The sequence below is a fragment of the Diceros bicornis genome, unplaced genomic scaffold, assembly GCF_020826845.1.
Source record: "Diceros bicornis minor isolate mBicDic1 unplaced genomic scaffold, mDicBic1.mat.cur scaffold_90_ctg1, whole genome shotgun sequence".
Taxonomy (NCBI): domain Eukaryota; kingdom Metazoa; phylum Chordata; class Mammalia; order Perissodactyla; family Rhinocerotidae; genus Diceros; species Diceros bicornis.
The window spans coordinates 1618199-1690287 of record NW_026691791.1 but is presented as its reverse complement, the minus strand read 5'-3'; the positions used below and the strand labels follow the sequence as shown (position 1 = coordinate 1690287).

General features: G+C 41.2%; 1 long non-coding RNA gene across 1 annotated transcript; it reads left to right on the top strand.

Annotated features, from left to right (window-relative positions):
• The first annotated feature begins 60237 nt into the window (after nt 1-60237).
• Nucleotides 60238-61151, top strand: LOC131403809 (uncharacterized). Its single transcript, XR_009219544.1, has 3 exons — nt 60238-60317; nt 60621-60656; nt 61021-61151. It is a non-coding gene; the product is annotated as an uncharacterized LOC131403809 (long non-coding RNA).
• Nucleotides 61152-72089: the final 10938 nt, after the last annotated feature.

Sequence of the window (72089 nt, the reverse complement as noted above, 5' to 3'; positions counted from 1 at the left end):
TAGGATAAGGAATAAAACTCATCATTTTTCCTTCCAAACCTCTTCCTCTTACCATTTATCTTAGTTAACACATCACCACCTATTTAGTATTCTTCAAGCCCAATTCATCCTAGACTTCTCTCTCTCTCTTCCTGCCACTGTCTCTCCCTCTATCGCCAAACCTTTTGGAATCCTTCTCCTAGAGAACTCTCAAATCTGTCACCTCATTTCCATTACTAAAGACCTGGGCTTAGTTCACACCCCTGGACTAAGGAAATAGACTTATAGCTGGACTTACCCTTTCCTAATTGACTCCCTACAATGCCAATAAAGTGATCTTCCTAAAATTCCTAATTTATTATGTCATTCTCTCACTAAAAATTCTTCAATAGATTTACACTACCTGTGAAAGACTATCTAAACTCCTGGCAGAACAACACGGCAACAGCTACCTAGTCTAGTCTGTGAGCATGCACAACGGATTTCATGTCCGAAGTAGTCTGGTCCCCAAGTAGAGACCTGGCAGTCTCATATTCTGTCTGATGAACTATGTATTTATGTGTCAGGTTCAAGCATATAGCCTGGATTTCATAATCATCTCAGTTCAGTGACAAATGCTCATCCTCCTCCTTTAATGCCTCAGTGAAAGGAGTCCAACTCCAGCCACCAAGACTCAAACCCTGGAGGCACCAGTTCTCCCCACCCCTCATAAGCCACACCAGATGTGACACAAAAGTCCTTCCCATTTAGCCTCAACAGCATCCATCGAGCTGACTGGCTGCCTTGTTCTAACGTCAGGACTGTAGCACCCCTCTTTAATTACGGCCGTTGCCTCTCAACCGGTTTTCTCCACTTTAAATGCAACTTAGAGGACTTACGCCTGACACATTAACATCCTGCATGGTTCAGATTTCAGTATCCCAGAGATTCCCATTTTCCCTGGGTAGCACTATAACTGTTGCTTTACTTGGAGTTTTGTATTACAAATTTCAAAAAGATTAGCTTAAAAATGAGGACTCCCAGTGATCAAATCAACTCTCCATTTTTATGACTCACTTTATCTCAAAGTTAACGTCAGAGGCTGGTCTAACATCCCAGCAAAGGCTTACTTTCATGTCATTGAAAATGTCTCAGCAAAAATTGAACTGCCTTTCTTGGGGCTGCTATTTATAAAATAAATGTCCAGAGCATGGCAGGTGAGAAGACATTACCTCTGAGATGTCTTCTAACACAGATGTTTTTCTAATATTCAAGGTGGCAGATTAAAGATGGCCATAAATTGACACTCCTCCCATTAGAGGTGGGGTCTATGTCACCTCCCTTTAAATTTGGGCAGGTTCTATAACTGCTTTGACCAACAGAATATTTCAAGCGTGATGCTGTGCCAGCTTCCAGGCCCAGCCCTTAAGAGACAAGCAGCTTCCATTTCTTGTGTCTTGAAACAGTTGCTCTTGGAGCCCTCAGCCGCCATGTAAAAATTCCAACTGTCCTAAGGCCGCCGTGCTGGAGACACACGTAGGGAGGTCCTGAGACCACACGATAGAGAGAGATGCCAAGCCTGCCCCAGCTGAGGTCTCAGACATCACGGAGCATAAATGAATCTTCCTCACTGTCTTCTGTCTGAATTCCTGTCCTACAAAACTGCAAGGAATATTTATTTATCCAATGAATATTTACTGGATATCTACTATGTGTCAGGTTCCACTCTGCATGCTAGAGTTACACTGACGAACAAAACTAACAGTTCCTGTCCTCTGGGAGCTGACAATGAATGATAAAATATAAAAAGAGAAAAGCCAATAAGCCACAGTTGGGCTCAAGAATTAAAAAATTGTCTCAGTGCACAAGGTACACATGTACGCAGTGGTGGCAGGAGGACAGCCCCACGCCTACTGGGACCTAGGCATGGACCCCAGCACTGGCAGCCATAACTCAATTCCTATGGGGTAAAGGAGTCTTGCTCTCTGCAAGACAATAGTCTCAAGCCAAACTTGAGGCTCGAGGCCCTTCTTCTTAAAAAGAAGCTGAAAAAGACAGCTGCCAACTGGGGCTAGGTGCCCTGACCTCACAGGAAACCGTGGGCTTGGGGAGGCGAAGAACACAGAATCTGAACTCAACTGGGTCTGAGATTCCCAAATATGATCACAGAACAGAGCATCAAAATATCATAAGATCTGGTTCTGGGCTGGAGGTGGAGGACAAAACGTGATGGCAACTATCAAATCATAAAACCGCTAGACAGGAGGGAAAGAGACAACTCATCCATAAAACTGTGCATCTGTTCCTGACAACATATGAAACACACCCCACTGAAATTAAACACAGAGAGAATCTCTCAAGTCCACCTAAAAGGCTTTGCCTACACAGAAGAAAAGCTGTAGTACTATTTTGTAAGCAAAGTTTGTGTTTTGGTGTGTCATCTATGGAGAGCTTTTATTCTTGTTCCTATAGTGTTCGATATTGCTATGGTGGGGAAATAAAACTCAGCAGCCTGCCGAGCATCAAGAGAGTCTGACAGTCACAGCCACTTATGAGTCTACTTAGCTGGCTGGCAGCCACCGTACAGCCCTGGAGAGGACTGTGGGCCAGCTCGCAGTGAAGACGGGTCTCCTCTTTAAGGGAGCCACTGTAACTCTAAGGAATGGACAAAAGCTACTATAAAACTGCAAGTATTCTCACACACAGATTTGACTACCTTAAGACAAAAATGAGATAGATGAGTGTTTTCAATAGTAAGTAAGTTTTTCATAACGTGATCGCAAGTAAAATAACTTGCTAACATATGTCTTTTAAATTCAGGTATGAATGGAACACATCAGGTGACGCTGGGTGACTTTTGCCTCATCTATTAGTGAGGCAAATTAGTATCCAGGATCCAGCCATTTTATTCTTTATGAAAAAAAAAAGCAATTGAAGTAAATAAATGTCTAACCACAGGTTGACAAGAACCTAGCCTGGAGGCAATATTGAACAGGCAAGAAGCGCAGAGTTCTGAAGCTGGAATGGTGAGTTTCCGACCTTGACTCTGCCCGTAATAGGTGTGAAATCTTTGGGAGGTGACTTTGCTTCTCTGTGCCTGTTCCCTCATGTGCTCACACACTATATTGGCATTCATATATTACATTTTACAGGGGTCTTCAGAAATGAAACTGAGTAGTAGAGCAATACTTTGATAAGAATGTATTTTATTTTGTTTTGCTTCAAGAAAAAATACAAGAACATACCTTTACTGTGGCAATCTAATGAAGGTGCCCTTAAGAAGTCATTTCTAGATGGGACTGGGGACTTTGTTTTAACTTTAAAATAGGTAATCTTTCACAAGCTCGGGAAGCAACAACAGTATTTAAACGGAAAACTCTCCACCCGGGAAGAAGCAAACCACCCAGGGGCTGCATTGGTTTTGCAAGTGCCCGTGACGGCGGCGCAAGGATGCAGGAAGCACCTCCTGCGTCGTTGTCCCACTCCCGACTGGACTTGGGGGCTCGGTCCTAAGTGAGCGGACCCCGTCCCACTCAGCACCAGCAACGCCCCGCTTTCCCTTCCTGCAAACAAGCAGGTGCAAATAACTTGGGGCCCCTGCGACCGCCTCGCTGCACTCACCTGCCGCTGCACAGCAGCTCGCAGCCCGGCTGCTTCGCCTCCCCCGGGCGGCCCCGACCAGGAGGCGGGGAGAGGGGCGTGGCTTAAGAAGGGGCATGGCTAGGGGCCTGGGCTCTTCCCCCGCCCACCTCACTGTGCCTGCGCCCAAGGGCGCGGGGCAGGGTAGGAGGTGGTGCCCCCGTGGTGGTCGGTGCTGATGTGGGTCTACCTGGTGTTTGCTGCCCCTCCTGTTCCGATCCTCTGAGCTTTCCAGCCATCACGGCGCCCAACTCTGGTCACTCATGCCGCCCCTCCGCCCGCCTGCGTCGGGTGCCAGCAACCAGCCGGAGTCTCCCCCACGGGGTCAGCCTACCTCCACCTGCTCCTTCGGAGAACGCCCTGACGCCTCCTCGCCTGTGTCCTTGGCTCCTGGCTGGTTAGGTGTATCCTGTGGTTTAATCACCTCTGCAGCTGAGACAGTGAAACCAAGAAGTGAAATAACTTGCTTCAAGTCACAGACCCAAAATGCGCTCCAGCTTGAAGTTGATTGCAGGCTGCCTGCCGCCGCCCTTCCACCTCGCGTGGCGCGCCCAAGTTGAGTGCCTAGCCAAGTGCCGTGGGCTTGACCTGAGTTTTCGCTGTTCCTTAAGCCCTGCGAGGGCGGTATTACCTCTACAGAGGAGTCTAAGTGACTTGTCAGTCCAGCTTTGTCTCATGGCAAAACCTGGGCCATTTAAAACACCCTTTGTGGCCTCTGTGTTCCTCCATACTTTTTGTCTTAAGTGGCTTTATTGAGGTGAATTACAAAAAGCCTGTACATATTTAAAGTGTACAATTTGATTTTTATGTATGTATGTATATGCCCCTGAAACCGTCACCACAATCAAGAGTGAACGTAGCCACCACCCCCAAAAGTTTCCTTCTGCCTATTTGCAATTCCTCCTCCCAGTCACAGACTGCCATGACCACTCCTCAGATAACCATAGATCTTCTTTCCGTCACTATAGATTAGTTTGCATTTTATAGAATTGTATTATGAATGTTTACTGTGTGCTTTTTTAGGAGGAGGAGAGTCGGGCTTAATTATTTTGAGATTCAGCAGTGTTGCTGAGTGAATCAATAGTTCATTTCCTTTTTATCACTGAGTAGTAGTCCATTACATGGATATACCACAGTTTGTTTATCCATTCACTCATTGTTGGACTTTTAGGTTGTTTCCACTTTCTGGTTTTTTTTTTTTTTTTACAAACAAAGCTGTCAACATGGTTCTTCATTTACTTACTATTCAGTTTTGAAAGTTCTTTACATTATCAGGATATGTCTTTCCAGTTATGTGACTCAATATTTTCTTCCAGTCTGTGGCTTAAAAGTTGTTTCAGAAGCAGACTTTTTAAATACTTCAAAAGCAAACCTTTTAAATTTTGATAAAGTTTAATTTATTAATTTTTATTTATAGGTTGTGCTGTTGGTTCCATATCTAAGAAAATTTTTCCTAACCCAAGGCCCCAAAGATTCTGTCCACTTTTTCTCAAGAAGTTTTATAGTTCTAAATTTTAAATTTATGTCTGCAATCTATGCTGTATTAATTTTCATATATAGTGTGAGATATGGGTAGAAGTTAATTTCTTTGCATGTAGATACACAGTTGTTTCAACCATTTGTTGAAAAGACTAGTTTTTCTCTACCAAATTGCCTTTGCCACGTTTTTGAAAATCAATTGATCATATAAATGTGAGTTTATTTATGGAATCTCTATTCTGTTCATTGATTTATTTATCTGTATTAGCATTGATATCACATGGTCTTGATTACTATAGCTTTATAATAAGTCTTGAAATCAGGTCATTTAAATCTTTCAATTTTGTTCTTTTTTCTCAAAGTTGGCTTGGCTATCCTATACCCTTTGCATTTCAAAATGAACTTTAGAATCAGTTTGCCAATTTTAACAAAAAAAATTGCACAGATTTTGATTGAGATTGCAATGAATCTATAGATAAACCTAGGGAAAATTGACACCTTAAAAATATTGAGTCTTCTGATCTGTGAAAATGGTAAGTATCTGCATTTACTTATGTATTATGTAATTTCTCTCAGAAGTGTTTTGTAGTTTTCAGTTTCAGTGTACAGGCCTTGCACATCTTTTGTCAGATTTAACTCTAATTATTTCATACTTTTTATGCTATTGCAAATAGTATTACTCATAAATTTTTAATGGTTTATTGCTAATATATAGAAATACAATTGATTTTTGTATATTGATCTTACATCCTGAAAACTTGCTAAACTCGCTCATTAGTTTGAGTAGCTTTTTATACAATCTATAGGATTTTGTTCGTAGACAATCATGTCATCAGTGAATAAAGACCATTTTCTTCTTCCTTTTCGATCTGGACAGTTTATTTCTTTTTCTTACCTTAATTGTACTAGCTAGAACCTCCAGTACAATTCAGTGGGGGAATGGATGGTCTTTCCAATAAATGAGGCTGGGTCAATTGGATAGTCATACGAAAAAGCATGAACCTTGACCCCTGTCTCACACAATACACAACAATTTATTTCAGAACCTTCATGGACCTGAATGTGGAAAATGAGACAATAATACTATTAAAGAAAACATAAGACAATGTTAATTGTAAGGGCAGGCAAAGATTTCTTAAATGAGACACAAATAACAGTGGCTATAAAAGGTTAACAAATTAATTCAATTTAATTTATAAATTAAATAGGATTAACTTATACATTAATTAAATTAGTAGAACTTGTATTCATCAAGACACCGTTAAGAAAGTAAAAGGTAAATGACAGGCCAAGAGAAGATATTTGCGAAATGTGTCTGACAAAGGACTCCTATAAATTGATAAGAAAACATCTGCATCAATTTTTTAGAGGAGAGGAGGGGCAGAAGGCTTTCAGTGACCTTTACAAAAGAGGATAGCCAAAGGGCAAGGCATGATGAGAAGTCATTCAGTATCATTAGTCATCAAGGACATGCAAAGTAAAACCACAATTGAGATAGCACTACAAACCAAGACTCTCAACCCCCACTGTATTTGCTACAGCTATACTTACATGTTCATCTTACGACCTAGCAGTGCCATTTCTGGGTATATAGCCAACGTAAATGAGTGCTTATGTCCACCAAAAGACATGAATGAGAATGTTCATAGCAGTTTTATTCATAATGATCAAAAACTGGAAACAACTCCAATGTCCATCAGCATTAGAATGGGTAACTATATTATGTTATATTCATATAATAGAATACTATTGTATGGAATGGAATACTACAACAAGGAAAAAGAACAACTACTGCTACATGCACACACTTGGATGAATATCACAAATACAATGTTGATCAAAATAAGCCAACCACAAAAGTTTACATCTGTATGATTCTATTTGTATAAAGTTCATAAACAGGCAAAACCAACCCATGGTTACTTTTGATGGGGGGAATGATAATGACTGGGAGAGAGCACAAGCAAACCTATTGGGGTACCAGAAATGATCTATACCTTGATCTGTGTGGTGGCTAAGCAGATGTATACACATGTAAAAATTCACTGCTCTGCACCTAAGATTTATGTGTTTTATGTATAGATGTTATGTCAACATAAAAGAAAACTGAAGTGTTTTTTTCTGAACATAATTATTCAGCTCTGCTGATACGTACACATATTTCTGAGCCAAAGCTGCACTTTTGATCACTATAACTTTCTAGTAGGTTTGATATCTACAAAATAAGTTCAAGTCTTTTCTTCCAAAATTTTCTTGCACCTGTATGCTTCCAAGGTAAACTTTAGGATCAGTTTTTCAAATTCCTTAGAAAAATTCTACTGGGATTTTTATTGGGATTATGCGATATTTGTAGTTTATTTGAAGAGCACTTACATCTCTCCAGTATTGACTCTTTCCATCCAATCAACATGGTTCGTTTATTCAGGAATTTTCAATCAAGTTTTAAATTATTCTTTATGTAGGGCTAGAACATGTTTTGGTATATGATGTATATTAAGTCATTATGGTTTCTGTTCCTATTATAGGAGAAATATTTGTCCCATTACTTCTCTAATCATTGCTGGTATATAAAAAGGCTCTTATTCTCCCTATCTGGCCACCTTGCTGAACTCCTTCATTCATTTTAGGAGTTTTCCATTCGATTCTTTTAATTTCTAGGTTGTGAGTAATGTATTAAAATCTTTTCTCTTTTATATGAGAATCTGACTTCTGATTAGTTTCCTAACTATGTTTTCCTGAAAACAGAATGATGGTATGTGTAGACTATGTGACTAGGCAACTTTGCTTATAATAAAAATGACTCCTGGTTTGTAACTTTTGTCTGGACTGGGAGTCACCATGGCCTTAGGTTCCTTTTCTAACCTGCAAGTCCCTTGTGGGGACCCTGGAAACGATGCCTATGGACTTGTCACCAAAGATATTTTCGCGGGGGTCGGGGGCATGAGGTTTTTAAATCAGAGTGACTGCCTGGTGTAGCTCTTGTCTTCCTGCACCTAAGCCGTCTGCTGAATGGACTGCAGTAAAGATTCCCACTGCTAGGAATATCTACACTGCCTTGCTAGCATGTGTGGTTCCTGCCCTATGGCCTTGAATAGGCCAGGATGGTATGTGGCCCACAGTGGTCTTGTGAATCTGAATTAGTTGAATCTAAGAAGACCCACCCCCTGGGCATTGCAGAGTGGTGGAGCAGTGGGCTAGACTTTCGGACCCTCGATGCAGTTTGACCAATGGACTGTGAGATAGAGGGGTGGGAAGGAAAGATGACAAGGCATTAAATGTCTGAGAGGGAGAGTCCATCTGCCTGTTTTCTGAAGTTGAAAACTGTGCGGCATATGACAAGAGATTAGGGCAGAAGCGAGCGGGCTGGAGTAAAACCAGATTCATACCAAGAGGAGACACTGCTCACTGTTTATGAAGGGGACCTGGGCCGAAACCCACTTCAGCTGAGCTACCGGGATAGGTTAATGTCTCGCTGGGAGGGTTGGAGGGGGGCTGCGAAGACAAAAGAATGAACCTGAAGATCCCATGCTTGTGATGGGCCGCCACCTGATAAAGCAGGCGGAACTGCCAAGTTGACTGCAATTCCACTCAAACTTGAATCTACATGGAGTGAGGTTTGAGAGCACCCAAGCAGACAAAGGGCTGTGCGGTGGCCAGCAGGTCCAGGCAGAGCTACAATGACAGCAGTTTAATATGGTTTGGGGTCACCATTACAAGGTTAAAGAAAGCTCTCCATGTGTGGCAAAGGGTAAACCCAGGCCACCTAAACAGCATCCTGGAGTCTGACAACAGCTTTGGACCAAGAATGCTTGAGTCAATTTAAGGCTGCACTGGAGCCTGAGCAGTGTCCTCTGCTGCCATCGAGTGAAAATTTATGGGAATGTAAACATTTTCAAAAGCGACGCAGATTTTTAAAGCAATCATTGGTTATTGTAAAAGCCTAAGCTGTACTATTAGACTGGATAAAACTCTTGATTTGCATTTAATGTATAGGGAAAAACTACACTTTTTCTAAAAAGGTTAAATAAATTTCATTGTAGTATATTTGATTTGCTGAAAACTATGGTGTAATATCATTTGATATAAAATGCCTAGAATTCCCAGAATAAAGGGGGTATTTTAGGCATTATAAAGACAGATGGCCAAAGACTATTCCAGTTGCACAGGACATGGAGGGGACATCCTTACCCCACTGGTTAATACAAATCCTCGTGATCACAAAATGTGCTAACTTGTCCTTTTCTATGTTGAAAATGTCAGCCAAAGTCGTGGAGGTGGACTATGGGCAAAGGGTTAACAAACACTTCCGCATGAGAATCTAACCTTAGGTTATCTCCCTGAAAGTATGTGTCAACTATTTAGCCAGGCAACATTGCTTACAGTAAAAATGATCATTAGTAAATTGCATCTGGACTGGCGAACCTCTAACTACCCGATGGGGAAACGATTGTTTTGAGCTTCCTGTGTGTGAAACTCTTGTAACTGGGCACAACCCGTGCAGAGACCCTGGAAGCTATGCCTGTGGAACTGTGAGATCCTCTCTGTGAGGCATGGGGCTTTATATCAAAGCAGCTCTCGTAAAGGCCCCAGTGTGTATCTCGACGCCTTACATCTGCTGAATGAAGTGCAGCAAGGACCTCGCTGCAAAGAACACCTGAGGCTGCTCTGTGATTGCTGCGGCTCCTGCCCTGTAGCCTTCTAGCTGCGCCAAGGAGACCTGGGTCGTCTTGTGAGTCAGCAAAGCCTAAGGAGACTGCTGTGGGCCTTGCAGAGGTCATTACATCCACTGCCAAAAATGACTTATTTTTTCTTTTTCCTTTCCATAACTATACTCATGTCCTTTTCATTTGTTATTTGTTATAGTTTGTTGAATGATAGTGAGCACAATGGTGGGAGGAGGGGTGCAGTGGGTGAGGAGGAGAGACTGAATACCTTGTCCCTATATTTTATTTTTCCACTTTTTATTTGGAAATAATTTCGAACTTATAGAAAAGTTGCAAGAATACAAAGACCTCCTAGAAAGACTTCACAGAGATTCACTGTTAACATTTTTCCACATTTGCTTTATTTTTATTTTCTCTCTCTACATGTATGCATTTTTATTATCATTATTTGAGAGTAAGTTGCAGCCATCATATCCCTTTATCCTTATTATTTTATTGTGTATTTCCTAAAAAACAAGACATCTAATTACATTATCACAGCATAATTCTCAAATTGGGAATTAAAATGAATACAGTGCTATTACCTAATTAACAGACCTGTGAAAATTTTTCCAGTTATCCCAATATTGTTTTTTTATAGCATATTTTTTCCCTGCTCCCAGATCCAGTCTTGTAGTCATCTCACTGTTTTTAGTTGTCATGTCCCATTACTCTTCCTTAATCGAGAATAGTTCCTTAACCATTTTTTGTCTTTCATGACATGGGCATTTTGAAGAGCACAGGCCTATTGTTTTAGCAGAATTTCCTTCAGTTTGGATTTGTCTGATGTTTCCTCAAGGTCAGATTCAGGTTGAGGTCTTCACCCTTTAGGAAACTCCACTCTGGCCTTCCTCTAGCCACATCTCTCAAGCCTGGAGCCAAGGAGGCAAGCCCATTGGAGCCTGCCCACTCCCACTTGGTCCAGAGAGTAAATATTTTAGGCTTTGCAGGCTATATGATCTCTGTCACAACTACTCAGCTCTGCTACTGTAGCAAGAAAGCTGCCGTAGATAATGTGTAAATGAATGAGCATGGATATATTCAAATAAAATTTTATTTATAAAAACAGGTGGAGGGTGCATATTTGGCCCATGAGTCAATTTGCTTTACTCCTCTTCTAATCCACGCCCCAGCTACCAAGAAGTCCAGAATTCCACGCCCAAACAGCCTCAGCCCCGTTCCCAGAGTAGGCCTGTGAGGGCCTCTCTTCCCCGGGTCTGCCATCATGAGGCGTGGCATCTTGCCACTAAGGAGTGCGTTTCTCTAGGCTTGCGTGGGCCCAGGAGATGGCAGTTTTGAGGAATGTGGACAGATTCAAACGCAGAGGTGGGGCCTTCACAGTGTCAGAAAGAGTTGAGAGTGAGAAGAGAAGGGGCAAAGAGCTAGCTGGGTCGGCTCCCCTCCTCTCACCATGTCTGGTGCAAGACTCCAAGGAGCCTAAGAATTACATTTGCATCTGGCCTTCCTGGTCAGTGTGAAGGGTTAGTTTATCCAGAGAAAAAGGAGTGACATATGTTATTCAACCATTTGTTGCTTGATTTATATGTATATATATTGGAACATTTAGCTATATGGTACGTGGTCTCTATTTGCACTTTGCCCCAGCCCCATAGTGCAAGGGCAGCCTGTGTGACAGCATGAACACTTCTCAGAACAGCCTCAGCGGTGCTGACTGGTCCCCACAGGAGTTCACCTGTGAAGGGAACCTGCAAACTGGCTCCTGGCTCCACTTTGCCCCAGGAGAATCAGGGGCGATCTGTGGCAAGGCCTCCCAGCCTTCCTTGCCTGCAGCCACTTGGGTTGACAAAAGATCCCAGATTCAGTGCTCAGCTTCTAAGCAACAGAACAAGGAAGATACTAACGGGCCAATTCCTCATTCTTCCCACTTTCTACTTCTAGACTGTCTTTTCTTTCTGGTTTATCTAACTGATTTCTTTGGACCTCTTGATATTTGAACAACCAATTCCCCTGACAGACTTCAGACCCCTGGAGTTTTCTGCATCTCCCTCTCTCATTCATGTAACACACCCCCACCACGACTGCCGCCACCCCTGCCATCGCCACGCTGCCGTAGCTGCCTCTGGTCAGCATGGGGACTTAAGGCACCTGTCCCTTACCCAGAACACTCCAGAGCCAGGAGATGTTGTAGGGGTGCCATCTTACCAAAACTAGTGCACACTCATATCCAGACGCTTTGGAATTCCAACTAAGTAAATAACACCAATATGGTACCCGGATCTCGTAAGTAGTGAGGTGTATCTGGAAAGATAAGCAGTTCTTTAAAATGTTACCTCATGAAGTACCTCCAAATTTTAATATCTTTTAGAGGAAAGTAATGTATGTAAAGTATTAATCTAAAGATCACTTCCAATAACATAATACTTTTGGTAAGGCATCCGATAACATCGAAATTTAAGAATTACTGCTATGCAATTTACATGATTCCTATAATATGGTAGCATATAATTTGCTGTTATATAATTTACTATTATTTTGCTGAATTTTTTAACTTTTGTCCTAAAATTGTTTTCTATAAATATAAACTCTAAAAGTTGTTCCATTGTAATTTATTTCTTTTTATAATGCTTTGAATCTCCAGATAAAGGCCTTTTTTATGACAGTCTTTTGCAATAATATATTGATTAGTTACTCTATCATTTTAAAAAAAATTTTATTGAGGTCATAATGGTTTATAACATTGTGAGATTCCAGTTGTACATTATTATTTGTCGGTCACCATATAAATGTGCCCCTTCACCCCTTGTGTCCACCCCCCAACTCCCTTCCCCCTGGTAACCACCAAACTGTTCTCTCTGTCCATGTATTAGTTGATATTCCACATATGAGTGAAGTCATACAGTGCTTGTTTTTCTCTGTCTGGCTTATTTCACTTAACATAATACCCTCCAGACCCATCCATGTTGTTGCAAATGGGACGATTTTGTCTTTTTTATGGCTGAGTAGTATTCCATTGTATATATATACCACATCTTCTTTATCCAGTCATCTGTCGAGGGACACTTGTGTTGCTTCCACTTCTTAGCTATAGTGTATAATGCTGTGGTGAACATAGGGGTGCATAAGCCTCTTTGGATTGTTGATTTGAGGTTTGTTGGGTAGATACTCAGTAGTGGGATAGCTGGATCATAAGGTATTCCTATTTTTAATTTTTTGTGTGTGTGAGGAAGATCAGCCTTGAGCTAACATCCATGCCTATCTTCCTCCACTTTATGTGGGACACCGCCACAACATGGCCTGACAAACAGTGTGTCAGTGCACTCCCGGGATCCAGACCTGGGCAGCCAGAGGCAGAGTGAGTGCACTTAACTGCTACACCACGGGGCCAGCCCTGTTTATAATTTTTTGAGGAATCTCCATACTGTTTTCCATAGAGGCTGCACCAGTTTGCATTCCCACCAGCAGTGGATTAGGGTTCCCATCTCTCCACACCCCCTCCAACATTTGTTGCTTTTTGTCATGGTGATTATAGCCGTTCTAACGGGTATAAAATGATACCTTGGTGTGGTTTTAATTTGCATTTCAATGATGATTAGTGATGTTGAGCATCCTTTCATGTGCCTGTTGGTCATCTGTATATCTTCTTTGGTGAAGTGTCTGTCCATTTCCTGTGCCCATTTTTTGATTGGGTTGTTTGTTTTTTTGTTATTCAGTTGTGTGAGTTCCTTATATATTATGGAGATTAATCCCTTGTCAGATTTATGGTTTGCAAGTATTTTTTCCCAGCTGGTGGTTTCCCTATTCATTTTGATCCTGGTTTCATTTGCCTTGTAGAAGCTCTTTAATCTGATGAAGTCCCACTTTTTTATTTTTTCTTTTGTTTCTCTTGTCTGAGTAGACATGAAATTCAAAAAGATCCCTTTATGGCTGATGACAAGTAGTGTGCTACCTATATTTTCCTCCAGGAGTTTTATATTTTCAGGTCTCACCTTCAGGTCTTTGATCCATTTTGAGTTAATTTGTGTATGGCAAAAGAATATAGTCTACTTTCATTCTTTTGCATGTGGCTGTCCAGTTTTCCCAGCACCATTTATTGAAGAGAATTTCCTTTCTCCACTGTATGTCCTTAGCTCCTTTGTCAAAGGTTAGCTGCCTGTATATATGAGGTTTTATTTTGGGACTTTCAATTCTGTTCCATTGATCTGTGTGTCTGTTTTTGTACCAGTACCATGCTGTTTTAATTACTATCACTTTGTAGTATGTTTTGAAGTCAGGGATTGTGATGCCTCCAGCCTTGTTCTTCTTTTTCAGGATCGCTTTAGCTATACGGGGTCTTTTGTTGCCCCATATGAATGCTAGTATTCTTTGTTCTATTTCTGTGAAGAATGTCCTTGGGATTCTGATTGGGATTGCATTGAATCTGTAGATGACGTTAGGTAGTATGGACATTTTAACAATGTTTATTCTTCCAATCCAAGTGCATGGAATCTTTTTCCATTTCTTTATGTCATCATTGATTTCACTCAGTAAAGTCTTATAGTTTTCCTTGTATAGGTCTTTCACTTCCTTGGTTAAATTTACTCGTAGATATTTTATTCTTTTTGTTGCAATTGTAAATGGGATTGTCTTCTTGAGTTCTCTTTCTGTTAGTTCATTGTTGGTATATAGAAATGCAACCGAGTTCTGTAAGTTGATTTTATACCCTGCCACTTGGCTGTAGTTGTTGATTATTTCTAATAGTTTTCCAATGGATTCTTTAGGGTTTTCTATATATAAGATCGCGTCATCTGCAAACAGTGAGAGTTTCACTTCTTCATTGCCTATTTGGATTCCTTTTATTCCTTTTTCTTGCCTAATTGCTCTGGACAGAACCTCCAGAACTGTGTTGAATAAGAGTGGTAAGAGTGGGCACCCTTACCTTGTCCCTGTTTTCAGAAGGATGGGTTTCAGTTTTTCCCCATTGAGTATGATGTTGGCTGTGGGTTTGTCATATATGGGCTTTATTATGTTAAGGTGCTTTCCTTCTATACCCATTTTGTTGAGAGTTTTTATGATAAGTGCATGTTGGATCTTGTCAAAAGCCTTCTCTGTATCTATTGAGATGATCATATAGTTTTTATTCCTCGTTTTGTTAATGTGGTGTATCACATTGATTTGTGGATGTTGAACCATTCCTGTGTCCCTGGTATAAATCCCACTTGATCATGGTGTATGATCTTTTTAATGTATTGCTGGATTCGGTTTGCCAATGTTTTGTTGAGGATTTTTGCATCTGTGTTCATCAGTGATGTTGGCCTGTAATTTTCCTTCTTTGTATTGTCCTTGCCTGGCTTTGGTATCAGGATGATGTTGGCCTCGTAGAATGTGTTGGGAAGTATTCCATCTTCCTCTATTTTTTGGAATAGTTTCAGAAGGATAAGTATCATGTCTTCCTTGAATGTTTGGTAAAATTATCTAGAGAAGCCATCTGGTCCTAGATTTTTATTTTGTGGGAGGTTTTTGATTACTGTTTCAATCTCTTTACTTGTGATTTGTCTATTCAGGTTCTCTATTTCTTCTTGATTCAGTTTTGGAAGGTCATATGAGTCTAGGAATTTATCCATTTCTTCTAGATTGTCCAATTTGTTGGCATATAGTTTTTCATAGTATTCTGTTATAATCTTTTGTATTTCTGTGGTATCTGTTGTAATTTCTCCTTTTTCATTTCTAATTTTATTTATTTGAGCCTTCTCTCTTTATTTCTTGGTGAGTCTGGATAAGGGTTTGTCAATTTTGTTTATCTTCTCATAGAACCATCTCTTTGTTTCATTGATCCTTTCTACTGTTTTTTAAATTTCATTTTCATTTATTTATGTTCTGATATTTATTATTTCCTTCCTTCTGCTGACTTTAGGCTTTGTTTCTTCTTATTTTTCTAATTCTGTTAGGAATAGTTTGGGGTTGCTTATTTGGGCTTTTCCTTGTTTGTTAAGGTGGGCCTGTATTGCTTTGAGTTTCCCTCTCAGGACTGCTTTTGCTGCATCCCATATGAGTTGGTACGGTGTATTTCCATTTTCATTTATCTCCAGCTATGCTTTGATTTCTCCTTTAATTTCATCAATGATCCATTGGTGGTTTAGTAGCATGTTGTTGAGTCTCTACAGCTTTGTCACTTTCCCAGTTTTTTCCTTGTAGTTGATTTCTAACTTTATGGCATTATGGTCTAAAAAGATGCTTGTTATGATTTCAATCTTCTTAAATTTGTATAAGCATGCCTTGTTTCCCAACATATAGTCTATTCTTGAGAATGTTCCATGCACGCTTGAGAAGAATGTGTAATCTGCTGTGTTTGGATGGAGTGCTCTGTATATGTCTATTAAGCCCATCTCATTTAGATTTTGTTTAGGTCCATTATTTCCTTATTTATTTTCTGTCTGGGTTATCTGTCCATTGATGAGAGTGGGGTGTTATGATCACCTGCTACTATTGTGTTGTTGTTAATATCTCCTTTTAGGTTTGTCAATAGTTGCTTTATGGACCTTGGTGTTCCTGTATTGGGTGCATATATATTTAAAAGTGATACATCTTCTTGGTGGAGTGTCCTTTTATCGTTATATATTGCCCCTCTTTGTCTCTCATTACCTGTTTTATCATGAAGTCAACTCCGTCTGATATGAGTATGGCAACACCTGCTTTCTTTTGTTTGCCATTAGCTTGGAGTATTGTCTTCCATCCTTTCACTCTGAGCCTGTGTTTGTCTTTAGAGCTCAGATGTGTTTCCTGGAAGCAGCATATTATTGGGTCTTGTTTTTTAATCCATCCCACCACTTTGTGTCTTTTGATTGGAGAGTTCAGTCCATTTACATTTAGGGTACTTATTGATATATGGGGGCTTGTTGTTATTTTATCTCTCTTTTTCTGGTTCTTTTGCATTTCTTTTCTTTCTTGTCCCATGTGTTTCAGACTACCAATTTAGTTTGGTAGTTCTGTATGGGAGTTCCCTTAGTTTTCTCTTGCTTTATCATGTGTGATTCTGTTCTGATTATTTGATCAGTGGTTACCATGAGGTTCGTATAAAAAATATCTTGTATGTGAGAGTCCATTTTTTGATAGACTCTTATTTCCTTAGACTAAGTTGATTCGATCCCTTTCCTCTTCCCCTTCTAAGTTATTGCTGTCATATCTTATTCCTTCTTGTGTTGTGAGTTTGTGTTTAACATGATGAGGTTATATTTATGCTTGGTGCTTACCTTCCCTTGATCGTTTTTGTGTGTGTGTGAGGAAGATAGGCCCTGAGCTAGCATCTGCCAATCTTCCTCTTTTTTTTTTTTTTGTTGAGGAAGACTGGCCCTGGGCTAACATCCATGCCCATCTTCCTCCACTTTACATGGGACGCCTGCCACAGGCCACATGGCCTGACAAGCGGTGCGTGGGTGTGTGCCCGGGATCCGAACTGGCAAGCCCCGAGTCACTGCAGTGGAGCACGTGCATTTAACCACTTACGCCACTGGGCCAGCCCCTGATCTTTGGTTTTATATTGAAGTGTTTGCTAATCTATTTTGATAGAGGACTGCAATTTTTCTGGTTTTGTTGACCTATTTTCCTCCTTGTTCAAAACTTTGAATCCCCTTTCTCTTTTTTTCCTCAGGTATGCAGGCCTTCTTGAACACTTCTTGTAGTGGGGGTCTTGTGGCAATGAACTCCCTTAGCCTTTGTTTATCTGGGATAGTTATTATTTCTCCATCATATCTGAAGGATATTTTTGATGGATAGAGTATTCTTGGCTGAAAGTTTTTGTCCTTAAGAATTTTGAATATATCGTTCCACTCTCTCCTAGCCTGTAAAGTTTCTGTCAAGAAATCAGCTGAGCTCCTGATAGGAAATCCTTTTTATGTTATTTTTTTATTTATTTTTTTTTTGGTCAGGCTGCCCTTAATACTTTTTCTTTGTCATTGACTTTTGCCACCTTTACTACTATATGCCTTGGAGAGGGTATTTTTGTGTTGATATATTTAGGAGATCTATTGATTTCATTCACTGGTATTTCCAGCACCTTCCCCAGGTTTGGGAAGTTCTCAGATATTATTTCTTTGAACAAGTTCTCTGCTCCTTTTTCCCTCTCTTCTCCCTTGGAATACCTATAATCCTTATGTTGGATTTCCTAGAGTTGGATATTTCTCGGAGAGATTCTTCATTTCTTTTTAGTCTTAGTTCTCTTTCCTACTCCATCTGGAGCATTTCTGCATTGCTGTCCTCAATATTGTTAATTCTTTCCTCTATATTGTCGGCTCTGATGTTTAAGGTTTCCAGATGCGTCAGTCGGGTGGGCCGGGTGGGGGAGGGGCGCTTACTTTCTCCTCCACTGTCTCAGAGGTTTCTCACCTCGCTGTCACTCTCTGCTCTCCTGAGGGGCTAGCTGGTTGAAACTACCCTCGCAACAATTCAGCTCCCTCCATAGGGGGACCCCCTCAGGCCGTGCGGGGTCTTGGAGAGCTCCAGGTTTTCACGTGGTGAGCTGCCCCTCCCCCTCCTCTGAGAACTGCGTGGTCTCAGTCTCTGTGACGCAGTCCTTGGGGAAGGAAAGGAACTCCTCTAACCTCCTTCCAATTCCTCTGGGGATTCCAGCACCTCCATCCTCGGGTGTATGGCTGCCTGAGTGCCTCAGATGTCGCCTGTGTTGTGTGAATAGCTTCTGTTGGAATATGAATGCCCTTTTTGTTGTGTCTTAGAGGGGGAGAGTTCAGTGGGGGAAGCTCACTCCACCATGATGCTGACATCACTCAGTTGTCTTTTCATTTTGATCCTCATTTCCTTTGCCTTGCAGAAGCCCTTTAGTCTGATGAAATCCCACTTGTTTATTTTTACTTTTGTTTCCCTTGTCTGAGTAGGCATGGAATTTGAAAAGATCCCTCCAAAACCGATCTCAAAGAGTGTTCTGCCTATATTTTCTTCTAGGAGTTTTTATAGTTTCAGGTCTTTCTTTTAAGTGTTTGATCCATTTTGAGTTAATTTTTGTGTATGGCAAAAGATAATGGTCTACTTTCATTCTTTGGCATGTGGCTGTCCAATTTTCCCAGCACCATTTGTTGCAGAGACTTTCCTTTCTCCATTCTATGTTCTTAGCTCCTTTGTTGATGATTAGCTGTCCATATATGTGTGTTTTTTTTTTCTGGACATTGAATTTTGTTCCATTGATCTGTACGTCTGTTTTTGTACCAGTATCATGCTGTTTTGATTATTATACCTTTGCTGTATATTTTGAAGTTAGGGATTGTGATGCTTCCTGCTTTGTTCTTTTTTCTCAGTATTGCTTTAGCTATTTGGGGTTTTTGTTGCCCCAATGAATTTTAGTATTCTTTGTTCTATTTCTGAGAAGAATGTCATTGGAATTCTGATTGGAATTACATTGAATCTGTAGATGGCTTTAGCTAATATGGACATTTTAACCATGTTTATTCTTCCAATCCATGTGTATGGGATATCTTTCCATTTCTTTATGTCATCATCGATTTCTTTCAACAATGTCTTATAGTTTTCATTGTATAGGTCTTTCACCTCCTTGGTTAATTTTATTCCCAGATATTTTATTCTTTGTGTTGCGATTGTAAATGAGATTGTATTCCTGAGTTCTCTTTCTGTCAGTTCGTTATTAGAGTATAGAAAAGCAACTGATTTTTGTAAGCTGATTTTGTACCCTGCAACTTTGCTGTCGTTGTTGATTATTTCTAATAGTTTTCTGATGGATTCTTTAGGGTTTTCTATATATAAAATCATGCCGTCTGCAAACAGCGAGAGTTTCACTTCTTCATTGTCTATTTGGATTCTTTTTATTCCTTTTTCTTGTCTAATTGCTCTGGCCAGAACCTCCAGTACTGTGTTGAATAAGAGTGGTGATAGTGGGCACCCTTGTCTTGTCCCTGTTCTCAGAAGGATGGCTTTCAGTTTTTCCCCATTGAGTATGATGTTGGCTGTGGATTTGTCATATATGGCCTTTATTATGTTGGGATACTTTCCTTCTATACCCATTTTGTTGAGACTTTTTATCATAAAGCGATTTTGGATCTTGTCAAAAGCCTTCTCTGCATTTCTTGAGATGATCATATAGTTTTTATTCCTCATTTTGTTAACATGGTGTATTACGTTGATTGATTTGCGGATGTTGAACCATCCCTGTGCCCCTGGTATAAATCCCACTTGATCATGGTGTATGATCTTTTTAATGTAATGCTGGATTCTGTTTGCCAATGTTTTGTTGAGGATTTTTGCATCTGTGTTCCTCAATGATGTTGGCCTGTAATTTTCCTTCTTTGTATTGTCCTTGCCTGGCTTTGGTATCAGAGTGATGTTGGCCTCATAGAATGAGTTAAGAAGTATTCTATCTTCCTCTATTTTTTGGACTAGTTTGAGAAGGATAGGTTTTAAATCTTCTTTGAATGTTTGGTAAAATTCTCCAGAGAAGCCATCTCGTCCTGGACTTTTATTTTTTGGGAGGTTTTTGATTACTGTTTCAATCTCTTCACATGTGATTGGTCTGTTCAGATTCTCTATTGTTTCTTGATTCAGTTTTGGAAGGTTGTATGAGTCTAAGAGTTTATCTATTTGTTCTAGATGTCCAAATTGTTGGCATATGGTTTTTCATAGTATTCTTATAATCCTTTGTATTTTTGTGGTGTCCATTGTAATTTCTCCTCTTTCATTTCTAATTTTGTTTATTTGAGCCTTGTCTCCTTTTTCCTTAGTAAGTCTGGCTAAAGGTTTGTCAATTTTGTTTATCTTCTCAAAAAACCAGCTCATTGCTTCATTGATCTTTTCTACTGATTTTTAATGGTGACAAAGGGACCATACTAATGTAAGGTGCTAATCACAGGGAAAATTGTGTGTGAAGTACTTGGGAACTCTGTATTATCATCACAATTTTCTGTAAATCTAAAACTATTCTAACATTAAAATTTTATTTAACAATTTTTTAAAAATAAAGGCAGTGCTCCCTGATATCTATAAGCCTCCTGAAAATGCATTCATTAATAATCAGAGGAAGCACCCCCCACATGGTGGTACATGCACACACACACACACACACACACACACACACATACAACTCGGGCACAGGGAGGGAGCCCAGGATCTGACTCTGACATCACAATGAACAGAATCCAAAAAGCAATTACACTGCCAAGTATTATGCTAAATCAATTATTGAAATTGCTAGTCTAAAACAGTTAATGGAATAATTAAGACAGATTGACCTAAAAGCTGATTTAAAATTAACCTGACGTGTGCACGCTATCTAAATAATGACTCTCTCCTATGAGCTAGCCTCTCATTAAAATCAAATTCCACTGGGAGAAATTACACACTTGCACCGTGATTGGGAAGAACAGGCTGCGTTCACTCAAGCACTGATGGAACTGGAGGGTCATCAGACGAGGTAAATGGAAATGAGTGTCCTGTCCTTCCAGGTGTGCCGCTATCTGTCTCAGTAACAAGCCACCTCCCTCCCATTTTTCCCTTTGGAAATGATGGAAACTCATTAAAATTGCGTCATCTCAGGACCCCAAACCACTAGATGCCTGAGTGGGCACATCTGAAGCTTCCAAAAGAAAAAATCAGATGGGAGGGGCCATGGGCTGGGGTCTCATGGACCCACTGAGGGCAGGGAAGGGAGCTGAGCAGCTCTGAAAATGAGGCCCCTCAAGCACTCGAGGAAACTCGATGGCTTCCACCCCTCGTTTCTCTAAAGGTGAGAAAACCCACGCTTGTTGGAGACCAAACTCCAGGCGGGTGGCAGAGGCAGGAGCTCTTTTCAGCCTAATGCTTTTCCTCGCCCAGCACCTTCTCCTTTCCACTGCCTTATCCAGATGGAAAGAACTCATGGTGAGGTTTGTGGGTCTACAGGCCTGGATCACACCTTGCTCCTGAGTTTAGCCCAGGGGTGTCCCAGTCTGAGTGAGCAATTTTCCCTTGTCCCCATATCGCTAGCTGGTTGCCTGCCACTGGCCAACATAGGATCCTGTGGTGTGTGCGCCTATGTGGGGGGACGCACCTGAAAAGGCCCGCCCTGCTGGAGGAGGGTCATGGCCACCCCTCCCTCCAAGGGCCCTGGCTCCTGGCAAGAAGTACTCAGCTGATGTTTGGAACACAGGGGTGCAGGCTCCTTGTTCCTTGTAAACCCCTGGAGTTACCTTGATAACATTTTTTTTAATGGATCCCCTGCTCAGCATTTTTATGAGATAAAGAATTTCCCCAATTAAAATTATTCAAGTTTAGTAATAACATATTATTGGGACAAGCAGGAAAACACAGGATGCTCCAAAACGATCCATTAGTTGGAGGATTTTAAAATTCTAATGAAAGAAACCACTCTCTCTCATTGTTCATCCTCTTGGCCATCAGCAGGATTAGTCTTGGAGAAGGACAAGGCAGGAATTGGCTGCATTCCTTATTTATCCCTCTGATTTCTCCAGAGTTTTTCTTTTCTTCAAAGAGACATCTCTGGGCTCTGCAGAACTTGTCAGTGGTGAAGTCAGGCGACTCTGAGACTGTGCAGAGCAGGAGGATGAGAACAAGGGAGGGAGAGGAGGAAGAGCTGGGACCATCACTTCCCATCACAGGCTGAGGCTGAGTTAATCTCCATCTAGGTCAGGATCCCAGGAATCGGATGTCATCAACCTTGTCACACCGTGGGGTTGGGAACAGGGAACAGCCAAGGCGCCACGGCCACTTTCAGAGAAATAAACAAAGTGGGAGGGCACCACTGGGAGCCAGTTTGAAAATGGTCACTAATGTGAAATAATAAGACATACTTTTCAGAAAAGTGAAGACAATTCTTTTGGTTCTCAGACTCGCAAACACCGTGTGTTCTTCAGGAGCAGACTGAAGCCGTTGACATCTAGGGTGATTGTGAAAGGAATCTGGGCTCCATCACTGTCTCTGAATAAGTCAGAAAAGTCCAGCACTCACTCCTTGACAATGCGGAAGATGACCAGCGTCCAGGTGCTGTGGGGTCGAGACTTCTATCACTCAAGGCATCCTGCCAGGCAGAGGGGGCTAGCCTTGTGGCCACTAGACCTTTATCAGATGTGGGATTTGCAAATATTTTCTGCCATTTTGGATTGTGGATTATCTTTTTTTCCTTCTTAATATTCTCCTTTTATGCACAAAATTTTTCATTTTGAAGAAGTCCAATTTGTCTAATTTTTCTTTTGTTGCTTGTGCTTTTGGTGTTATATCTAAGAAATCATTGCCAAATTCAAGTCACAAAGATTTACTCCTATGTTTTCTTCTATGAGTTTTATAATTTTGGCTCTTTTATGTAGGCCTTGGATTCATTTTGAACTCATTTTGTGGATGGTGTGAGGTAAGGGTCCAGCTTCACGCTTTTGCATGTGGGTGTCCAGTTGTTCCAGCACCCGTACTAACTGTTTGTGGGTTTCTTCGGATTTTTCCTCATGTATGATTCTATCTGCATAAAGAGGCAATTCTACTTCATTTCCAACTGTTGTGATTTTTATTTTTATTTTATTTCATACTGTCTGTGCCTTTATATTTAAAGTGCAATTTTTGTAGATAGCATACATTTGGGTCTTATTTTTATATCCATCCCAAGAATCTCGGCCTTTAACTGAACTCTTCGGTCCACTAATGTGTAAAATGATGAGCAAACAACATGGTGGGATAGGAGTTTCCAGCACAGGTTGTTCAGCAACAGCCTTGAAGAAAAAGAACAAAGTTGGAGGCATCACACTTCCTGACTTCAAAATATACTACAAAGCTATGGGGGCCGCCCCGGTAGCATAGTGGTTAAGTTCGCCTGTTCCACTTCGGAGGCCCAGGGTACACAGGTTCAGATCCTGGGTGCAGACCTACACACTGCTCATCAAGCCATGCTGTGGTGGTGCCCCACATACCAAAAAGAGAGGAATATGGGAATAGATGTTAGCTTAGGGCTAATCTTCCTCACCAATATATATATATATATATATATATATATGGTGAAAGGATAGTCTCTTCAACAAATAGTGTTGGGAAAACTGGTTTTCCTCACATGGAAGAACTGACCCCTTACCTCACTCCGTATGTAAAAATTAACTCAAAATGGATTAAAGACTTAAATTTAAGACCTGAGACCATAAAACTATTAGAAGAAAATATAGGAGAAAAACTTGAGATTGGTCTGGGCAATGCTTTTTTTGGACATGACCCCAAAAGCAGTGGCAAAAAAAGTAAAAGTAGACTAATGGGATGCATTCAAACTAAAAAGCTTCTGCACAGCAAAGGAAATCATCAACAGAGTGAAGAGACAACCTACAGAATGGGAGAAAATATTTGCAAACTGTAATCTGATGAAGGATTAATATCCAACATATATAAAGAAATCATACAACTCAATAGCAAGAAACAAGTAACTCAGCTGAAAAATGAGCAAAGGATATGAATAAACATTTCTCAAAAAAAGACATACGAATGGCCAACAGATACATGAAAAGGTGCTCAACATCACTAGTCATCAGGGAAATGCAAATCAAAACCACAATCAGATATCACCTCACACCTGTTAGAATGGCCATGATCAAAAAGAACAAAAAATAACATGTCTTGTTGAGGATGTGGAGAAAAGGGAACCCTTGTGCACCATTGGTGGAAATGTAAATTGGTGTGGCCACTGTGGAAACCAGTATGCAGATTCCTCAAAAAATTAGCAATAGTATCAATAGAACACCTTGGTATGATTGATAGAACCAATCATTGTACATAAAACAGATCTGCACATATATGATAAATAAAAGAACGTAAGGGAAACAATTAACAGTAGAACTACCACGTGATCCAAAGTCCCACTCCTGGGATATATCCAAAGGAAATGCAATCAGTATTTCAAAGAGATATCTGCACCCCCATGTTCACTGCAGCATTAATCACAGTAACCGAGATATGGAAATAACCCAAGTGTCCGTTGACAGATGAATGGATAAAGAACATGTGATACATATACACAACAGAATATTATTCAATCATGAGAAAGAAGGAAATCCTGCCATTTGTGACAACACGGACAAGCCCGGGGGACATTATGCTAAACGAAACAAGCTAGACAGAGAAAGACAAATATGGTATAATCTCACTTATACGTGGAATCTAAAAAAACAAAAAAAACACATGGAACTCATAGAAGCAGAGATTAGAACGGTTACCAGGGGCTGGGGTTGGGGGGGGAGATGGTGGTCAGTGGTACAAATATGCAGTGACATGGGTTGAATAAGTCCAGAGATCTAACATACAGCACAATGACCACAGTTAATACTACTGTGCTGAATACTTGAGATCCACTAAAAGTGTAGCTGGGTGCTCTCATCACACAAAAATGATAACTGTGTGAGGAGATGAGGTATCAATTAGCTTGACTGCAGTAATTATTTCACTAAGTATATGTACATCAAATCAGCATTGGATACTTTAAAATATATAATTTTTATTAAAAATATATAAAATTAAAAATAAATAGCTATTGACATAATTTTGGGTCTGTAATTTTATTTCTTTTTTCTATTCGCTTCCTCCAGTTTTTTCCCCTTTATTTGTCTTTTTAAAACTTTCCTACTGGTTTTTTCAAAGGAAGTAATGGAGGCATGATTCACATGCCATAAAAGTCAAGTTTTTTATTTTACAGTACTATTTGTTATGAACACATACATTCATAAACCACCACAGAAATCAAGACAGAAAACAGCTCTGCTGCTCCCAAAATTCCCCATCTGCCCCTTGTGGCAACCCCTCCTCCCCACTAGCTAACACTGATCTGCTCCCTATCAGTAGTTCTGCTTCTTCCTAAATCTCACAGGGGTGGGATCACACACTGTGTAACAACTTCTTGAGATTTACCTTCTTTACTTAGCAGATTGTATTTGATATTCATCCATTTCGTCTCACATATAAAATGTTTATTCCTTTTCATTACTGAATAATATTCCATTGGATGGATGTGCCACTTATTTACTAGCTGAAGACCGTTTATATCCACAGATTGTCTGTTTGGGTTGTTTCCAGTTTTTGGAAATTGTGAATAAGTCTGCTATAAACATCAACATACAGATTTTTGTGTGAACGTAACTTTTTGATTCTCTTTGACATATATACAAGAATATGATTACCGGATCAGAAAGATTACATGGTCAACATTTCTTTAAATTTACAAGCAACTCTCAAAATGTTTTCCAATATGGCTGAAACATTCTGCTTTCCCAGCAAGAGTGTACGAGCATTCTGGTTGCTCTGCATCCTTGCCAGTACTTGATATTGTTGCTAATTTTTTAAGCTATTCTGAAAGGTGCACACATGTATCTCATTGTGATTTTCACTTGAATTTCTCTGATGACTGATGATGTTGAGCATTTTTTCCTGTACTTTCATTCCATTTGTGTATCATTTTTGCTGAAGTGCCTCTTCAAATCTTTTGCCAATTTTTTACGAGGTTGTTTGTTTTGTTATTCAGATTTAAGAGTTCTTCATATATACTGAATAAAAAGCCTTCACAGATATGTGTTTCAGAAATGGTTTCTCCCAGCTTTTGACTTGTTTTCCTTCTCTCAACAGTGTCTTTTGAAGAGAAGAAGTTCTTAGTTTTGATAAAGTTTAACTAAACAAAATTTGTTATGGGTGTGCTTTTGGTTTCACACCTGAGAAATCTTTGCCTAATCCAAGGTCATGAATATTTTCTCCTAGAAGATTTATAGTTTTAGATTTTACACTTACTGCTATGATTCACTTTGAGTTAATTTTTGTATGTGGTGTGAGACATGGGTCCAAGGATTTTGGGGTTTTGTTTTGTTTTGAGTTATATATTATGGTGGATATTTTTGCGTGTGAATATTCAATTTTTCCAGTGCCACTTTTTGAAAATACCATTCCTTCTCCATTAAGTTATTTTTGCAACTTTGTCAAATATCAATTGCTCATACACGTGTGGTTCTGTTTCTGGATTCTCTCTTCTGTTCCACTGATCTGTGTGTTTATTCGTTCACCAGCACACTATTGATTATCGTAATGTTATAATATGCCTGGAAAGCAGGTAGTTTAAGGCCTCCAACTTTGTTCTTCTTTTTCAAAATTGTTTTGGCTATTCTAATTACTTTGCCTACTCAAATAAATTGTAGAATCAACTTCATAGTTTCTACCAAAAATACGCTGGAATTGTAATTGGTATAGATCAACTTAAGGAGAATTAATATTTAAAATACCGAGTCTTCCAATCCACAAACACAGTATATTTCTGCTGGGGTCTGAATGCTTATGTCCTCCCAAAAGTCACATGTTGAAATCCTAACCCCCAAGCTTGAGAGTGTTAGAAGGTGGGGCCTCTGGGAGGTGCTTGTGTCATGTGGGTCGAGCCCTCATGAACAAGATTAGTGCCTTTATAACAAAAGAGGCTCCAGAGAGAGCCCTTGTCCCCTCCACCGTGTGAGGACACAGCAAGAAGGCACCGGCTATGAACTAGGAAGCGGGATGTCACCAGAATGTGACCATGCTGGCGCCTTGATCTTGGACTCTCAGCCTCCAGAACTGTGGGAAATAAATGTCTGTTGTTTATAAGCTATCCAGTCTGTGGCTTTTGTTATAGCAGCCCGAATAGACTAAGATCATTTCCCTGCTTATTGAAGTTTTCTTTTACTTCTTCCATCAGTGTTTTGTATTTTTCAGCATAGAGATTCTACAGGCATATTATAGGATTTATTCCTAAATATGTTATGATTTTTGTTGCTATTGTAAGTTGCACTTTAAAAATGTCAATTTCTGGGGACCGGCCTGGTGGCACAGTTGTTAAGTTCGCATACTTCACTTCCACGGCCCTGTGTCCTCGGGTTCGGATCCTGGGCATGGATCCACACACTGCTCATCGAGCCATGCTGTGACAGCATCCCATACAAAGTAGAAGAAGATTGGCACAGGTGTGAGCTCAGGGACCATCTTCCTCAAGCAAAAGAAAAAACATGTCAATTTCCAATCATTTATTGCCACTGTATAGAAATACAAATGATGTTCGTATGTTGACTTTGTATCCTATGACCTTGTTACACTCATTTATGAATTCCAGTAGCCTTTTTTTTGTTATATTCTTAAGGATTTTTTACGCAGACAGTCATGTCATCTGTGAAAAAAGAAAGTTTTACTTCTTCCTTTCCAATCTGTATGCCCTTTATTTGATTTTCTTGCTATTTCACACCAACTAAGAATCCAGTGTGGTGTTGACTGGAGACAATGAGAGTGGATGTCTCTGCCTTGATCCTGACTTACAGGGGAAGCCTTTAGTCTTAATGTCTGTGATAACTGTAGGTTCTCATGGATGCCTTGTATCAAGTTAGAGAAGTTCCCTCTACTTCTACTTTCCTGGACTTTTATAAATGGATGTAGAATTTCTTCAAATGTATTTTCTGCATGTCACATGATTTTCTTCTTTGATCTGGTCATGTGGTGGATTACATTGTTTTAATTTTGTCCTATTGGTTATTTTTTTTTCAGTTATTTATCCAGAGTTCACAATCTCCATCTCTAACTTTTCCTGTTCCACTTACAATGAACATTTTAGTACTTCAGGTAAAATATGGAAATATTGCAGCCATATTGGGCCACCCCGCCCATCCTTTATGCTGTAGTAACTGTATGTACTGCATCTACATATCTTATGAACCTCAGATGAAAATATTATCATTTTTTAAAGACTTTATTTTTTTAGAGCAGTTTTTGTTTCACAACAAAATTGAGCGTTTGGTACATATATGCCCTGCTCACATATGCACAGCCCCCCCACTATCAACATTGCCCATCAGATGGTGTACTTGTTACAGATGACCAACCTGCACTGACATGTCATCATCACCCAAAGTCCACAGTTTACACCAGGTTCACTCTCGCTGTTGTGCATTCTGTGGGTTTGGACAGATGTCTAATGACATTTATCCACCATTATTGTGTCATACAGAATAGTTTCACTGCCCTAAAATCCCTCTATGCTCACCTATTCATCCTTCTACCCTCCCCATAATATTACAGTTTTTACTTTAAGTTGTGTGTATTATACAAAAGTTAGAAGGAGAAAGCAGAAAAAATGAGTAGCCTTTGACATTTACCTAGATATTTACCATTTCTGAAGCTACTTATTCCATTCTGAGGATCTGAGATTCCTTTTCTGGTATAATTTCCCTTCTCCTAAAGAATTTCCTTTAGCATCTTCTATTGTAGAGATTTGCTGGTAATAATTTCTTTTAGTTTTTCTAAATCTGAAAATGTTGTCTTTCAACAGTGATTTTCGAAGGATATCTTTGCTGGATATAAGATTCTGGATTGACAGGTCTTTTTTTCTCTCTCTCAACACTTTAAATCTCTTTTCTCATTCTCTTCTGGTCCCCATAGTTTCTGATGAGAAGTCACCTATTAATCAAATCATTACTCCACTCTGTGTGAAGTGTCATTTTTCTCTGCTGCTTCCAACATTTACTTTTCAGCCTTGGTATCCAGCTGCTAGATCTGATGTGTCTCTATGTGGGACTGTTTTCATTCTGCTTGGTGTTAGTTGAGCATCATATTTGCAAATGTCTATCTTCCATCACTTGGATAATTCCAGCCACTATTTCTTCAAGTATTTTTGTCTGCACATTCTCTCTCTCCATTCCTTCTTTGAAGCCGACCACATGTATATTAAAGTTTGATCTTACCTAAGAATGACTGAGGCTCTGTTATTTTTCCACCCTTTTTTCATTCTGTTTTCCATGTTAATTTCTATTGCGCTACTTAAATTCCGTGTAAATAATTTGTTATTTCTAATATTGTATTTTCCAATTCTAAAATTTTCTTTTTTAAATTTTTCTGCTGAGATTTCCTACTCTTTCATTTGTTGCAAGCATATTTGTTTACCTTCACGGAGGATAGTTTTGACAATCACTTTAAAATCTTTGTTTAATACTTATGCTTTCGGCCAAGGTGAAATAACAGGGAACAAATTTACCTTTATTCCCACAACAACTGAAAATCTTGGGGAACATATATGAAACAGTAGTTTTCACACAGTGGGTCTCAGGCAGCAGAGTTCAGTGATCCCTGAGAGACCTGGAACCGACAAGGTAGGCCCTGAGATGGCCCTGCTGCCTGGAGAGAGAATTCCAGGCTCCACCACAGAGAAGGAGAACCCAGGTGGACCCCTGAGCTCTCTCTGAGTTCAAGAGATGGCACTGGGTGTCCTGGGAGGCTGAGGTGACTAGAGCACATACAGAAGACCACCCAAGAAGAGAGAACTGCAGCAAGAGAGAACATCACAGATTCTCAGTGTGCCCACTGCATCTTCCACTGAGTACTGACCAGTGCACCCATGTGAGGAAACTACCCAACACTACAGAATCAAACACCAAAAAATTAAAGGAAATAATTCTTGGAGCTCACACAGACAGGAATGGTTTGGGTTCAACCAGTCCACACATAGCTTAGGAAAGCCCCATAACTCACTGGAGATTGTGTCCAGTATTCAGAGTGTCCTCAGTGGTGGAACACAGTCAGCCTTGGACTAAAGTTTACTCAGATCCCACCTAACAAAGCTTAGAATCAGCCTGAATGTTTCAAATTGTTTCAAATTAACACAACTTTGTCCCAGGAAACAGCTCAAGAATATTTTTAGGCGTTCAAACTATCCAGTTTCCAACAAGGAAAAATACATAATGTCTACCAGCCAACCAAAAATTACCTGGTACGCAAAAAAGCAGGAAAACACATCATGTAATGAGGGGACAAGTCAGTCAATTGATACTGACCACAAATAGCACAGATGATGTAATTCATAGACAAAGATGAGATGTTATTACTGTTATCATATTCCACATGTTCAAGAAGTTAGAGAGAAGACTGACAATGTAGGGGGTCGGGAGTGGGTGAAATAGGTGAGGGGATAAGAGGTACACACTTCCAGTCATAAAATGAATAAGGCATGGGGATGGAATTACATCATGGGGAACATAGTCAACAATATTGTCATAACTTTGTATGATGACAGATGGAACTAGATTTATCATGGTGATCACTTTACAATGTATATAAATGTCAAATCACTATGTTGTGCACCTGAAACTATCATAATATTGTATGTCAATACTTCAGTAAAAAAAAGAAAAGGCTGATGATGTTAAGTAGAAATATGGAAGATATGAAAATGACCCAAAAACATTTAGAGATGAAATGTCTGTAACTAAACATCTGTAATGAAAAACTTACTAGATGAGATTAAGAGCAAATTAGTCAAAAGATTAATGAACTTGAAGACATATAATAGAAACCATTCAAAATAAAATACAGAGAGAAAATAGACCAAAGAAAATGAGCAGAAAGTTAACTGCAGGACAACTTCAAATGACCTAAAATATGTGTAATTAGGAAGAGAAAGAGAAGAAAACAGAAAAAAACATTTGAGGAAATAATGACTGAAAATTTTCCATATTATATTAAAAAAAATACTATAAACCCACATATCCAAGACACTTAATGGACCCCAAGTCTAAGAAGTATGAAGACGGCACATCATAATTAAATTGCTTAAATAGGGTGATAACAAGATAATCATGAAATCAGACAGGAGATAAAAAGTCCTGCTGAGTGCAGAGGAACAAAGGTTAGGATGAAGGCAGATCTCTTACTGGAACTGAGGCCAGAGCAGACTGGAGCAAGGTCTTCAGAGTATTGAGAGAAAAAGCTGCTAATTTATGATTCTATGCCTGGTAGCAAAGGGTACAAATAAGATAAAATATCAACTTTCTCAGACACACAAGAGCTGAGATAATTCACGGTCACCAGCGGATCAGCGCTGAGAGATGCTGAAGGAAAATGACACAATATGGAAACCTTATGTGAAGAAAGGTATAGAGAGCACTTTCTGTGGGGTATGTAACACGTCGAATAAAATGTGTGACAACATGGACACGGAGGCTGCAGTGGGGGTGGGAGAGCACTGTTGTGATGTTGTTCAGGCGTCATGAAGTGGTCTGATATTATTTGAAGATAAAATGTGATAAGTTAAAGATGTGTACTGTAAACCCTAATGCATGCACACACACGCACACACACAGCAAAGACTTATCCAGAATAAGCCAAAAAAAATGATTAAATGGAATCATAAAAAATAGTTAAATTATCCAAAAAAATAGCAGTCTAAGAGGAAAAAGGAAACAAAAAAGAGATTGGTCAAATAAGAAACAAATCGCAGGATATATTCAAATCTAACTATTATCAGCAGTATCATTAGATGACAGTGGTCTAAAAACCCCATTTAAAAGGCATAATTTGTCATATTGAATAAGAAAGCAAACTCAACTATATGCTGCGTACCCCAAACCCACTTTAAATATAAAAACACAAATAAATTTAAAATAAAGAGATTGAAAAAACATGCCATGCTAACACTAGTTGAAAGAAAGCTGGAGAAGCTATACTAATCCTAGATAAAGCAGATTTCAAGCACAATGAATATGACCAGGAATAAAGGAGGTCGTTGTGAAATCCAAAAGGGTCCATTATCAAGAAGACATAATACAGACTGTTTATGCACCTAATAACCGAGCTTCACGGCACATGAAGAAAAATCCTTATCTGCCAGTTCCAACACCTGGGTCATCTTGGGATCTATCTCAGTTGATGCTCTTTTCTCTTAATAATGTGTCCCATTTACTTGATTTTTGGATGTTGGGTGATTTTGCACTGTGTCCTGGACATTATGAATGTGGTGTGGTGGAAACTCTGGATTCTGTTATTTTCCACCAATGACTGTGTCTCTTGGTTCAGCAGGTAGTGATCTCAGCTGGTCTTGAACCCCAAACTGGCTCCTAGCTGCAGCTCCAGCCTCAGTTCAGATCTTCTGTTGTTAGCGGGTGGCTTGCGCATGTGTGGTTCAGTCCATCAGAAAGGTGGGGGCAGAGTCTGAAGTTTCCCTTGCACATTTCTTCCTCTTCTGCAATCCCCCTCCCTCTTCAGTGACCATGTCCAGGACTAGGTGGCTGGAGAAACTCAAAGGTGGGTTTGGAAGCAATTAACTGTTTTTCCAAGCTGTTTCTTTTCCTTTTGTAGGTTAAGGAGATGTAAGCACCAGCCATCCTGAAACTGACCAAGCCACACCACAAGAGCTATGCCCATGACCTTTGCTTTATTTTTAATGCAAAGATCTCTCCAGGAGGAGCTTAGGCCTCATTATGTGGAAGCATGTTCTCGAACTGAGCCTGTCTAAGTGAATACCCACCTCTCCCTTTTGAATATTATTCCCCAACTGAAATAAAAGTTCCTGCTTCCCTTAGTTCTGGGACGCCATGACTTTGGAAATGATTCTTCATGGCCTCCTATTTTCTGCAAATACAGTTTACTTTGTGAGACAACTTCCACTGGTATAGTCTTATTTAACTCACCAGGAGGTGAGCCCACTTGGTTTGGTAACAAGCCCACTTGGTTCGGTAACAACCACAGCCCCCCAGTTTCATTTTTCTTGTTCTTGGGCTGTGAAGACTGTGGTTTTCCCAGAGCCACTGCCTCCCATGCCCTCCTCTGACTGCACATGGACCCAGACTGAAAGCCACAGGAATTCACTTCAAACTACTCCCCCGGAATCTGTCTGCTGCTGTTCACTCCCCAATGCCGTCAAGCGGCTCCTGGTTGCATTATGTACAGATTTTCTAGTTGTTCTCTGTGGGGGAGGCAGTGTGGCGTGATCTTACAAAATCATTACAGGAAGCAGAACCAGCAATTACCCATCCACTTTTAGAACTGCCTTGTGCACGAACCTCACATCCTTTGCGTCCCAGTTGGAAAAAGCGTATGTTTCATCTGTTTCAAAGGTCGAGATAGCTTCACTGCAGGGGACTTGAGGAACAGATTACCATCTTCCAGAGGACATGAGTGCAGCATAGTGAACGGAAGCACTGAATAGCCACGGGTGCACTAGACGAGGGTTGGGGCCGGCTACCACAGGAGGGAAGAGGAGAGGACGCTGGAGCCTATTCTGTTTTAGAGTCCCCATCTCAGCACAGCTGTCTGCTCCTGCCCAGAAGCCACCTCCCTTCCTTCTTTCTATGTCATTAGGGAAAAATAAAGCCAACCTCCTTTTCTCCCCCATCATCCCCACCAACCCGCCAGTCATTCAGTGTCAGCCTGACACCATGTCCACTGGTCAGAGTGGGCCCAGGATCCAAGGAAACACCACTGAGCAGTCTGGTCTCTGCCTCACAGCTCAGCAGAGATAGTCGTGCTAACAGACGCCAGGTGAGAGGGAGATGGCTGAGGGTCAAGACAGAGGAGGTTACACCTGAGGGAAGTTGGGGGGCCCCCTTGTGCCACGGAAGGAGGGTGGTCCTCACTCTGCAGGCAGCAGGAGCTAGGGCACCGAGGAGTGTTGTGCCAGGAGCGTTGTGATCCGACTGCATTTCACTCAACATTAACAAGCTCCCATCCAGCCTCGGCCCTTGGCATGCCCAGTGCGTCTCCAGAGAGGGGCAGACGCGAGCCAGAAGGATCCTGGCAGCAGTATTTCCCTACCGAGTGCCAGGGGAAGGGCTGTGGGCTTGGTTTTGGAGCTGAGAGGAGGTGGAGAGTTCCAGCATGGGAGGGCAGGGGTAAGCAGGGAATTGACGGGGAGCCCAGCCAGAGACATTACCAGGACAGGAAAGCGGGTGCAGCTCATGGTCTTGGGGGGCTCGGTGTTCAGGTGATGGTCTAAGGGCTGGAGCTCTCACCTGCACACTCAGTTCCTGTGGATGGGGTGGCAGGGCCCCAGAACCCTGACACACTGTTGTTAAGACAGTAAATCTTGTAACAGCAGCCACCGTGCATCGAGAGCACGCTTCTGCCGTGCTTCACCTGCACCACCTCCCCTTCTGACCACCTCCTGGAAGTGGGGATTCCTCTCCGTTTTTGGTGCGGGGCAGCCATCAGGGTGCAGCTTGAGATGAACACATGGGGCCCACGGGAAGCCTAGATGCAGAGCCACCTCCGCCATCCCTGACCTCAGAGGGTCAGCTTCCCCGTCTCCAACAAAGGGTTGACAGTACTGTGACCCTGTAGACCCTATGGGGTTGTCTGATGGTCCTGGTGAGCTGACAGGGTGACACGGTGGGAGGAGATGAGGGGGTTGCTGCTGGCTCTGCTGGCCACGCCACAGCTGGGACTCAGGGCCCGGACACGAGCTTCGTGGGGGTGCTTGCCCCCCATACAGATGCGACACCGTGACTGGAGCCGCTCAAGAACTTGGTCCGGCCATGTGGCTCTTGAGTGGGGAGCAGCCAGACTGGCCACACTCGGACGCTCCTGGAACATGCGTGCAGAGCCTCTGCTCCAACTGTCTGCATCCTGGTCCCCTCGAGAGCAGCTATGGGACCCAAGTTTTCTCTCCTTCTTGAAGGTTGACTGCACTTGTCTGAAACTAGCAGACACAGTCAAGGCGGTCGGAAACGCTGGGCATAGTGAGGGGGACTGGGCCCACCCTCAGAATGAGCATGTGTGTGTGTTGTGTGCCACTGCTGGCTTAGGCATGCTTATAAGTGACTTACATGTGCGCACATGCACACACACACATGCACGCACACTAACAGCTCCCTTTCACCGGAAGTGTTCCCCAGGGAATGCCAGCCCAGCCCCGGCCTGTGTCCAGATCTCTGTCACCCAGGACATGCAGCTGGAGGGCGTGAGCTGAGACAAGGATAGAGAAGAGGACAGAACCAGGAGAGGAGAAACTGTAAGTTCCAGGAGGTGTCAAGGAGAACAGTGCCCAATCTCTGAGGCAGAAGATGGGGCACTCTTGGGTCCCCTGAGGGCTTGGCCAAGTCACTTTCTAACTGAGGACTTGGGGTCCCCACAGCCTGTCCAGGGCCCTCTCCCTGGCTCTACTGAGAAAATACAGACCATTCTGGATGGCACCCACGAGGACCACAGTGAGACATATCTGCAGGGCAGCGGCCTGAAGCAGGCCCTGTTCAGAGGGGCCAGGAGACGTCACCAGGCTGGTAGAGGGGTGGTCTGGGAGGCTCAGAGCAGGATGTCAGAGGTGGTCCATGCCTCAGGTCCCCAAGGGAGAGGGATAGAGAGAGAGAGAGACAGAGACAGAGATAGAGAAAGGCAGAGAAAGAGAGAAGGAGAGAGAGAGAGAGATCCTTGACCTCTGAGTTGCTGCCTCCACCACTGGCTGGTGCCAACTCACACGCCATCCCACTTCCACCCACAACCCCCACGCCCACCCCAGGGCCAGCCACACCACAGAGAGGCCGGTTCCTGGTCACCTCTGTTCCATCCCTTCCGGACCTGACCCCAGTGCTGGGGAAAGGTTCAGAGAAGCGTTTACATGTCCCTCTGCATGACTATAGACTTCCTCCCCTCTCCCATTCTGCAGGCCCACCCATGACACCCATCTTTGTCATTAGCTCGGGAGAGGATGCAAGATGAGAATCTCTGCTATTGTGTGGGGAGACTCAGTTTCCTGGGTTTCCCCCATGGACACATGTTCTTCAGCTGGGTCTGATTTTCTCCAGACAACCTGTCTTGTTAAGTATTTGGCCAGCCATAAGAAGCTGAAGGGAAAGTGCGGAGGGTGATTCTCTGTCTGCCCCCAACAGCCCCGAGCTCGGTCAGTCCCTCAGACCTGGCCAGAGGCAGCCCATCCCACAGTGCCCTCTCCCGGGGCATCCAAGGCCAGGCTTGGCACCAGCCCCACCCCGCTAGCTACTGCCATGACCATCGTCCTCCCTGGGGAGGCCTGGGCAGGACAGGGACCTGGGGGTGGGAGGCCTCCAGATCTCAAGTCTGGCACACCGCTTCCCAGGCTGCTTCCTCCTCTGACGGGGGCCCAGCACACGCCCCAGGAGACTTGGCAGCCGTCCCCAGGTCTATATCATCCAGAACTCGTCCCCTTGGAAGGGGCCTGGCCCAGATGCCAGGTTCGGCTGGTTGGCCAGCCTCCTTTGGAGAAAGCCAGGCTTGAAGTGGCCCTGGCGAGACACCTGCGACCTCAGGCAGCGAGCCTCCTGCGTGTCCTCCATGGCAGATTTCTTCCCAGAGCCATGGCCTGGGCACTAGGAAGACCAGGCCTTCCTGACTCCAGGGAGGAGGCTGGGACCTGTGGCCGGAAGGGTTTGCCCAGTTAGGCCCTGGCCCCCAAGCCCTGTGGTGCCATCTGCCTGTCTCGGCACTTCTGACTCCACAGAGCCTTTCCTACACCTAGCCTGGCTGCAGTCGCAAAGTGCAGGCGTGGGGTGAGGCCATGGCTTTGTCTTTCCAGGAAGAAATGAGTCCCTGCACGTAGCAGCTGGCCCAGGCAGAGCCTTGAGCTTGAAGCCAAGTATACCTGTGGCCATCAGGGCCAGAGCAATGCTTCCAAGGCAGAGAAGCCGCCTTCAAGCTGAGTGGGAGTGGGGGAGAGGAGGGAGACAACAGCTGAATCCAAGTCAAGTAGGGCAGTGATGGAACTGCTGCAGCTGGGTGGCGCCAGCTGATCAGATCCTGGAGGGAGGGCGGGGCCTTCACTGAGGACCCCTGAGGCCAGCCCTAGGCCCTGGCATTCGATCATGAGCACTTGGCTTGTGCGGGGGTGTGGGGGGTTGAACCCAAGCCCGCAGGGTTCCCCGAGCTACCAGACAAAGAAGGGCCCATGGGAGATGTAGGCGAGGTGTGCAGGTGGCGCCTCCTAACTCTCCTCAGGTTCCCGAGAGTGGGAAAGAGAGAGAGAGAGAGGGAGAGAGAGAGCGATCCCTGACCTCTGAGTCTCTGGCTCCACCGCTGGCTGGTGCCAACTCACAAGCCATCCTTCTTCCAGCCATCAGCCCCACGCCCGCCCTCGGGCCAGCCCCACCACAGAGATGTCGGGTCCTGGTCACCTCCATGCCTTCCCTTCCGGACCTGACCCCAGTGCAGGGGAAACGGGTTGGACAAACCTTTATCTTTGTCTCTGCATAATAATCATCTTCATCCCCTCTCCCATCCCACAGGCCCACCCACGACATCCACCTTTGTCATTAGCTCAGGAGAGGATGCAAGTTGAGAATCTCTGCTATTGTGTGGATTGACTCAGTTTGCCGGGTTTCTCCCATGGACACATGTTCTTCAGATATGTCTGATTTTCTCCAGCCAACCTGTCTTGTTAAGGATTTGGCCAGCCCTAAGAACCTGCAGGGAAAGCGCGTCAGGGGATTCTCTCTCCCCCTTTCCTCCCCCTCTCTCTCCCCCTACCTTGCTCAGATATTTTCTCACAGAGCAGACCTCTTTCTTATCTTCTTCCTTTCTCTCTCCTCACTCTCCAGGGCTCCTTGCTAATCCTTCATTTATTTATTTATTTATTTTTAATTTTTGTTTATTGCAGTAACATTGGTTTACAACATTGTATAAATTTTGGGTGTATATCATTATGCTTCTATTTCTGCATAGATTACATCGTGTTCACCACTCAAATACCAATTACAAACCATCACCACTCCTTTCTAATCATTGATTTGATTTCCTGCTTGACCAAACAGTTATTCATGAGAGTGTTTATTGGCTTATAAATTGTCTGATTTGTTTAAGATGTGTTGGCAGTTAATGAACATTTTTGCATGCAAGTTGGTTAAGGAACTGGATTTCAAATCTGCCCGTTCCTCTGATGAGCTACTGAGTCAGAATTTCTGTGGTTGGCCATCTATCTCACTTCTGGCGGCTTCAGGAATTGATTGCTATGTTGAAATTGCTTGCTGGACAAGGATAGGACCTAATTTTATAATAATATGCTTTCTTTGCTTTGGAGTAGGAAGTTTGACATTTATATGTGGGCACATGTGTGTGTATGCTCCAAACATATTTAATGATAAATCAAGATTAACAATATATATGATTCCTATATTGACATTTTTTGGACAAATACTGAGAAGTTAATTGAATACTCTTACTTTGGTTGTAGTTAGGTTCACTTTATTTCATATTTTTAAAATCCTTTTTCAAATATATGATACTATAATTGAACATATACATTTTGCCTGCTAACCACCTTTTAGTCCATAAATATTTTGCCTTCAGATATGTGTACCATTATACACATTCATATATAAAAGTTGCATATTAGTTGTGGCTTTACTTTTGTGAGCACGTGTATGGAATATCACTGACAATCCCCTTTCTTTCAGCATCTACGTTCAGTGTTAGTTTCCTATGTCTTCGTGGAATGTAGAGTAACATTCAATATTGAAAAAGTGATTTAAGTAACTTCAGTATAGTATAACTGCTCTATGTAGCATTATCTCTGTGGTTCTATTTTTAAATTTTGTACTTTGCTTTTTTTTCTTTTTTCCTTATTTTGCTCCATTTAAAGTAATTTTCCTTAGTAAACTTTTCTCCACGATGTTGGATATATACATCTTTTTCACATTATATTTTAGAATTTTTTTTTCTGTTGAGGAAAATTGGCCCTGGGCTAACATCCATGACCATCTTCCTCTACTTTATATGGGACACCACCACAGCATGGCTTGATGAGCGGTGCAGAGGTCTGCACCCGGGATCCGAAGCCATGAACCTTAGACCACCAAAGCAGAGCGTGCAAACTTAACCACTATGCCACCAGGGTGGCCCCTATTTTACAATATTTTTAATTTGAGAAATAAGAAGAACCCAGAATCTGAAGTCTTGCCTCACTGCCTCCTCAATGTTAGATGAAAAATTAATTAGTATATTACTTCTTTTCTTTTTCTCCAAATCCAGTGTCTCTTTTCTCCTAATCCAGTATAGATTAAGCTCTTGGTTCAAGATGGTTTTAAATTTTATGCACATTCTTTAAAGTAGTTTGTGGTTTGCATTTTTTAAAAATCGCATTAACACAAAGTACTGAGACAATTGTTTTAATTTTTCTGTGTTCACTTCTTTGGTACGGTGCTTTTTTTTTGAACCCCGTCAACCTCAAACTTGATTATGGATCTGAATTATCTGGAAAGCTTGTTAAAACACAAAAGGTTTGCTGGACCCCACCCCAAACATTCTGATTCAGTAGGTCTCAGGTGCAGACTAGCATCTCCACATTGTGATTCAAAGCTCCTCTGCCTAACATTCCTTATTTTTTCATTTCAGAGGCAGTAAAATCCGTATCTGAGTGTGCAGGCTGTCCCTACCCAATCATTTGATTTTTCACAGGTGTTATGCCACAATAATCTTCTTGTACTCCTAACTCCACCTCAGCATTTGGAGGCCCCAACTGACACAAAAACGTTCTTCATTTTTCTTCTGAAAGGAGTGGTTTATTTTCAGAAATGTGACACAGTCTGCAATAAGTTTAATGTGGATGCTGTTCTCTGCTCTTTAGACATTGCAATTTACTTATACAACACCTGCACCATTCTTCCTTGATCTCAGTATTTAATACTCTAACATTGGAAACACATGGGGCTTCTGGATATTCTGGACACTCTCCCTTCTTCAAGTTTAATTGATCATATCACACCTGAACTAAGTTGAACTAAAGTTGGTCATATCATGGCTTGTCACATGACAATCAGGTATATGTGTAGTATGTGTGCACCTCACAGATACAGAATGTTCCTGGAGTGTGCATTTCAATGATTCTTCTCCTAAAATTTGATTAAATATGTTCTAAATAGAGGTTCTTAGTTTCAGTTAAATGTACCTAATCCATACATACATTACTGTAAAATTTTCTATATCTTAAACTTATATTGTTGAATAGCGTGTAAATTATTTCTATACTCCCAAGCTCACACGTTTGATTTTACAATTTATTTTCTTTTCAAGTTAAAGAAAGAATTTTTATTAAAAGAAAGAAATGCAAAGAAGTATCCAAAAGAATGAAATACTAGGAGTATGGAGGACTAGATACCACAAAGGGGTTTCCCTCCACATAATACTATCTTCCATAAAATATAATGTTATTGCATTCTTGAGTTCACATGATGTAAGCCAAGACTCAAAGGACAGAAGAAGGAAATTGTAAGCACTAGACAAATTTGGATTCACCCAGTGGTCAAAGGACAGCATGATCCTCTAATGAAAGGATTTGTCTTTGAGTCACCAGTGACTTGAGGGAATGAATCTGGGCCTCACAGATTAGTTGTGAGTCACACAAAAGTGGCATTTAGCTTGGTGTCATCTCACATGACTGTGAGCAGAAACCAGTGACATTCATCTCTGGAAGAAAGAATCTAAGCAAAAGCCTGACATTCTGTACACATTAAAATCAGACAAATATGAGCTCATAATCAAAGTTCTCCAAACAAATAAGGAATACATGCCATTGTCGATAAGAGTCATAAGACATAAGAAAATTAAAAATAAAACCATAGATTTAAACACTAAACCCTTCACTATTAGACTTAACAACTTCAAGATACAAAATAACTGTGTAGAAAAAATGGAACAACAAAAAATGGAATGACAAAATCAAAGAGGAGATTTTAGAAATGATATCACATATTTGGCAGAGGACCATATAGAACTTTAAGAGATGAAAAATACATAAGTGTTGAGTTTTAAAACTTCATAGATGGGTTCTACAACAGAAGAGAGAATAGAAAACCAAATTTGCATTCTGAAGGAAATAGAATGCAGCATAGAAAGACAAGGAACTAAAAAATATGAAAGATAATTTAGATATGGAGATGATGAGAGAGAATAAAGAAAAAGGAGAAATAAAGTACTGTACAACAAAAACAAGTGAGCCATGAGGGTAAAACTGAAAGTTAAAGGGTCTATAAATTTCTCAGGAGATGAGAAACTATATCCACTTCAGGCAATGTGGGCTGGTGGTAAAATAGAAGTAGAGAATATAACTCTCACCCAAATAGAGGAGATACAATAGAATATGGAAAAGAAGTATAAATCAATAAATTTTAAAGGGAAATAACATAATAAAACTTGTGGAAAATATAGAAGGAAAACATATAGATAGTGGGAGCAAAAGAAGGACATAAATAATCACAACAAATGTAAATGGAATAAATTCTCGAGTTAAATACAGATTGTTAAATTTGATGTGACAATGATAAATTTAGTTGTATCTTGTTTACAAGACTTGTGAAAACTAAAATACATGGAAAACTAGAAATTCAAAACAGAATAGAAGATATAAAGATATGCTAGGAAAATATCAATCAAAAATCAACCCAAGGTAGCTATAATAATATGAGATAAAACAGATGAGGAGAAAAGCATCATTAGGAATTAAGTGGTTAATCCCCAATGGTATATAAATTCAACTTAGCATGAAGATATAGTCGTTATACTACACACGATATCATGTGAAGATAATATAGCCGCAACTAGGAAAGGAAGGAGGAGAAGGAAGAGGAGAAGAAGGAGAAGATAAGAAGAAAAAGTCGGAGGAGGAGGAGGAAGTACAGGAGAAGGAGACAGAGGAAGAGGAGAGGTAGACATAATATATCATCATAGTGAAGAATTTCAACTTTCCTCTGAGACAAAGAATAACATATATCTAATAATAGAGTATTTGAAAAACAAATTAGCAAGTTGCATTTAATGGATACACATCGAACCCTATACCCAAAAAGTGAAGAACACCTATTCTTCACAGGGACACGGGGAGCATTAACAAGCAGTGAGCATGAACTAGGGTACTAATCAATCCTTAAATAACAGAACACTTGAAATAAGTAGAAGTGACTGCTCTATTTTATTCTTGATGCTATTACAAATCCCAGGAAATAGAAATGCAGAGAAATTTCTTTGGCTTAGGTGTTATTTGTGTTTAGAACGTCTGTAGAAAAGATGAAGACAATATGGGCTATCAGGAATAGATACCGTTAAAGATGTTAATGATTACTTTTAATTTTATATTTTTAAAATAAGAAATGGATGAGAAGCTTTTTAAACTTTACAATGCTCTCTCTCTTAGATTCCTAATTGTCGCTAGTCCTTTCAGTCCTTCTTGATTCTTTCAATTGTTCCTGCCTGTTGATGATTCCTCCTTCATTGGATCTCTGAAGTTCACCTTAGTTTCCTGGTTTTGATGGTGGGAGACACACAGGTTTGAGGGGACAGAGGTTAGGCAATTTGATTGACAGCCTTCTGTTGCACCATTCTCATCGTGCACATGTCATGCGTCTATGCTTGTCATGTATCTTTCAGTTGCAATTACTCTTCCTCCCCACGGGTTTCTCCAATCTCATGCTAATATTGTTGCTCTTCTAGGAAGGATTTAATGGTGTGCTCATATACACAAGCATTTTGGATCCTGAACCAAAGAGCCATTTACAAGTCTACTCTGAATGTGATCTGTTTTTCCATTCATTGTACTTTCTTCTGTGTATTTAACCAGTTTCATTCATGAGTGTGTAATTCAGTAAGGACATTCCACAGCTGGAGTCATGTTATTTTCTTTAGTTATAAATTCTAAGGCTTCAGGAGTGCCATCTGTTGCCACAGACATTCGAGTCAATAGCAAATTTATCTTAATAAAGTCCTTGTATTGCATTTGAAGGAAATCATTTTGAGTATTTTCCCTAAGGATCCTTATCCCTCTATGCAGGTTTCAGTACAAGAACTACCAGTATGTTCTGTCCTTGATTTTTGCCATTGAGGAAATCAACACTGGGATTTGATCTCTATAATGCCCTGCCCAGTGAAAAGAGGACATTGGAGAGTTCCCTGATTTGGTTCTCAGGGTTGGGCAAGGACAACCCTAATTACGACTGCAGGAGAGAGAGTAAGTCTCTAGCGATCCTTACAGGAACCACCTGGCAATTTCTGGCCAGATTGGAACACTGCTGGAACTGTACAAATTTCCACAGGTAAGACTGTGTGGGATGGGGAGAGATGAAACCACGTCTCCTTTGGTGCCATTCTCAGGGGCTTAAAAAGGAAGAGAGGAGGAGACTGGGTTTGTGCATCTCTCAAAGGATATGATCTCAAAGGCTCCGTCTACAGGACCTCGATGGAGTATGACATTTCCTTTCTTTGGAGTAGAGAGAAGGTTGAAGGGGAAGGAGACAAAGCAGTTTCCTGGAACTCTGACTGATCTTATTTTATAGAAAGCTTTCAGGGAGTGCAAAATGATTAGAAAATGAAATGAGTAATCGTCCCCTTCTACCACTCCAGGTGTTCTGAACAGCCTTCAGGACTGAGAGTGTGATTTTTGCCAATCCCCTTCCTCATATTGCTTCCAATTGTTTTTTCCTTTTAGCTTACCTATGGTCCTTTTGATCTTACCCTGAATGATGATGAGCAGTTTCCATCTCTCTATTAGATGGCCCCCAGGGTCACATCTCTAGCCAGTGGCATGGACTCTTTGCTGCTTCATTTCAGTTGGATCTGGGTGGGGCTGGTCATCTCAGAAGAAAAGAAAGGTGTTGAGTTTCTCTCAGACTTCAGAGGAGAGATGGACCGGAATGGAATCTGTGCAGCCTTTGTGGAAATGATTCCTGTGACTGAAAGGTCATATTGCTCAAGGACATGGCGATACGATTTCCAAGTATAGGAAACAGAAGGGAATGTGGTTATCATTTATGGTGATGCCAACTCTCTGATAAGCTTGAGCTTTTCTACTTGGGAGTATTTAGTGATGTGGAAAGTCTGGGTCACGACATCAGAGTGGGATTTTATCCACAGTGAGAGAGATTTCATCCTTGACTCCTTGCATGGGACTTTCATTTTTTCACACCACCGTAGTGAGGTCCCTGGCTTTGAAAATTTTATCCAGACAGTTAACCCTTCCAAATATCCAGAAGACATTTACCTCACTATGCTGTGGTTTCCCTTTATTCCTTGCACGATTTCTGAGTCTTACTGTAAAACACTGGAGAATTGTCCACCTAATGCCTCCTTAGGATGGCTGCCTTGGCAGATTTTTGACACAAACATGACTAAATGGTGTTACAGTATGTAAAATGCTGTGTATGCTGTGGCCTGGAAGCTTCACAAGATGCTTCTTCAACATGCAGAAATGCAGCCAATGCGAAGTGGGGAAAGTCTGGTGTTTTGTCCCTGGCGGGTAAAGTCTCTTCGACTTAACAGAATGTACACTCATAAAAGTGACTTTCTTATGGTTCCACAGGTGCTCAATCCAAGAAGTTAGGATTCTTTCTCCAAGAAAAGCACAAGAGTTTCTATACTTGTTTCACTCTCTAAGAGGTATATCTAGTCCTGGGTAGTAAGTCATCTACAAGAAGGTTCTAGTGGCAACGAGAAATTGAGCTATGAGTCAATATCAATGCTTTGTGTTACAAAGGATCCCAATATCCTGCCTGCCTAACATTTCAATAGGGAATATCCTGTCTTCTCCCATGAAGCTCCTCAATGACAAGAAGAAGAGAACTTGTCCTTTATGTGCCTATCTGGTGCTGAACATCACAGTGAATTCTTTACATAAATGATCTCATTTAATTCTGCAACAACTTTAGGTATTGCTAACATTATTTTGCAGATTGATGGTCTGGGAAAATTCAGAGAGTGCATGAGTGTGGCTAGATTGGACTTTGTACTCGAGATTTGTCTGAATCCTATCACCACTGATCATCTTGATATTTTTGTCTTTAGGCATTTTCTCTTGAAACTAACTGATATTTTAGAAACATTATGATATTGTAGTTCTCCATATGATTTCATTTGCTTTATTTCATTGGATACTTGTAATAAAGGTACATTATGAAGCAAGGATTACAGACAATGAAAGGCTGTCCCCAATTCAGGGTTTTTCTCTTTAACACCCGGGCCCACTTCACCACAGGATGATGTGTCTCTTTTAGCTGCACCCCTTTCTGAGGAACATAGAATTTAACAATCCTGCTGGTGACTCAGTGAATTTGGCTGATGAAGGAAAATCAGATTCAGAGTAAACTATTCTCAACTTTTGGAAATTTCCCGAAGGTCTTGGACTTAAGGTGAAAGTAGGAGAATATTCCCAACATGCTCCACATGGTCAAGAATTGTCTTTATCTGACGAGGTGATTGAGTGGGACACAGGAATTACTGAGGTGTGTTGAACCCAATCACAATTCCTTACTCCACACATGAATAACCAAAATCTTGTTGGGGTTTTGTGTCCTATCAGATCTTCATAAAGGGCCACACATGGAAATTTAACAATTCACTTCCAACTGAAGTAATTTTTTCATTTACCAACAATCCAAGATGGAAGCAAGACCTTCATAAGCAAAAGATTGCAATTTGCTGAAGGTTCAGAAAGTGGTTAGTAATATTCAGGAATAATTTTTTTTAAAAAAATTAAGTTGTGTACATGTTTTCTAGAGATAATGTTATTGCACACTTAGTACACTACAATACAGTGTAAACATAACTTCTTTATGCACTAGGAAATCAAAAATTGGTGTGACTCACTTTATTGCAATATTTGATTTATCGCAGTGCTCTGGAAACAAACCCACAGTATTTCTGAGGTGTACCAGTGTTTTATATCATACAATAAGCATGGCGTCCAACCAATGAATTGGATTTAGGTATTTCAAGAATAAGTTTGTTAAGGCCCAATACTTTAAAACACTCTAGTTACTTGAAAATTAGGTAAAAGTCACAGCTATTACCAAGTGTTATCTGATTTTCTCCAAACTCCACACTCTGCATGCAGTGAGAGTTGCAGTCCGGGATTCAGGAAGAGCACTCAAGAGAGCAATGCTGTCTATTGTTTTGCTTGCATTCTCAGCCCAGAGAATGTGATTTCCAATGAGATGGGTGAGTATATGCCTTGCAGCGACATTCTCCACTTCTGTTTTTTTTTGAAGGGAAACATTTGTCCTGAGCTAATTAAAATCTGTTGCCAATCTTCCTCTTTTATTATTGTCCTCAAAACTGTAGTACATAGCTATATATCCTAGTTGTAAATCATTCTAGTTCTTCTATGTGAGCCACCACCACAGCATGGCAATTCACAGAGAGATGGTGTGGTTCCATGACCAGGAAACCAACATGGGCCACCGAAGTGGTGAGCACTGAACTTTCACCACTAGGCTATGAGGGCTGGCTCTCCACCTCTCTTTTGTATACACCGTTCTCCCAAAGAAACAGAAAAGCTCTGATGTGGACTGCAGGGTCAAAATGTTGCTTTCCTCCATTTAGTAATTTAACTTTTATAGCCAATAATATTTCCTCCCAAAATGATACTCTCTCTCTCTACCTTGAACTAGCTTGCTTATCTCATTTTAGCATCATTGCAGGCATTATGATCTCAAGGAAACCCTTTACTACCACTCCACAGTAACTAACTTAAATCTCTCTCATGGAATCTAACACAAGGTATTGTAAGTCCTTACTTTTCATCTTCTTTAAAGCTACATTTAGATCACGTTGAACAAATCCTTATTTTTCCAGTGTCTGGTGCTGTTCTTGGCACAGAGCAGGAGCTCAGAAAGGTTGTGTTTGATTTAAGAAGTAAGTATTTCCATGGTGTACAATGAGCTTATGGTACAGCTTGGTTTCTGATCTCCTCTAGTTCACAGGTGAGTAGGGGAGACAACATGCAGTGATGTGAATTCAAGGGGGTGACATAGGGCTGCAATATAGGTACGCAGAGACCCATGGGATGAAATAAGTGATAGTATATCTGTTTGTGGGGAGGGAAGTGTCATGGACTTATTCATAGAGGCAGTAGCATTAGTATTATATCAGACAAATGAAGGCGGATTAAATTCTTGGTAGAATTCTTAGAAATGGCAGAAACTGGCAAATTAGCCCTGCATTTAATATTCTAGGGAGCTGAGAAAAGGTTCAACATGACTAGAACACAGACACTGTGGGTTTGGGAGTTGGGTCATGAAGTAAAAGAGGGACAGAAAACCAACACTGAAGACTTTCCATACAATAATTAACATCTTGGAATTACTCAGATTTATGATATTAAATGGTGCAATGCTGGAATCCCCCCAATGGTGGCATTATCTAATTTTATTTTTGTGATTGATATGAAGCTTAATTTCACAACATCTTTTGTATAATTTCAATTTATTTGAAATGTACTGAGACTGATGATATAGTCTAGCATATCGTCAATTTGGATAAATGTATTTCCAATTAAAAATACTATTCATCAAATCTTATGGGGTGGAATTAAATCTATCCTTAAAGAGAAATGTATAATCCTAGATTATATATATTTATATATTACTGTGTATATTTAAATAAAGAAAGGTTGAATTTCTAAGTTCTAAGCATTCATCACAAACTATAAAAAGAGCAGAAAAGTAAACACAAGGAAAAGAGAAAACACAAAATGATAAATATTAGAGGAAATGTTAACAAAATAAAAGACAAACATCAAAAGGATAAATAAAACTAAATTAGATTCTAATAAATGACAAATATGCTCAACAAAATCCTATTACTAGTGTTCAAAAAAAGAGAAAAATTGCAACAAAATAATACCAAGGCTGAAAAGGGAGTAATCTGTGCAGATCATATGGAAAATTTTTAACATGAAGAAAACATAAATAACATCATGTTGATACAATGAAAATTTAGAGGAAATTCACAAATTTCTAGGCAAATAAAAGTTACCAAACTGCCTAAAGAAAAAATGAAAAATCTGAATATTGCCATACCTATTACAGAAATTGAGACCATCCTTTAAAACATTTCTACAAATTTTTATTGTAAGCTATTTATTTGGTACAAAGTTGATGAATCTGCCCAAATATTCAAGAAAAAAATATATACATCTACTCAAACTCTTCCAGAGAATAGGAAAAACAGAAAACTTTTTGAATCACTTTGAGAGACGAGATTAACATTGGTACCAAAATCTAACAAAATCATTGCAGGAAAGGAAGTTAAAGGCCACTCTCTTTCTTGGATTAAATTCATTTATACTAAAAAAAAATCAAATCAAATCAAGGTTCCAAATCTAGCCATATTTTATAAGAAGGACATATCATGACCAAATTAGGTTCATTCAATGTAATTCAGTACAATAATCTCTGAAAAAAAGAGAAATAAAAATCTCAATAACTGTAAGAAAAACTAGTAAAATTAAACACCAATTCATATTTTAAAACAAACAACAACAACAGAAACAACAATCACCAAATCAGGAACAGAAGGAAACTCTCTTATTCCCATACACAGTATTCACAGAATGGAAATTTATGGTGCACTGTTGAAAGCAAGGATAAGAGTAAAATGTTCAACATCACTGCCTCTATAAGCTGTTAGGCTGGAGGTCTTGCCTGATACAATATTGGCAGGAAAATAAATAAAGGAATAATTTACTTCAAAGGAAGAAGTAAAATTGATGTTATCTTCAGATGATATTATGATATAAATGTAAAAACTATATAAATTAAGGTATTAACTGAATTTATTGGTGTCTCAATACAAGGTTAATATAGAAAGTTTTGCTTCCATCTACCCATCATAAGCATTCAAAATTTAAATTTTAAAAAATGACATTTACAACATCTTAAAGTATGAAGTACCTAGAAATAACTTTAATGAGACTTTCAAAAGATTGCTGTCCATAAATTTATAGAACAGCATTTAGAAAAATGGAGGAAGACTGAAAGAAGTGGAGGGATAAATCAAACTTGTGACTGAACAGACTCAAAATTCTACAGATATCAAAATTGTCCAAATTAATCTACAGCTTCCACAAAATTGCAGCTAAAATGATGACCCGTTCTGTGGAAATTACAGTTGATACAATTCTTATGGAAATGATAAAGGAAAAACTTAGCTAAGAAAATCTTGAATACAATGAATAGAGTGGGAGGACTTACTCTACCTGACATCAAGTATTATAGCATCACAATAGAGGAGGTTCATCAAGAGGATAAACAAGAAAATCAACGGAACCAAATGGCAAGTTCAGATACAATCTGCTCATATAGGGACTCACGTATAGACGTCTGATTTACAAGGAAACACTGAAGAGGAGTGGGAAAATGAAAGACTTTTCAATAAACCATGTTGGGTAAATTGGCTGTCTTCATGAAGAAGACAATGACTCGCCAACCCTAACTCACACCATCCACAGAAAACGTTATCAGGCATATTGTAGTTCTAAACGTGATAAGTGAGAGAATTTAAAGGGACCTAAAGAGAAAGGAGCAATGCCCCTGTAGAAGGAAAAAGCATGTATTGATACCTGCAGGGATGAGTGGGCACGGAACACTTTCAGAACCACGTGAAGATTTGGGAATCTTAAAAATCAGAGCAGAGGTAGTAGAGGTAGGCAAGACCAAGGTTATACAGTCTTTTTGGTCTTCCCAAGAGTTTGTCGGATTTTTTAATGGAGGATAAACATGATCCCACTTACATGTAGAAGTATCACTTGTGATGCTGGACAAGGGCAGTGAACCAGAGTAAAAGGATCTTATGATAACATAGGAGAGAAGTGACTAAAATGTTAACAAAAGTGGTGGAAGTGAAATCAAGATGAAATGTTTTGGAGATCATTTTAGATGGTAGAAAGGGTCTCATTTTGAAACTCCCATGGAGTGAGGTCTATGACTTGGTCATCTCTGTTTCCGTAGAATGTAGCATATTATCTGGCTCATGGAGGTTTTCCAATAACTGCTTGCTCATTGAATGAGTAAATCTAGGCCATAGCTTACAGGGGTATAGCTAAGAACAACAGGGAGGACATTTGGTTTTCTGCTGAGAAAAAAGTGTTTTCATGAATATGCAAGATAAATACTGAGAAGGATAATAGCTTTGTTTACTTAACCAGAAAGAAGATGGGCAGTATTAACTAGGAATGGTTCTCTGCAGAGCATTCTGTTATTTGGTGCCTGGAGCAACAAAGGAAGACAATTGGCTAAACTTACCCAATGCCTTCTTTGGGGGCATGCGAATGAGATAGAATGACTGAACCTGGGCTGAGGACACTTTGCATCTCTCCCCAGTCATGGATCAGTGTGTGAAGTGTGCAGATCATCAGTATGCCAACAGAGGGTGTGATTGCTGCCTCAAAAAAGTTGTGACCTTTCTGGCTTATGAGGACCCCTTAGGGATGGCCCTGGCCTGCACAGCTCTGTACTTTTCTGTCCTCACAGCTGTGGTGCTGGGAGTCTTTCTGAAGCACCAAGACACTCCCATAGTCAAGGCCAATAATCGGACTCTCAGCTACATCCTGCTCATCTCCCTCACCCTCTGCTTCCTCTGCTCCTTAATCTTCATTGGTCGTCCCAAGACAGCCACCTGCAGTCTTCATCAAATCACATTTGGAGTTGTATTTACTGTGGCTGTTTCCACTGTCTTGGCCAAAACTATGACTGTGGCTGTGGCCTTCAAGGTCACTGCACCAGGGAGAAGGATGAGGCAGTGGTTGATGTCAGAGGAACCTAACTTCATCATTCCCATCTGCTCCTTTATCCAGCTGAGTCTCTGTGGAATCTGGCTGGGAACCTCTCCTCCCTTCATTGACACAGATGCACACTCTGAACACCGCCACATCTTCGTCGTGTGCAACAAGGGCTTGGTCACTGCTTTCTACTGTGTCCTGGGATACCTGGGCTCCTTGGCCCTGGGCAGCTTCACTGTGGCTTTCCTGGCCCGGAACCTGCCTGACACCTTTAATGAAGCCAAGATCCTGACGTTCAGCATGCTGGTGTTCTGCAGTGTCTGGGTCACCTTCCTCCCCATCTACCACAGCGCCAAGGGCAAGGTCATGGTGGCCGTGGATGTCTGCTCCATCTTGGCCTCCAGTGTGGGGCTATTAGGCTGTTACTTTGCTCCCAAGTGCTACGTTATTTTCCTAATGCCAGAGAGAAACACATCAAATGTGTTAACGAATAAAACACATTCAGCGAGAAAATAATTGAAATGTAAGTTATTTTCATAGGTCACAAGAACTTGCATACACTTGAAAAATAAACTACCACATTTTTGCAGATCCACTTTAAGTACCAACTAAACTTACTTTACATCTCCACTTAATTTTTTGCTTTACGTTTGTTTTGGCTTTGTACAATTTTCCTCGGGCATTCAAATGAACAAATACAAAAGCATTCATACTAATTCTCCTCTAAAATTATGTGTGAAAGATTGCGAAAATGGCGACACATTAGTCTTCTCCCACTGTCTGTTTGGTTGTAGCATCCCACGTTGACTCTGGGTAGACTTGGCCTTGTAACTTGCTTTGGCCAATGAGACATTAACAAATGACATAAGCAAAGGCATGAAAACCACTTGCTCATTGTTTGTACTTGTCCTTCTCTGGCTGCCCTTGGGATGCCTGAGGCCATCAGTATGTGAATGAGTCTAGATAGACTGCACATCTCCATTACTCCAGGTGACTTCAAGTCAACAATCAGATATGTTAGTAAGGCCGTCCTAGACCAGCCAATCCCAGCTGAGCCACCAATAGGTCCAGATCAAAATAACTGCCCAGTTAGCCCACAGAATCTTGAGAAAAAATAAACTATTCTTATTTGAAGCCACCAAATTTTATGTTGGTTTGTTATACAGCAGAAGCTAACTGATACATTATGCTACCATTTATATATGTTCTCTCATTATTTGTGTAATTATCACAGATTTCTATTTCTTTATCCAATATCGTAGACTAGAATATTTTTCTCTAGATTAAGTCTCTGAAAGAAAATCAGAGACCATATCACGTTCCATTTTACTTTTTCTCCTTCCACTTTTCAACCAGACATCTTTAAGCATATATATTAAGAATATCTTCACTAATTTTAAAATTATGGATATTCTTCTATATTGTCATCCACCACTGTTATACACGGGGGATTTTTACTTTTAATTTTAGCCCTATAATCCATTTGGAATGATTTACTTATGAATAATGTTAGTTGATGGTCCATTGTTTTATTTTAAAAATGGATATCTTTTAGTCTATAAAACAAACACTACATCATTTTAAAAGATGATTTGAAGCACATGGAATCTGAATAATGTTTGGAAAATTGATATCTTTGAATCACTGTTTTCAATCACATGTATAGTATATCTCTCCATTTAATCAGAGCTTTTACACACTTTGTATCTCTTTATAATCTTCTTCATATAACTAATGTGTAGTTCCAATTATTTTAACTACTTACCTTAAATAATTCATTGCTCTTAGGAATGGAATAATTGTTTACATGTTTAAACTAATTCTTGCTCATGTAACAGTATTTTCGATGTTTCATATAGGAATCTAGCTTCCTTATACATTACTGTACTTATTTACCAGTTCTAAATTTTATGTTATGTCCCACTAAAATAATAGATTTTCTATTCTTCTCTAATATTATTTACCTCTTATTCTTTTGATTCTCATTTTCTCATGACTGTGCTCTCCAATGCCACACTGATTCACAAGTTTTGCCAGGAGCATTTTCCTCTTCTTAAGTTTAGCGTAAACATCAGATAAATTCCGTGTTAGGGCAGAGCAGGCATCTAAGGGAGAAAAAGTAAAAACGTGAAGGGGAATCATTTCTGTCTGGAAATCAACAGACTTGCTTCTCTTGGCTGTTTGGAACTGGAGATCTGATGACAATGTGGCCAACTGAGAATCAGAGGATCTTTCTCTATTCCCAGGAATTAGTCTTGGTCAAATCTCTCAACCTCTTTAGACCTCATTTTCTTCACCTGTAACATGAAGAGTTGGACGAGTCTTTTTGAGTTCTGAAATCCAGTGACTCTAAGATACCCTTCACCAAGATGCACTTGACAAAGACCAGAGAGAACTTTTAGTTGTCTTCTTCTGCATCAACATTATTATCCATATCACCCCTTAAAGACATATCAAATGTCTACTTTCGCATGACACTGATAAAACAGGTTCCATACTAAATCGCTGTTCATTGGGATAACAAATCAATAGTTAATTGTTTAGAGGTAAGTATAGAGATGGGTCCTGCTGGAAACAGCAATCAATGGGCCAAAAAGTCTTGCTTTATGTTACAGCAAGGCTGTGGAAACACTCCCTAATACACCAGAATGCTTAAGTACTTAGAAAGTATGAAATAAAAGGGAGCCTTGTATCCATGGTTATGAGCTAATAAGGATATGATTTTTAAAATTTTGTTAATGATGCCATTTGCCTGCTATGGGGCTGTTCTCTGGTGAGTAAAGAGCAGATGTATTCAAGGCCACTTTCATTCTTTTAATAAATATTTACTCAGTGCCTTTCACTTGCTGCACGATAACAGTGATCTACCCTAAGAGCATTTATATTCTAGTAGGGTGACACAGACCATAAACAAAAAGAGAATCTGGAGGTGATCAATAAAGTTACATATACATCAAACTTTTTTCATTCTGGACTATTATTCACCCTTTCTCTTCTTTGACTGTTTACCAGAAGTCTAATCATGGACTTGAAAACCCAGAAAGCATGGGTCCCAAGTTTCTTCTCACAACACCCCTGTTTCAAAGACATAGTGTTTATCATCTGACAGTATGTCTCTTTAAGACTAAGTTCCTATGAATCAGCATTATTTCATCACTTTCTTGAGAGGACCAATGATATTATGAAGGGGAAAAAACATATCATATGGGATTTATACTTGAAATGATGTTTCCACTCTAATTGTGTTTTTAATGTGGTGTGATTTGGGGAAAGTCAGTTACTCCTTCAGAGACAGTGGTAATAATACCCTGAAAAGCATTCTATAGAGATTAAATGAAACAAAGTATGAGAAACTGCTTTGTAAATTGCAAAGCAATCTATTTCAGCTCATTTTTTCTAATAATATTTTCACTTATCCAATCCTTTTTGACTCTAACAAACCTGCCTAGACTTTTATCATTTATTCAACAATAATAATGGGTCAAAATGGTTGAATATTAGAAATTTCATATGGTTCAACTTAATTAATAGGCCATCACAATATTTAATTTGGTTATAATTACAGTGAAATTTTTCATGATGCCTTATCATGGGCCAGGCACTTTCTAGGCATCTGACATGTATTCATTCATTTAATCCTCACAACAATGCCATGGAGACAATACTATTAACCACTATTGTATGGTTGAGGAACATTAGAGGTTATATAATTGACCAAGATCACACAGCTAGTACCCGGCAGTTTACCTCCAAAATCTATTTTAGGGATCCATTAGAGGTTGTGGGGCTTACATTGTAAAAGGATCACCTTGGTTCCTGGTTGGTGAATGTATCAGAAGGGACTAAGGAAGAAAGCACATGGCTACTGAAATGATCCAGGCAAGCAATTCTGAATACAGGATTTCCTTCCTTTTTAAGGCTGAATAATATTCCATTGTATAGATGCCCCAGATTTTCTTCATCCTTTCACCCATGGGTGCACAATTAGGCAGTTTCCATCTCTTGGTTATTGTGAATAATATTGCAGTGCATTTTGTCAAATGATTTCCTGGCACTTAGTGAGTTTGAACAAATTCTTATACACATTAGTTACTGTAATGAATTACCTTTCTAAATGTCTAAAGTTTAAATATTTGTCATTCTACAGAAATACCTTGCCTAATCATGATTTGTGTCGTTATCAGTTCATGAATGATCTAAGATTTTTGTACAAAACATTGTTATAATGTTTTTTTTGTATGTATTCAGGAACCTTGCATAATATGGGTTTTCCCTGATTCTTGATTTTTAGTAGAGTTTTCTAGTAAGCCTTTGGGATAGGAAGCATCTTCGTAGATGTGAGGCAGACAGCAGAAAAATAATAAAATGATTGTTATATTTAATTATATCAAAAGAAAACTGTAGTTTTGCTAAATTGTTTTTACACAGCCTTTGCTTATTTGTAAGAGTGACACATATCATTTTATTAATGAAAAGAAAATTCAATAAACAATTTTAACATAAAACAATATCTATTGAGAACTTATATGAAAATTTTAGCAATATGCTGTCACCAATTTCCTCATCTGCAAAATGGAGATAGATAATACCATCTTCCTTATGGGTTGCTGTGAAAATACTCAAGAGTAATGTATGTAAAATGCTTATCAACATGTGGGTTGGAAAGTGATGCCCCATTCATTTTTCCACAGGGATGGTGACAGCTTTTTTAATGCTTGAAGTCTGTAGTTTTCAAAATACGTTCTACTCTTGTAAAGTGAATCCTTTTTACAAATTCTTTGTAGAGTTAGATGATCCCTTTGGAATACAAATTGAGGCTTCCGTGTGTGTGCGTGTGTGTGTATGTATACGCACATCTCTCAAATAATACTCCAAGGCTTATAATGAAAAGCTACTTTCCCCACTCTTGACTCGGGTTCCAAAAACAACTTCTTTAATTTTCTGGTTGAAAATCTATATTTCTAAATTAGCTACTCATACAGCTTTTTCATTTTTCAGCTTTTGACTATTTATAGTTTATTTCTTCTCTGAAAAAAATCAGCAGAAAGTGTTCTTACATAGGTTAAAAACATAACTCCCCTTGCCCAATATAACTATTTAATGAATTAAGATAAATCAAAATTCAATGTCTACTGTTTTATGACATCAGTGTTTACCATTTTATAGCATACGAATCTTATCCAGAAATGTGCTACGTCAGATAGTATGAATACATTTTCTTTCTCATTTTCCTTTGACTTTTTAAATGGTAAAATTCTCTTGTTTCTTTGTTGTCTTCCTATGGATTCATCACTGGTTCATCTCCTTCCACCAGAAAATTAAATCTCTTCTCATTAACTTCTGATGCATGAGACAATTCATGGGCTTCAGGTTTTGCTTGGGGACATCCCTCTTGGGCTTGAACATATACACAGTCCCACATATACACAGTATGTCTGGAAGGATAGAGGAGGAAAGGATGTTTATCTCTGTGCAAAAGTACCAGGAGACAGTGGTAGAGTGAGAATATTTGAAGTTTTCTTATACGTGCACCTACGACGTAGGCCTCCCTCCCCCCAGATTTTTAAAATTAAAATAGCGTTATATCCTTATCCACCGGCTTGGGACAGCAAGTTGTAGAGAAATGTGAATATATGATCAAATTTTTTAACGAAATTAAGAACAGCAAACGCACAAAAAATTTAGAATTCTAAATATGGGCACATCATTCTATGAGGCTGTGTCAAGGTGGGGAAAGGAATGAAGAACAGCTGTTCAACATCCAGCTACCTGTACAGTGTAGGGGTCCACGGAAAGCCTCGCCTCCAGCCACGCCCCTGTAGCTGATTTCCTCCCCCTGTGAAGTCTGCCTTAATTATTCCAGCCACACCCCCGCCTCTTCCCGCCCCTGGAACTGGTCTCAGCCCACAACGTTCGGGCCTGCCCCCGCCCACAGCCTGGGCCAGGCTTATTGCCCTGCCTGCACCATTATTCCCGCCCATAGAACTGCCTTCCCGGCCTGCTGTCACTCACAGCCTTTTCCCCACCCACAGCCCGCCCCTAGAACTGGTTCCCGCACACTGCTCTGCCCCTAGATTTTGTCCCTGTCCCTAATGCTGACCCAGCCCGCTTTCCAGCTTCTCACTCACTCTAGAAACTAGACACCTCCCCCGAGACTGAGGTGCGTGGCCTCGCCCCGCCCGCCGCCTCAACCAGCAGCCCCCAAACGTTTGTCCTCCACGAACGCCCGCCCGAGACCGGAACCGGAAGCGCGGGTGGCGCCGTGGATGGAGCGGGCGTTCTGCGCGGTGTGTTCCGTCTTCTCTGTGCGGACGGAATTCCCGTGGACGTTCGACCTCAGAGGCGGGGCTCGGTGAGCGGCGGGCTGTCCCGGCTCCAGTCGCAGTCCAGGGAGGGGCCTGGGCCGTGGGCAGCCCCGTCAGGGCTCGGCGTCTCTCCGTCCCCCAGCAGCCCCGTTTCCCCCTGGCTGTTTGCTCAGGGCCCCCGAGGCTGCTGTTCCTCCTGGCTCCGGGCGCCGCCGTCACCTCCTCTGAGTCCCCGTCACCGTCCTCCGTGTGATTTTGTCCCCAGGGGGCTTTAGCCGCTTCTGGAGGAGATGTTTGGGTCGTTACAAATGGGGCGCTCCTGGCATTTAGGGGAGGAGGCAGGGATGCTGCTCAGCATCCTCCAGGGCCCAGGATGGCCTGACAGATAATTATCCAGCCCCAAATGTCAGTTGTGTCAAGGTTGGGAAACCTGCTCCAGGGCCTGAAAATCTCCCCAGCCATGAATGAACTGTGGAAATTGTTGACAAGTCAACGAGTCATTAACAGGGTCCCTAAATAACAAGCTTGTTTAAAGGGTCCAGAGTCACCAAAAAGTCTCTGTCCAGCCAAGTGAGTTGAGCGACTCAAGTGCACACAGCACGAAGCTGCTTTCTCCCATCTCGGGGAGCAGCAGGTGGCTGGATAGGAATCGGGAAAATCCAGCCACAGCCAACAGTTACAGTTAAATCAGTAAATACAAAAATAGAAAAGTGAATGGGGTTGGCCTTTCCATTCAACACCCTATAAAAGGCCTCAAAAGCTTGTTTGTGCTTTTTATCCCCCCTCAGACACGAAAAGCATCCGTGGAGCTCAAGTTTGAGGTGAAACCAGGCTCAGGGTCCACCTGTCCTCGCTGATCCATGGATTTCTGTGTGACCAGGTGAGTACCCTGTGGACCTGGTACCAACAGGTTCCGGCAGCCTCCGCTGTACAGAAGACCTGCTAGTGAGCTTTCCTGGGCTCGGGTTGTCACCACCTGGAGTCACTGACAGTGAAGGTGTCTTGAGAAAAATTATTGATATTTAATGGATGGAAAAATGGTAAGCGGTGTGTGGTTCTGTGTGGTAAATATTTCAGTAAGTACAGTTATATGCAAATAAAAACACATGAAACAAACCTAAATACCTGCAAATGTGTATTATAGTAGAAAATATAGATTTACTTGCATTGCATAATACTCAAAAGTCAGGATTTATGTATAATATAAATACAGAAATGTTTTGCATGTGTATGTAGTATTAGAAGACATCCCATGAAATATTAGCAGGGATACTCAGCAACATTCCTTATACCCATTCAATTTGATTTCTAAAGTCCTATAAATCCTCCACATAAATTTGAAATAAAGGAGCATTCAGGGAAAAAGATGATTGGAACTTCTTTGTATTAATAACAAATTTAAAATTGAATTTGCCAGTAGCCAGATTCATTTTGAGCATTTTTTTCTTTATGACATTTCAAATCATTTGGAGGAGTACTAAGCAACACTGTAGATTGAAGGGAAGGGCGCTAGTCTCCAAAAAGACTGTCCTCTCCACCTTGTCATCTAAAGGGAATTAACTTTGTTTCTTGAAACTTTTCTGAAATAACGGTCTGGTGATTCACGTTGCAGAGAATCTTGTTAAGTAATTTTGTATTTAGTTGTTGGCCTCTACTAATTGTGTGTGTATGTGTGTGTGCCTTTTTCATTATAGCTTTCCTGTGATGTTCTTGAGGGGAATGTGTGCTTGTCATGCAATAGATAGTCATTGAGTGTATAATTAATGGTGACCAACCATCCTCGTTTATTCAGGACAGTGGCGTTTTCCAGGACACAGGACGTTTAGTGTTCAAACAAGGGCAGTCCTAGACAAACGGGGATGATTCCTCATCTCATGAGCCAGGCCCTGGGACACATGCATGGGGACCTGGAGAACCAGAGAGACCTTGTCCAACCTCCATGGAATTTACATTGTATTTGGGAATTTAGATTTTGAAAAGTTAATGATGAGAGTGATGTGGGAGTTTGTCACAAGGGGAATCAACATGAGGGGGCAGAGAAGCCCTCTTGCGAAGGACTGATATTTAGCTTGAGAGCTAGAGTTGGGACTGGATTTAGCGGGTATGAGGGTTATACTGGAGTGAGGGTGTGGGAGTGTGTTCAAGAGAGCGTTTCAGGCAGAGGGACCCGCATGAGGACACCCCTGAAGCAGAGAGCCTGGTGTGTCCATGAACTGAGAAGAAGGATGGCTGAGCCAAGTCAACACAGGGGGAGGGGTGTGAGCCACACTGATGAGGGGGGACAGGCAGGACCAGATCAGTGGTGACATGGGACTCTGTTCTAAGACCAGTGGGAACACTCTGGAGAGATGCGAGTAGAAGGATGATGTGATTAGCGTTTGGTCTAAGCATGTGGGTTAAAATGGACTTCATGGTTAAGAATGAAGACTTAATAGGCAAGATAGGAGGTGCTGGGAATAAGATTAGGAATAAGATGATTGTTCCCTAGGCCTGTGTGATGGCTGTGGAGTAGGAAAGAAGTAGGAAGAAAAGACCATGGAGTGTAGAACCGAGAGAACATAACGGTACTTTCTTGCCTGCATGTGTCAGATGATACAGGGCACTGACTGTTCTCGCTGTTGTCTGTGCAGACCTGCAGGTGCCCCCTCACCCAGTTCTGTGTGTTCACCCCTCTTTGCCACTCACAGGCCCCCCCTCCACATCCTAAAAAAGTCAGGCCTTACTTGTGAGGGGGTTGTCTCACACGGGAGACACCTAGGAGAGCCCCTGCAGGCATCAGAGCAGCCCCTTCAGCATCTCCATCACCTTCCTCCCTTCCCCTCTCTCGCTTTCTACACCCAGAATGACCCCTGCTCAGTATTGCACAGCCCCATGATCTTCCTCCCCCAGGCTTGAGAAGGGTGGGGTAGCCGCTGGCGTGGACATCATCTGCACCTTCCATTCTGACCCTCGCAGGTCCCGGGCTGGACATAGAGTGACTCTACTGGGAGCTGAGCCATGAGACTCAGCACGTCACCCACCTGGGCTCCTTCACCCTGGACTGGGACAGCCTCTACGTCAGTGGTGAGGGGCTGTGCTACAGCCACGCTGTCTGTCCCAGTCTGAGTTCTGTGTTCCCTCCATTGCTCTAAAGTGAGCTATGATCCATCTCTCTATCCTCCTGGTCTGGGTTCAGTCTTCTCATCACCGTGTGATCACTGGGTCCAGCCACCTTCCATCTCATTGCCTTCCCCCTGAACACCCCTCCACTCGTCCCCTCTGCTTTCCCCTCTGTTTTTCCCACAAAGGTCCCTACATCATTCCTCTCCCTTAATGTTTTATGTTCACCCCAACTCTTGGTCAGCGCCTCTCGCCTTCTCTCCACAGGTTACACCTATGGAGACGTGGCGTCGACTACCACCAGTGAGTATTCCTTGCCTTAATCTCCTGTGTCCCGTCTGCATTTGGGGTTTGGGAGCACTTGTTCTCCTTCACCTGCTGTCCCTGGTGAGGGAAGGACCTGGAAGGGCCCTAATTCATCCCTTCTCTCCCTCCCGGGTTCTAGTGGAGAGTCCCAGCCCAGTGTGAGAAAGCCTTAGACACAGACATGTTCTCCACCACATTCTGACCCCACGTGGTTTTCACTTTAATTCTCCTAAAGCCCCGCCCTTGGGTCTCCTTTTCCAGGTATCCCATCTATCTGCCCATTTTTCTGCCTATCTGTCTCTCCTCCGAGTTCAGTCACTCTTGTTCACTTATCTCTCTCTCGGGCTCCTCTCATCCACAGGCTTGCTCATCCCTCTACTCACACAGTCACCGGTCCCCTCACTCTCATTTATGCTTCACCTGTGAATGGTGGTCCTGAGACAGCCAGTGCTGGAGCCCGTGTGAGCCTCGGGGCTCCTCCCACTCTGTCCCTCCCTGATGACAGACTTATCCACAGCTCCCGAGCCGGCCAACACATCCCTGCATACTTGATCATCACCTGTGCCACCAGAAGCCACCACAGGTAACTGGGGGTCCCTTTTCCTTCCCAGGAGAAGCTCTCTGGCCCCACTCCCCATGAGCCAGGTGTGATCCAGGGGCTGGGAAGCCAGGGTGTGATTTTCTGGTTTTAGGGTAATCATGCTGATCACAAAGATTATACCAACGATTCAGTCTAAGGCCAGCCCTCAGAGAGCCCCTAGTCTTGTGAAATTAACACACCATTTTAATACAATGTGGGAAATTTCGGGGAGAGGCACCTGTCATAATTTGCAGGGGAGGAGCTTGCTAGAGAAAATTTCACCAGAATGAAGTCTTTAAGAATGAGTAGGAGGGACCCTGGCAAATAGAGTATGAAGGGTTTTCCTGGCAGAGAGGATTCCATGAGCAAAGGCTCCGACCAGAAACAACGTGTCGTATAGGGAGAATTGAAACGAATTTGGGTTGCATGAAGCATAATGTTTAACCTGCATTAGATGGATAAAATGAGACTGAAAGGTCAGCAGGAGCCAGATTGAGTAAATCCTTGAGTGCCAGGTCAAAAAGGTTGAACTAAACACTGAAGGCCATAGGGAGCCATGGGTTGTACTAGAGCAGTGGTGGCCCTAGTGAGGTATTCATTTCAGAAAGATTCTTCTAGTAGTCCATGTAGAACATCCTTTAGACAGAGCATCCACTGAGCCTGCTGGGGTGTTGGTCTGGGTGAAGGAAGTTAAGACCTGAGATAGGACAGGGATGGAGAGAGGGAGTATGTGTAAGGACCAGTGTGCAAGGTGAATGGGTGTTACTGGGAGGGAGGAGGAGCTGAGCAGATATGCTGGTTCTGACTTGCGTGACCACACGGGTAGGTGGTGGTGCCACTGGGACAGAAGATGACAGATTATAATGAGTGCAGGACTCTGATCTGGTCTCAGGCCAGCTTTCAGAGATGGCCATCACTCTCCCTCTCGTCTTGCAGCTTTGGGGCACAACCTGAAGACCCTCAAAGTCAACGTCACCATCTCCACCCTCCGGTATTCATCAGACATGAGCAACGGTTAGGCCACGTTCAACTTCACTGAGAGGGTCTTGCAGAGCCTGGTGAGACCCTGGTCCCAGCAGCTCCTGGTGGGTTAAATCTCACCCAGCCCCTCCCCCTCCCCTTGTCCCTCCTTCTCCTCCTCCTCCTCCTTCCTCCCCAGCTGGATTATTGTTCAAGAAGAGCAGCCTGGGCCCCTTCTACTCAAGTTGCAGACTGGTCTCACTCAGGTGAGACCCTCCCCTCAGCATTTGCCCCTAATGACCACTTTTGTGACCACCCCTCTTTGTGTCCCCACTGTCCTCCCATTTCCTCCTTCCTGTTCTGGCCCCCACCCCCAGAGGTTTCAGGACCTCTCTCTAGAGTCCCCACATCCCTCTCTCCCCAGGCCTGAGAAGGATGGGGCAGCCACCTGTGTGGACGCTGTCTGCACCCACCACCCTGACCCCGTGGGCCACCCTGCCTCTGTGCTGGGAGCTGAGTGTCTACACCTGTCTGCTCTTCCTCTCGGTGGCTCCAGGCTCTGCAGCCCAGAGTTTATCCATCAAGCGAGAGCACCAGCTACATTTCCGCATCTTCAGCTGGAACCTCAGCAACTCAGAGCCGACATCCTTGGAGTACACCACCCTGCTGAGAGACACCCAGGACCAGGTGTGGTCTCCCTCTCCCGTCTCTCCTTGCCCTGAGGGCACCGTCATTCCTCCATCTGACATACATCTGTTATGTGATTGTTTCAACCCTTCACTTTCCCTGCATGTCTGGGTTATCTCAGTTTCCAGAGGTGATGTCCTAGCTGCCTTGCCCATTTCTCACATGGGTAAACTGAAGCTCAGAAAGGGGAGTATTGTGCCTAAGGTCACACAGTGAGTTAGGGACAGAGCCAGGATTTGAAGTCAGGTCTCCCTTGCCCCAAGGTCTGTGATCTTTCACTGGATCCAGTGGTCCCCTGCGTCCCCAGGAGACCTCCATCTCACCCACTCTCCCTCGCGTTTGTTCTAGGTCACCAAGCTCTACAGAGGCAGCCAGCTTTGAGACATATTCCACTCCTTCCTGGTCACCGACTTGATGTAGGTTGAGGAGATTGGAAGCATTGGCTGAGCTGGTGGCTGATGACTCTGAGCTCCCATGACACATCATTGATCTGGAAGTCACTTACATCGTGCCCATTCTGCCCCACATCCCTGTCAGCTAATCCTAACATCCCCTTCCATAGGTTTTCGGGGGATGAGAAAAGCATTAATATTTGGTGCCACCAACCTCCAGCATCCTGCTCCTCCTCCTCTTCTGGAGACTTTCAACAAATATCAGCAGTCTAAATGTGCTCTCCAATAGTGGAGCCGCTAACCACATGGGGCAATTTAAATTTTTTATACACTTATTAGGATACGATTCACATATTGTGTGTGGAGAGGAGTGTATTTTTTAGGTTTTTCTGTATACAATATCTTCTCCACTGCAAAACAAATAGTTTGACCTCTTCCTTTCCAATCTGGTTTTCTTTTATTCATTTTTTTTTGCCTAATTGCCATCATTAGAAACTCTAGTACCTGTGATTAACATACGAGATATGGGAAGACATCATTGTCTTGTCTCTGGTCTTAGGGGGAAATTTTCAGTCTTTCACCATTGAATATGGTGTTAGCCGTGGGTTTTTCATCGATGCTGTTTATAGGTTGAGAAAGTTTTTTTCTATTCCTAATTTGTTGAGTGTTTTCTTTTTTAGACATGAAGGGCGTTGTATTTTGTGAAATTCTTTTCTGTATATGTGGTCGAGATTGCGTGGTATTGGCCCTTATTCTATTAATATGGTGTATTACATAGTCAAGTTTTCAGGTATTAAGCCAACCCTTCAACTAGAGGTGAGAGATTAAGATGTTCTCAAGTCTTTCCTGGGCGTGCCACAGCCCTGAGCCCTTGTGGCCTTCTAGATGCCCGCAAATACACTGAGCTTTTCAAAGGCCCCTGTGGACATCTCATTCCCCCAATTTTTCTTCTAAGTTTTTGGCTCACCTCTTGCCTGCCTCAGCTGATATCACTCCCTCAGTCAACCATAATAGAAAACAATTAGCCCTGAATATTTTTAGCAAGTGCTCTGGGGACAGACTTTTCTCCCTGGGCAAGCTCTGAGTCAAGTAACGTCAAGCCCTGAACATGGGGCTTTTTCGGGAAACTGCCAGGAAGGTCAGCTAGTGAGAGTTGGATGGGGATGGGTCTTTTCAGAGCTCCAAACCCATTATGGCTGCTTGGCTGCTGGTTGTCTCAGCTACCATGGTTCTGAGACTGATGGTTTTCAAAGTTATGGAGGATATTGTGTGAGCAGGATGGGAATAGTGCAAGTTATAATGCCGCAAAGTTTTCTCCTGTTATCAAGATTCGACCATGTTTCTTCACTAAACCCTACTCAGATTCCTACAAGCAGTTGATTAATTTCTAGACTTCTGAAAAGTTGATTTTGACCATTTTTACCATTGTTCTCATTGTTTTTATGCATTTGTAGAAGTCCTTTCTCAAATGTTTCAAAAATGTTCTCCCTGTGGTTATTTATTTATAAATTAATTACTTAAAATGAAATTACGTGCGCAATTCAGTTCCTCACTCAAACACACTAGCCACATTTTAAGTGCTTGATAAGAACATGGGGCTAATAATGAGTGTATTTAGTAGTGCAGACAAATGTTTACATTATTGCAGAAAGTTATCTTGGACAGGACACAGAAGCAAGGAATCTAGAATCAGGGTAGAATTCTAGACACACTTGTTCATCCCATGTGCCCTTCCAGGTCTGTCCCCCACAGTAACCACATTGGAGTGGACTCCCTGTGTACCTTGCCGCCTTGGCACAGAGACTGGACACAGTTGTCATCTAGGAGGAATTCCTGTGGCTGACCCAGAATGTACCCAACTGCAGAACTTGACCCCAGACAGGAAGAGTGTCCTTGGGGATGGTAAGGGTCCCTGGTCATTGGGAAAGGAAGTGAGGCCTTTCTGGGGACTCTGGATGCCTGGGGCTGAGAGAGCATTGAACTTTCTCAGGCTGGCAGGAGGTGGCATAGTCCCCCAGTCTTTACCCACCATAGAGAGAGAGAAAAGGACACCAGTGTCATATAGGAGGCCGTCACCTTCTCCTAGACAGCTCTGTGACCTCAAGCTAGTCACCTCCCCTCTCTGGACTTCTGTTTCCTTATCTCTGCACTGAAAGCCACTGGGCCAGATGGTCAGTGAGGGCCTCCAACAGTGTGTGAAGCAGACTTACAGGGTTGGGTGTCATGTGGTTTCTGATCCACAGGCTATAGTTTGCCAAGTCCCGCTCTAGATGAGCACCAATGCACTAAAACTTTCTGCAGTGGTGGAAATGTTCTATATCTGTGCTCTCCAGTTCATAGCCACATGTGGCTGTTGAGTACTCGAAGGATGGTATTGTGACTGGTCTTTATTGTTACTGATAATTAATGTTACTGAGGTACTAGATTTTTTATTTTATTTAACTAAAATTAATTTTAATTCAAAAAGAGACTTGTTGCTGCTCCATATCAGGCAGCACACCTCTAAGAGTTTGTCTGGATAGTGGTACAAGTAGGGGGACCTGCACCCCTCCCCCCATGCCCACTGTCTGCTGTGTGTCCTCCCCTCTTGGAGTTTATGTTGTAGCTGGCAATAACAAGAATAGAGAATTGAAACTTATCAATTATTTGATGTGAACAAACTCATACTTGGAGGCGGTATTCAGAGAAGACTTCCTGCAGGATATTACATTGTAGGTTAATCCTAGAAAATGAATATTAAGCAAATAGATCAAGTAGAAGGGAATGATGTGTTTCCAGGCATGGAAGAACACTTTTGAGTGGGATTTTACAAATTTAGAGAGATCCCATAGGCTTGCCAACTGTGATGACCCATTCTCCCCCCGACCGTCCTAAGAAAGTCCAGCCAAAATTCAGTCCTCTGTGCCCAGAGGTATGAATTTGGTTTAATTTATTACACTTTTGTTCTGTGATAATGGTCTTGGATTTTGTAGCAAAGTGTCCTCACTTTTTAGAGATGGAAACTAAAATGGGGTGAAACATCATGATGTCTACTTGACTTTAATATTTCATTGAAAACATGGGATGAATCAAGGGTGGCAAGTGTTAATAATTTATACATTGATGAAATATTTTTTTAATTGGATGAAATACACATTTTTAAATCTATATGATGGATGTTTATGAGACTGTTCCCTTTATTTTTCTGTGTCTAAAAAGTTTTATTAAAAAGAGTGAAACACACTCACATGCATTCTCCATTTCATTCACTTCCAGAATATTCTCCCAATAGAGATGACACCTTGACTGAGAAGCCTGGTAAAGATGCAGGAAGCCCCAGCTCATGGTAGGGGACGAGTATCTTGATGCTGTGTCTCATCGAAGAGAACCATGCACACAGTGTCTTGGATGACGAAGAATGTTGACCAAACCTTTTCAAGGAGGGTTGAGGCACAGTGGTGTCACCAGGAGCCCTGGGACGATGACAGGACGTGGCTCACCCCACCACTTGTCTCCCCAGACCTCCCCTTCTGGGCCCTTATCCTCATCTGCTTGGCGGGACTCCTGGTGCTCATCACAGGCCTGATCTGCTGTCTCCTGGTAAGCCATGACGTGTTGCTTGTCTTCTTCTTATTGCGTTGTAAGAGCTCTTTATATATTATAAATATACGTCCTTTTCTAGGGATATGTTTTGCAGATGTTTTCTCCCAGTCTGCGCGTGGCTTGCCTTCTCCTTCACAACATGAGTCATTGGGGAAATGTAAGTGACGATCATCATGAGATTCCAGCACACTTGAGAATTGCTAAAATTAAAAAAACTGACTATAGCAAGTGTTGTTGAAGATGTCAAGTCACTGAAACTCTCATCAAGTGCTGGTGAAAAATAGCTTGGATGCGTATTTAATAATTACATACGTCTACCCAGCCATTCCTCTCCTAGGAATCCATCTAAGGGAAATAAACACATATGTCTTTACACAGACTTATACACACATGTTGATAACAACCTATTTATAGCAGACGAAAACGGAAAACAACCCAAATGTCCATCTACTGGTGAACAGATACACAAAGTGTGGTATATCCCCACAGTGGAATACTATTCAATCATAAAAAGGAATGAATTATTTTTTTCTTTTTTAATTAATTTATTGAAATGATAAAGGGTTTTACATTGTGTAATTTTGGGTGTTCATCATTATTTGTGAATTTCTGTATAGACTGCATCGTGCTTACTACCAGTAGTCTGACTTTTATCCATATCATGCACATGTACCCCTTTAACTCTTTCACTCAACCCCCAGCCCCCTTCCCCTCTGGTAAGCACTAATCTGTTCTCTTTATCCCTGTGTATGTTTATCTTCTACAAATGAGTGAAATCATGCATATTTCTTTGTCTGGCTTATTTCATTTAACATCATACCCTCAAGGTCCATCCAAGTTGTTGCAAACAGGATAATCTTGTCTTTTTTTTCTGGCTGAGTAGTCTTCCATTGTATATAATACATACCACATCTTCTTTATCCATTCATCTGTAGCAGGGCACTTCGGGTGCTTCCATGTCTTGGCTATTGTGAATAATGCCGCAGTGAACTCAGGGATGAGTAAATCTCTTTGAATTGTTGATTTCAATTTCTTTGAATAAATACCCAGTAGTGGGATAGCTGGAAGGTATGGTATTTCTATTTGCACCTTTTTTGAGAAATCTCCTTATTGTTTTCCTTGGTGGCTGTACCAGTTTGCATTCCCACCAGCAGTGTGTGAGGGTGCTCTTTTCTCCTTATCCTCTCCAACATTTGTTATTTTTTGTCTTGGGTGTTATAGCTATTCTGACAGGTGTAAGGTGATCTCTCATTGTAGTTTTGATTTGAATATCCCTAATAATTTGTGATCTTATACATCTTTTCATGTGCCTGTTGGGCTTCTGTATATCTTCTTTGGAAAAATGTCTGTTCATGTCCTCGGCCCATTTTTAGATTGGATTATCGTTTTTATTGTTGTTGGGTGTATGAGTTGTTTATATATTTCGGAGATTAACCCCTTGTCAGATATATGATTTGCAAATATTTTCTCTTAGTTCGTGGGTTGTTTTTTCGTTTTTTTTTTTTTGAGGAAGATCAGCCCTGTGCTAACATCCGTGCTAATCCTCCTCTTTTTTTCTGAGGAAGACCGTCTCTGAGCTAACATCAGTTTCTAATCCTCCTCCCTTTTTTCTCCCCAAAGTCCCAGTTGATAGTTGTATGTCATACTTGCACATCCTTCTAGTTGCTGTATGTGGGATGCGGCCTCATCTTGGCCTGACAAGCGGTGCGTCTGTGCGCGTCTGGGATCCGAACCTGGGACGCCAGTAGCGGTGCTCGCGCACTTAACCACTAAGCCATGGGGCTGGCCCTGTCTTTTCGTTTTGTTCATCGTTTCCTTTGCCTTGCAGAAGACTTTTAGTCTCATGTAGTCCCATTTGTATATTTTTTCTTTTCTTTTCCTTGCCTGAGTAGACATGGTATTGGGAAGGGTGCAGCTAAGACCCATGTCAAAGACTGTACTGCGTATATTTTCTTCTAGGAGTTTTATGGTTTCAAGTGTTAGATTCAAGTCTTTTATCAATTTCGAGTTAATTTTTGTGTATGGTGGAAGATAATGATCTACTTTCATTCATTTGCATGTGGGTGTCTAGTTTTCCCAACAACATTTATTGAAGAGACTTTCTTTTCTCCATTGTATGATCTTGGCTCCTTTGTCAGAGATTAACTGACCACAGATGTGTGGTTTTGTTTCTGGGCTTTCAGTTCTGCTCCATTGATCTATGAGTCTGCTTTTGTGCCAGTACCATGCCATTTTGATTACTATAGCTATGTAATATATTTTCAAGTTAGGATTGTGATGCCTCCAGCTTTGTTCTTTCTTCTCAGGATTTCTTTGGCTACTTGAGGTCTTTTGTTATTCCATATATATTTTAGGATTCTGTGTTCTGTTTCTATGAAGAATGTCATTGGGATTCTGATTGGGATTGCATTGAATCTGTAGATTACTTTAGGTAATATGGACATTTTAACTGTGTTTATTCTTCCAATCCATGTGCGTGGAATATCTTCCCATTACTTCAGGTCATCGTTGATTTCTTTCAATAATGTCTTATTGTTTTCATTGTATAGTTCTTTAAACTCTTTTGTTAAATTTATCCCTAGACACTTTTTCCTTTTTGTTGCAATTGTAAATGGGATTGTATTCTTGAATTCTGTTTCTGTTAGTTCATTATTAGAGTATAGAAAATCAACTGCTTTTTGTAAGTTGATTTTGTACGCTGTAACTTTGCTGTAGTTGTTGATTATTTCTAATAATTTTCTGTTGGATTGTTTAGGCTTTTCTATATTTACCATCATGTCATCTGCAAACAGCAAGAGTTTCATTACTTCCTTTCCAATTTGGATTCCTTTTATTTCTTTTTCCAGCCTAATTGCTCTGGCCAAAACCTCCAGTATTATGTTGAATGGGAGTGACAAGAGTGGGCACCTTTGTCTTCTTCCTGTTCTCAGAGGAATGGTTTTAAGTTTTTCGCCATTAAGTATGATGTTGGCTGTGGGTTTGTGATACATGGCCTTTATTGTGTTGGGGTACTTTCCTTCCATACCCATTTTATTGAGAGTTTTTATCATAAATGGATGTTGGATCTTGTCAAATCCTTTCTCTGCATCTGTGGAGAGGATCATGTGATTTTTATTCCTCATTTTGTTAATGTGGTGTATCACATTGATTGATTTGCGGATGTTGAACCATCCCTGCATCCCTGGTATAAATTCCAATTCATCATGGTATATGATCCTTTTAATATATTGCTGTGTTCCATTTGGTGATATTTAGTTGAGGATTTTTGCATCTGTGTTCATCAGCGATATTGGCCTGTAATACACATTCTTTGTGCTGTCCTAGGCTGCTTTTGGTCTCAGGGTGATGTTGGCCTCATAGAATGAATTAGGAAGTGTTTCATCTTCTTCAACTGTTTGGAATAGTTTGAGAAGCATAGGGATTGAATCTTGCTTGAATATTTGGTAGAATTCTCCAGAGAAGACATCTGGTCCTGGACTTTTGTTTTTTGGGAAGGATTTGATGACCATTTCGATCTCTTTACTTGTGATTGGTCTGTTCATTTTCTCTATTTCTTCTTGAATCAGTTTTGGGAGGATGCATGAATCTAATAATTTATCTATTTCTTTTAGGTTATCCAATTTGGTGGCATGTAAGTTGTTCAGTGTATTTTCTTATTGTCCTTTGGATTTCTGTGGTGTCTGTTGTAGTTTCTCTTCTTTCATTTCTAATTTTGTGTCTTTGAGCCTTCTCTCTTTTTTTCTTAGTGAGTCTGGCTAAGGGTCTGTCAGTTTTGTTTCAATCTTCACAAAGAACCAGCTCTTTGTTTCATTGATCCTTTCTACTGTTTTTTTAGTCTCTATTTCATTTATTTCTGCTGTAATTTTTATTATTTCCCTCATTCTGCTGACTTTGAGCTTCCTTTGTTCTTCATTTTCTGGTTCTATTAGGTGTAGTTTAAGGTTACTTATTTGGTATTTTTCTTGTTTGTTGAGATGCGCTTGTATTGCTATGAATTTCCTTCTTAGAACTGCTTTTGCTGCATCCCATAAGAGTTGTTTTGTTGTCTTTTCATTTTCATTTGTCTTCAGGTATTTTTTGATTTCTCCTTTCATTTGTTCATTGATCCGATGGTTCTTCAGTCTTGTGTTCTTTAGTCTCCACATATTTGTAACTTCCCCATCTTTTGTCTTGTAGTTGATTTCTAGTGTCATAGAATTGTGGTCAGAAAAGAAGCTTGATAAGATTTCAATCTTAAATTTATTCAGGCTTGCCTTGTTTCACAACATATGGTATATCTTTGAGAAGGTTCCATGTGCACTTAAGAAGAATGTGTATTCCGCTTTTTTGGGAGGGTATGCTCTATATATATTGATTAAGTTCATCTGTTCATATGTTTCATTTAATTCTACTATTTACTTGTTGCCTTTCTCTGCATGATCTATCCATGAATGTAAATGGGTTGTTCAGCTCCCCTGCTATTATTGTGTTGCTGTTAATTTCTCCCTTTAGGTCTATTGATAGTTGATTTATATTCTTTTGTGCTGCTGTGTCAGGTGCATATATCTTTATAAGTGTTACGTCCTCTTGGTGGAAAGTCCGCTTTGTCATTATATACTGCCCTTCTTTGTCTCTCATAGTCTTTTTTATCTTGAAGTCTGCTCTGGCTGATATAAGTATGGAAACACCTACTTTCTTTTATTTGCCATTTGCTTGCGGTATTGTCTCCCATCCATTCATTCTGAGCCTGTTTGTTTTTGTGCTGAGATGTGTTTCCTGGAGGCAGCGTATTGTTGGGTCTTGTTTTCTAATCTTCCCCACCACTCTGTGTCTGTTGATTGGAGAATTCAATCGATTTACATTTAGAGTGATTACAGATACATGAGGGCTTAATCCTACCTAATCTATATTTCCATTGTTTCTCTTCCTTTGTGTTTCTGACTACCATTTCATTTTGGGGGTTTTCTGTGGAGGTGTTCTCTTTTTTAATGATCGATGGCTCTGCTCTGATTTTTTGTTTGCTGGTTACTGTGAGGTTTGTACGATGATCTCATAGATGACATAGTCCATCTTCTGAGAGCCTCTTATCTCCATTAGCCTAAGCAGGTTCCATTCCTTTCCTCTTCTCCTTCTGAGTGATTGTTGTCACTATTTATTCAATTTTGTGATGTGCGTTTGTGAATAATCTGAAGTGTTTATAGTTACTTTTGATGCTTTCCTTCCCTTCTTCTTTATGTTATAATTAAGTAT